Source organism: Salminus brasiliensis, chromosome 8 (assembly GCF_030463535.1).
Source record: "Salminus brasiliensis chromosome 8, fSalBra1.hap2, whole genome shotgun sequence".
Classification (NCBI taxonomy): domain Eukaryota; kingdom Metazoa; phylum Chordata; class Actinopteri; order Characiformes; family Bryconidae; genus Salminus; species Salminus brasiliensis.
This window is the reverse complement of record NC_132885.1, coordinates 37,946,818-38,004,290: the sequence shown is the minus strand read 5'-3', so window position 1 is coordinate 38,004,290 and position 57,473 is coordinate 37,946,818. Positions and strand designations below refer to the sequence as shown.

The following is a 57,473-nucleotide window of genomic DNA, read 5'->3' as shown; positions in this document are numbered from 1 at the left end:
TAACCATTAAATGGATATAAAATAAAATGTTTTAGTCCAAATCCAAATCAGAAGGCATTTAGTAGAGGCTGTTATCCAGAGCAACTTATAAAAGTGCTCCACTGTTTACTCAGAAAATACCCTTAACTAGTTTCTATAGACTAGGACCCAAAAGATCCCTCTATACTACTAAATACAGAAGACCCCAATACTCAGCACTACACTCAAGTGCCCAAGTAGTCTCAGAAGAGGAGGGTCTTCTGGACTCTGCCGTTCGGACACCCAGGGGACATTCGTTCCACCACTTCGGTGCAGGACAGAAAAAAGCCTGGACGCCCATTTTAAAGGATGGCGGGTCGAGCCGAGCCGTACTTGAAGCTCAAAGGACTCTTGGTACTGACCTGCTTTTGATCACTGCCATCAAGTATGGAGGGGCTGGTCCAGTCTTGGCTTTGTAGGCCAAGAGTCAGGGGTTTGAATCTGATGCAGGCGGCAGCTACTGGAAGCCAGTGAAGAGAGAACGCAGCAGAGGAGATACATAGATGAGGATGACGTGCAAAGAGAGACCAGCCAGAAGGAAGACATCAGGATAATATCAGGATATACAGTATTACCCTGGGGCTAAAGCGACAAACTGGAAAATGACCATTACAACAGTTAATCTGCTCTGAACCAGGAGAGAGGAGCAAGTTAGCATTAGCTTAGCTCACCACAGCACAAATTCAGGTCTGGCTGACAGAAAGCCCACATATAAACTAAATTTAAGGGCTTTTCCTCATACAGCCCCTCGCTAAGCTAGCCTTTTCTTAACTAGCTCAGCTAGCTACAGCTCCACCGGGTATCAGTGTTGATGATAAAAACTCGTATCTGAGAGAGCGAAGTGGAGCGACTGGTGTTGGGAGGAACCGAATAGTAAGATGAGAGGCCGGTTCCGCCGTGTTTGGACTCGTAGCCGGCTGTCTAGGCCTACATGAGTTAGCTAGCAGGCTAAACACCACAGCTCAGGCCGTGTTCCAGCTAACTGAGGCTCAAATCACACCGGTTTAGAGGATAAAGCCTCATATCTGAGAGCACAGAGTCGAGGGAACGGTCTTACTCTCACTGTTTCAGGAACATTTAGTAGACTGCTTCATCCAGGGTTCCTTGCTTTATCTTTCAGTTGAACTCAGCATGTTGGAACTAGCTTGTTTTTTTCAGTGAGCTCCTACAGCGCCCCCAACCTGTGGCTCTGTTAAATGCACATGGGGGATTGAGCCTATTTGGGCAAGTTTTAGATATAGACACAGAGCAGAAATTTGACACTTCAGATATGTCATAATTTTAAAACATCGTCCTCATTTTGAGATACCGTCAGCATTTATAAATACTGCGGTTTACGGTATTACCGATATATTGCCCAAGCCTAGTTCAAGCCTGGTTCCATCCACCATTGGGATCAATTCTGACTCTGTATGTCTCTCCAGGATGGGGCATATCAGACCACTCTGATTGACTTTGACAGGACCTAATAGTTTAATTACACAGGATTTTTTAAACAGTGGGTGCCATTCCCCTTCAGGTTCCAGTACAGATGTTGAGATCTCAGGACAGTTGGTTTTGGAGTGGGCAGTGGTGGCTCAGCGGTTAGAGCGCCGGGCTATTGATAACAAGGTTGTGGGTTCGATTCCCGGGCTCGGCAAGCTGCCACTGTTGGGCCCTTGAGCAAGGCCCTTTACCCTCTCTGCTCCCCGGGCGCTGGAGTTGGCTGCCCACCGCTCTGGGTGTGTGTGTGTACTCACTGCCCCTAACACATGTGTGTGTGTGAGTGTGTGTTCACTACCAGATGGGTTAAATGCGGAGGACACATTTCGCTGTACACTGTACAGTGACAAATACGTGCACCTTTTGGTTGGGACAGTAAAAGAGGTGGCACAAGAAGATACAGCCGACATAATGAACTCAGACTCCTAGTCCAACATGGTCCTGCTGGTTTGGTTTTTATTGTCAGTCTTCCACAGTGAAGCAAACAGTAAGTGTAAATGTGACCTTTTAGGTTGGAGACAAAAAAACAACCTTTAAAGCAATGCAAACATGACTGATTACAAAACCGTCTTCATTCTCAGAGTATCCAAAAATTATGTACAAATATTTACAGAAATTATACAAAAGAAAATCTATGAAAAATATTTACATATCAGCAAGACATGTTGGCATGCATCACACACACACACACACACACACACACACACACACACACACACACACACACACACACACAATCATGCACACTTGTTTGTTTGTTTTCTGTGGGTACACAGTTTATGTACAGTGTGTAACTGGCACTGTAAAAAATAAAGGTACCAAAATGGTTCTGGGCTTTAATGCACGACAGGTCCAGAACCTTTATTATGTGTATTAGATAGTGATGCACCAAAATGAAATTTCTTGGCCAATATCAGAGACACTGAGCTATAAGTGAAAACCAGAAAAAAAGTCTAAAATATATTAAAAATGTATGCAATATTTTTCTTTTTCTTTTTTTTTTTTTTACAAAATATGCATTTTTTTAAACATTTAACAAAGTTAACAAATTATTTTGTACTCAATGATTGTTAGTAATTATGTGAAAAATAATTCATTACTATTTTCTATAAAGAATCATCATTTTTAGTTACAAGGTACAAAAGTTTATGTCTTATATGAAGTGCAATTAAATTATAATCAGTTTAAGTTTAAGTTTTTATTTATGTTTTCCTGCTTCTTCGGCCGCTTCCATTGTTTTCACTGGTATATTTAAAGTGAGTTAAGTAAGATTTTTAGTCACCACTTTCATACTTAATTGGGCTCCAATTAATGATTAATAATGATAAATAACACTACTTTAAACAATGAACACATGTTGGCTTCCTTAACAGCAGTGTATTGTTTTTAGTTATAATTAAAACTTTACTTTGAAATATAGAAAACAAAAAAACATTTAAACTTGTATTAGCTGTAAAGTAACATAATCAAATAAAGCATGAAATATAACATTACAGAAAACCTATAGAAGTCTTAGAAAGTGATATTTGTGTATTGTAACTAATAATTACAAATAATAATAATGCTGTTATGTAATACATGCTGTTAATACATAGAGAATAAAGCCATTTAGAAGTGTTTGTTGTAATAAATGTGGCCCCAATGCTAATAGTGTTTTTTACTGGCCAAACATTTTCACTGACCAAGAGCATCTTAATTAGTGAAGGTATTTTATACTTTACACAAGAGCTGGACAATATGACAATATTTTATCATATCATGATACACTTTGTTAGCTATAATATGATTTTATGAGTGTATCGTGAATATTGTCAGTGTTTAAAGATTATGTACAGATTTTATTACAAAGAGTGCATTCAGTCTTATGTCATTTAATGGAGTGAAGTAAAATTAAATAAAAAAAGTATCTGGTGGCAGTAAAACAAAATTATGCTGTTGGTTCATTTTGTCTACATGACAAAATATTGCGATAAATATCGTAAAGTGTAGAAAATATCTTTAAATATCATGATATCAAATTTCTCCATATCGCCCAGCTCTACTTAATACTCACAAAACTAGTTCAACTAATTACATCGCAGCTGAGAACCCTTTTTGGCACCTTTATTTTTAAGCGTATGGTCCGTCATTACCTGAGCAACTGAAGATACAAGAGTTATCATTAGCCCTTCTGTTACCACGTGGTAACCCGCATGCCCTTTATGTTTCACAGAGGAAACAGCTTCATAGCAGTATAAGCAAGAAAACGTCTCCCGCCTGGCTTTCAGACTGAAAGAGAGAGAGAGACTATGAGCCACAAAATAGAGGAAACGACGCATCTTTCGAGCCCCCGGGCAGTTCGCCTAAACAAACCCTGAACAGCCCGAACAGAACAATAACACTGTAGTTGCGAACACTGCACTTTTTTTCCCACCAACAAAAGCCATGAATTGGAAATAAATGACAGTACAAACAACCTTCATTACAAGTAGAAGGCAGAACACAAGAAGGCCCGTTCACTGCGGTTTATAACAGACGAGGTTAAAAGGGATTCAAAAGGCTGTTACACACACTACTAAACTCCTCACGCTTTCACAACATACACACATCTGTACACAAGTGCTTTAGACAAAAAAAAAAGCCCAGAAAAACACAACATATATGGAAACTACGCTGCAAACACGGCCTAGTTTGACCACACTGGGCCTTATACACCAACCAATTTAAGACAATTTTTACGACGATACTGGTAAATGAAGTCAATTGTATGGACAAAAGTATTGGGACACCTGCTCATTCATTGTTTCTCATGAAATCAAGGGTATTAAAAATAGTTTATCCTGCTTTTGTTGGAGTAACTGTCTCTACTGTCCAGTTGAGAGGACCCTCAACTAGATTTTGGAGTAGAGCATTCCTGTGAGGATTTGACAGCATTCAGCGAGGTCAGGATGTTTGATGATCACCACCCCACCTCATCATCCACTCCAACTCCCCAACTCATCCCAAAAGTATTGGATGGAGCACCACCAACCATTATTCCAGAGAACACAGTTCTTCCACTGCTCCACAGCTTAATGCTGCTGGGGGGCTTTTAAAAAAAAGACCTCTCTAGCCCACACCTGGCATTAGGCAGCAAGGTGCCTATGGGTTCATGTTTATCTGCTCCAGAGAGTCCTATTCTATTGGCAGTGCTTCTCTACAGGGGCTAGACGAGCTGTGTGAGTGCATTTGCACATCTGTGTCAGCAACAGGTGTAACTTAAAGAAGCCGAATGCATGTATTAGAAGGGGTGTCCACAAACATTTGGACAAACAGTGTATATTCTCAGTCATTGTCTGGAGTTCAGAGTTTAGTCCAAGTCATTCAGGAGCATTTCTATTGGTCCATTTCTGACACTGTAAAGAGCAGCTGTAGGTGGCGTTAATGATTCAGCACATTAACTACAATAGCGCTACTTATTGATATCCTAAAATGTGGAAATCAGTCAAATTACTGGACTGGTCTTTCTATTCAGTGTCTCCAAAGCTTCGACTGATCCTGTAAACAGCCATGTCACGATCATGAAAGTGTAGCAAACAATTAGTTGCAATTAAATTATTACAATTAACAACGAACATTTTTGGTTATTAAATGCAACTATTAAAGTACTAACCTAAAGTGGCCAAAATGTCTTGTTTCCTACCTGCTAACGACAAAGATTTGAGCTCACTGCTGCCCTCTAAAGGTGCTACAGCACCATTCAGACAGTAGAGCTTTTGCTGTAGCGTCTTAATAACAGCTTTTCCTGCTTTATTTTATTTACATCTTCATTCCCCTCAACCAAACTGATGGAAACACGCTCATTTCCCATAGTAACAACAAAAATACAAGTCCAGCCGACTAAAGCACTGCCACTATGACCCGAGGATCACTGGTTCAAATCCCGGGTCATGCAGCCTGCCATCAGCAGCCGGAGCTGGAGAGAGCACAATTGGCCTCCCCACATCATTTCAGTGTGATGCTGGCCGGCACGGGTGTCCTCTAGCCGATGCGTCAATGCTGGGTCTCTGGTGCTTTTCTCAGAGCGCGTTGGATGCCTGGTGACGCTGCATCAGCGGCAGCTGGAAAAGAGTCGGTGGGTGGTTGCGCATGTGTCAGTCCTCACCCTCCCAGTCTCGAGTACTAACCAGTGGGATGGCTGTCTAACTGTCTAATCTAAAATTGAGGAGGAATATTGAGTAAAAAAACAAACAAACAAAAAAACAACGTGGCTCACATTACCACAGTTCATGCAGTGACCGACGGGCCTTCCGTTTACACGCTCTTGACATATGACAAAAGGTATGGTACAAAAATAAATATACATCTACATTAATGATTGATGACACAACTGTACAGTTTAGTTAACGTAGAACCATAAATATCCCCCCATACCTCAACCCACCAAGAAACCCTCCCTCCATTTTCTTCGTGATAAAAAAAGCTGAATCCCTCACTTGGACAAGTCGGAACATGCCGAAGGAAACGGCTCCTAAGCTTGAATTTCACCTCGAAATTCAGACATTTTGCCACTGTTTTGCTGCCTGATGTAGCCAGATGTTACTGTAGATGGAGATAATCAATGTTCAATGCTTCAAAACTGTGGTATTAAATAGGACAAATGCCCATTGCTTTAGTTTAAGGCCTTCTTTTCTGTCCTTTTTAAAACGTCTCATGCCATCTTTTATGCATGTGTTATAAAGATTATATATGTAAGTAGCCTTCAAATAAAGTGTTACTGTCAGTGAACTGACCTGCAGTCTAATTTCTGAGCTTGCCGTAATTCGTTTAAGTCGAGAGAACCACTGTGACAACCACAAAAGGTGTGCTGTTAAGGAGTACTTTCAACCTAATCCCCACCTGCTGCATTTTCAGCTTAAGAGTCGATTACCACAGACAATAACTTCAATGCATGTGTCTGTACTTAGAAAAGACCATAAAACCTTTTCACTCAAAACACACTTAGAATCCAAGCCAATGGGCACCTGCTAAAGCGACTCCTCAATGGCTTCTATTATACAGTGGACCCCAAATCCAAGCAGTTTCACTTAAACTGTAAAGTAACCAACAGAACTTGCATTAAAGCACATCACTGGTCACTATTCAGGCCTCTGTAAGTGTGTTAATTTTCACATAGCTGATTAGCTTGACAGCACTGGAGTGTTCACATCATTTTGGAGAGTGTGCAAACAGCCTAACCAACAGTCTCTTAGCCATGGCTGAGGATGAAGAGGGTGGTCATGAGGAATGAGAGTGGCATGGTGGGGTGCAGTGTAGTTCTCTGCCCACCGCTGAGGGGGGACGTTGTGGCAAAAACGGCATCCGTCTCGTTCCGAGGCAAAGGCAGGTTACAGATGTTCCCCTCGCAACACGCAACACACACCTGCAGAGCAAGAAGCAAAGGGGTTAAAGAGAAACAACCTGTGGCACGACAGAAATATTAGACATACTGTGAGAGTAACCCAACTCGGGTACAGTTGGGTGTACAGCCAACGCTACACCACACCGTCATGCAAAAAAAAAAAAATACCACATGTAGCCTAATGACACATTTCATGGTAAGAAGCCAAACAGAATTCGAAGAACTGAAAGTGTCCTGTGATATGTGTCCTGGTACCTAGACGTCCCTGCAGACCCTGTAAGTCCTGTAAGTCGCGAGATTGCACTTGGACTTGTTGTTCCAGCGCCTCCAGCAAGTAAACAGCGCACCCGTACCTTCTTCTATTGGGCCAAGCTCTGATGCTAGCATGTCGATTGTGGGTACTTTGGGCGGTGGACAAGCGTTAGCATGGGCACTCTGACCGGTCTACAGCTTCATACAAAGTAGGTGTTATCACACATTTCTCCTGTGACATTTCTGCTATGACTTGTGCCAGTGTGATAGTTTGGACCAGAAAGGATAGCCTTTGTGGCCCCCACAGGAGAGCCTTGAGCCAATGTCCTGTCACTGGTTCAGAGTTGGGCCTTTCTCTAACCTCTACACAAGCCTTGCTGTTTTGGAGGTGCTCTGATCCAGTCACCCAGCCAAAGTGATCTCGTCCTTCGCTAAGTCGCTCAGGTGTTCATGCTGCCCATTTCTCCCACGTCCAACACGTTGACTATGAGAACCGAATATAAAGTTACCGTCTAACAGAAATCCCAGACCTTGACATGCGCCACTATTACCACTAGGGGTGCTATGACTAATCAACTTAGTCGACTCAAAATGACGACCAAATGAATTGGCGAGTAATTTAATGATTGATTAGATGACATCATGATGCGTGTGTCTTGCGCCAACTAGGAGCGGTTCAGGACGTACCTGGACCACAGATTAAAAGCCAAAGTTTACCCATAACAATGTGGAATACAGTTTTACAGCTCCTGTTACTTCCTCAAGCTGGACTCAGAGCTGCAGTGAAAACACACTGAATGAGCAGCTGTCGGTCGCGTTAACATAGCATGTGGATAATACCGGTACAGAGCCAGAAGGCAAACCAGACACACATCTGCAGCTCCAACACTCTGGTGGGTGAGCAGGGTGGATAGCAGAGTTATATTAGTGTGAGGAATGGGAGTTCTCGGGAGTTCTCGTAACAATGACTATGGCTTGTGTTTACAGATAAACTCCCACCCTTCAACAAAAAGAACCAGTCAGCTTGCTGGTTATGAGCGGAGGAGGGTCGGCAATATTGTGGCTCAGGCCAGACTGCGTCAAAATGAAAGTAAAAAGCAATCAAAGCAAACAAAGCAAAAACAGAACATACTTTCAGACTGAAGCTAAAATGACTGCATTTTCTTCTTTGCTAATCTAAAAAATGATGGAAAAATTAAAAAATAAGTTTTCTTATATTTTATTGCTGCTACCTTGAACATCCTTGGGTTTCCATTCTGAGAGGTGAAATAGTTTTATTGATTTTTTTTTTTACCAGGAAAGTTCTTTCACAAAACACTGAATCTTTATTGTCTGCATTGTTAGCTAGCAAATATAAATATAATATAAAATATATAATATGTGGTCTTCCGTAATGACCACATAACCAACCTTATTCACTTCATCTATGAGTGGTCATAATGTTTTGGCTCCTCAATGTATGCAACTTGACCAGCAGTGCCCACAGTGTGTTACAAATGCGCTAATGACAGCCTGATCCTGCTGCACTTTTAAAAATAAGTTAACCCACAACAAAGAGCAAGAGATTACCTGCAGTCTGAGACTTAAACAAACTACATTCCAGACAGTGAGAAAGAAAATCTGCAAAGAGTTCCTCAAAGCGTCGCTCGAGTCTTTAGAGGTTTCTATCCCCCCTTTGTCCATCACCTCTCTCTTCTTTCCTTTCTCAAACCTCCTGCGCTGCGCTAAGGGGTAAGAGATAAGCCATACAATGACCTCAGGCGATGGGGAGACGTGCACCCTTCAGTGAAGACTAAGTAGGCCGCAAGACAGTCCAAGACAGCCAAATTCAGTGAACTCACTGACAGGGAAATTATGGATTAACTAAAGTGGAGCTATCTGTGGCGTATCCTCTGTGCTGTAGGGTTGGACAGGCCTGTTTATAATCCTCCCACTGGATTCCGTTAAGATCAAGTGGGCTCACTGTGCAGTTTGGGTTGAGAAACTAAGGGGATGGAGGTGGGCGAGTTCCATTAACAGTAGACTGAAGGTTATACTGAACGGAACTACAATAAATTAGCATGATATGATCATGGGAATGAGTATGGGAATGATATGGAATATGGCATTCCATATTAAATATTAAGTAATAAATATATGATCAAATTAATATTACTGTTATCTATATTTTCTAGTGCTTAATTTTTAGTCGATATAATATTTTGACTAATTACATAGGGACATATACACAGATCAGCCATAACATTAGCACCACTGACAGGTGAAGTGAAAAACACTGGTTATCGTCATCTGCAGTGGCGTCTTTCAAGGGGTGGGATCTACATATTAGGCATTAAGTGAACAGTCAGTTCTTTGAAGGTGATGTGTTGAAAGCAGGACAATGGGCATGCATAAGGATCTGAGAACCAAACTTTGATGTCTAGACGACTGGGTCAGAACATCTCCAAAACAGGAGGCAGGTCTTGGTGGAGCGTTTACGGTTTGTGGTGGTCTGTACCTACCAAAGTCTTCAAGAAAGGACAAACGATGACAAGGTCATGGGCACCTAAGGCTCACTGATGCGACCCATGGAGGTCCCACCTTACGGATTACGGATTAATCAGCAGCTCATCTGATCTAAACTGTGGGGCTGGATTGTTTATGCAAACACAAAGATCAGATGCTCATGCTGGTCTCATGTTGATGATATTGCTTCCGAGGCATTTTGGAATTTAGCAGTGAGTGCTGCAGCTGAGAACCGACAATCCTAACGTGATACAGTCTTCTCTTGTTGGCCTACAGCTTCTCAGATGAGCTGTTCAAATCCCACTCACCCTGTTCCCTTCATAGTCCAGCTCAGTGCAGCCAGTGTCAAGGCAATCCTCCAAGGCCACGCAGCGCTTGGTCACTGACAGAGTGTTCCCACCCCAGTCCAGCTTGTGACTCGTGTAGCAGTATTTACTCTCTGCAAGCACAAAAGAACGAGACACTTCATGAAGACCTTTAAAAAGAAGCATTTCCTCAACTGGGCCAGTTTCCCAGACATGGATTAAGCCTAGTCTTGGACTATATGTTCCTTTCAGCTGAAAGCGATGTCTAGTTTAAGAATAGACTTTTAACCCCTATCTGGGAAACTGGCCTAATATGTCCAAACAATTGTAGACACCTAGTTCAATTCAATGTTTCTTCCAAAACCAGGGCAATTAATAGAGAAATGTACCCTCCTCTGCTGCAGTGACAGCCTCTACTCATTCTGAAATGTTGGAACATTGCTGTGAGGATTTGACTGCATTGGATAAGCCATACTCCAATTCATCCCAAAAGTACTGGGATCTTTAGAGAAGGCAGATCCACTTCTCCACAGCCCAGCCCAGTCCTAGAGGCTTAACTACCCCTCTAGTCAATGCTTGGTATTGGGCATTGGACCTCAGGCTCATCCTCAGGCGGCTTCTCCAGAAGGGCCCCATTTTGTTAGCAATGAACAAGGGACTGTGGGTAAGCTACTGGGTGCACCTCATATAGCTGAATTAAGTAATAAGAAGAGGCGTCTGGATACTTTTGGACATACAGTGTACCATACTTGAGGTGAATAAGCTGCACTGGACCCCACTCCAGGACCAGAGTTGGGCTCCCCCAGTTCAAGACTAGGCTTAATTTCTTCCTGGAAAGCTGGCCTAATCATCTTATGTTTCTTCCAAAATTGGGTTTAAGAGTTTTGTGCTGCAGTAACAGTCTCTACTCTTATGGGAAGGATTTACACTGGCACTCCAACTCATCCCAAAGGTATTGGATGGAGCTCCATCGATCCAGCTCTCCACATCCCAGTCCTCTAGTTGACGCTTGGTATTTGGTATGGTACCTTAGGCTTTATGTGCAGCTTCTCCAGAGGGTTCCATTCTGTTAGCAGTGGGTTGTTATGGGACTGTGGGTAAGCTACTGATGCCTGTATCAGCAGTGGGTGCACCTTATGTAGCTGAATTCTGTAATAAGAGAAGGTGTCTGGATACTTTTGGCATAGACTGTTCCATAACTGAGTGAAAAAACTGTACTGGACCCCACACCAGGACTAGAGTTGGGCTCCCCTGCCTCTGTCTTTCATGTTTGGAGTATTTCTTTAAGAAAACGAGGTCATATTTCTCAGAAACATTCAGGAATACAGAACCGGCTCCCGTTTAAATCATTACGCTGAACAGCACTAAAACCTGTCATGCTCATTCCGAGGAGTACATGTTTAATAACACAACTGTGAGACACTGAAAGTAAGTGTGTTTTAAAGAGGGAGGATACGATTTCCTGAGCCATTAAACTAACACCGTAAATCCATCCAAATGCTGCCCGGCCTTATTTATGAGGGAGGATCCTCACAGCCACAACATGAATAATGAGGTTACACAGTACGCTGGGTAATGAATGGACAATGGGAGGCTGCATTTCAATCTATTAGATTTTGAGCTCTTAGACCTGCTTTAGCTGCAACACAGTGCTGATACATAACATGAATAACATTTGCACTATGGTTATTTGCACAGCTGTACAGATGTTAATTTTCTGTAAATGTTTCTATCATTATATCGGTACATAATAGTTTGTATATAGATGTCTCTAAACAATAAATAGAATGAGAATAATAAGTAATAAAGAACTGAATAAAACTGTAATCAGAATCTGTATCTGTACAGGTATAAATACTGCATATCCAGTGCACCTCATGTAGCTGAATTAAGTAATTAAAAGAGGTGTCTGGATACTTTTGGACATACAGTGTACCATACTTGAGGTGAGCTGCACTCCAGGACCAGAGTTGGGCTCCCCCAGTTCAAGACTAGGCTTAATCCCTTTTTGGAAAGCTGGCCTAATATGTCCAAATGTTTGTAGACACTTACTCATCTTTTGTTTCTTCCAAAATTAGTGTTTGAGAGTTTGTCCCTGCTTTGCTGCAGTAACAGTCTCTACTCTTCTGGGAAGGCTTTACAGTAGATGCCTATTGGATGATTAGTTTTGGCACTCCAACTCATCCCAAAGGTATTGGATGGAGCTCCATCGATCCAGCGCTCCACATCCAATCAAAAATCTACTACTACTCAGGCTACATATGGATGTGCAGTATTTATACCTGTACAGATTTCTGATTACATTTTTTTTCAGTTCTTTATTACTTATTATTTTTATTCTATGTATTGTTTAGAGAGTGTAATACTTGTTAACAGTCTGTTTGTTTGTGACATTTCATACTTGTGTTGCTCTCACCAAGTAAAATTCCTTGTATGTGTAACATACTTGGCGAAATAAAGAGATTCTGATTCTTATTTAGACCTTAAACAGCTTGTTAAGCTTGTAAGCGATGGCTTATTCACAGTAATTGTTAGGAAAGACGGTGATGCAAATTCCAAAGCTTTATAAATATCTTGTCCCAAGAATCAGCAGCCAAGGCCTCCTTTAAGCAGCTGCAGAACAGCAGGAGAACACTGTCAGAAGCTCTGGAGTGGTGGTGCACTGCTCTACTGTTCTACAATATGACCTCCATGGTAATCAATGGTAATTTCCACAAATATCAGTGTCAGAAGCTTTCAAATGAACAGCTAAACAAGCCCGGTGCATTTGAGAAACAGGTCATGTGCATTTGACTGTTTGCCAAAAGACTAGACAGACTTTCTCTGTGTGAAAAAAGACATGTGGTCTACATTGTTTGAGATGCAATAAAATCCTGACTGTGAGAGTAGGTGGACTCACCCCTTGGGCAGTACAGATCTGGTGCCCAGCGGTTGCACTCGTAATTGTCAGCAGCTTCCTCACACGTGAAGCACTTGAACCCTCCCGGGTATGGAGTAGCTGTGAAAAGAGCAGGAATGACAAAAAACAAGGCCTATAATCCACCCATCTATTTCACTCAGCATTAATAAGCACACAAGCTCATTTAAGATCCCCATACTGGGCCAGAGAAATACTGGCAATAAAATAAGACTCTTTGGAATAAATCAACTCGAAACTATTGGCACCATGCCTAATGCCAGGGGTGGGCTAGAGAGGTATAAAGCCCCCCAGCATTGAGCTGTGGAGCAGTGGAAGAACTGTGTTCTCTTGAATGATGGTTGGTGGTGCTCCATCCAATACATTTGGGCCGAGTTAGGTAGTTGGAGATGAGGTAGGGTGGTGACCATCCAACATCCTGACCTCACTAAAACTCTGTTGTTGCTGAATGCAATTAATATTCCTGATTTCAGAAGAAACAATGAATGAGAAGGTGTCCCAATATTTCTGTCTAGTGTAGCAACTGTGTGAAACGTTGTAGCTCTAGGAAGGGATGCATCAAATTTGCTAAATGGTCCCCAGTGGAGAAAACGTCAATGCTTTCCATCTGCTGCCAGGTCAGAGACCCCTCAGACCGGGCACATCCATCTGCAGGGCTGCAGGCTTTTTCCGTCTGAGGTTATGCAAACGCTGCAGGCAGAGTAAACCCGCTGTACTTCACCTCATTAGGCTCTTTGTAATGTTCTGCGCTTTCAGGCGTATCGCTCTTCTCTACTGATGTCTATCTCGTCTCCCAACGAAATCCCCTCTAGCCAAAGACACACACACACACATAAAATCCTGGCTAAGGCCATGGGGGTGGCCAAGCTGACACGGATATTCCGGCTAGATCCCGGAAAGCCGCCACACTGCCAGAAACTGATCTTGGGGGGTCCGGCCCTTTGTGCTGGAGACTAATTCCCTGGTGTTATAAGAGGTTTTTTACTGTGACAGAAATGATCTTTACAGTGCCTTTATGCCATCATCTGGTTGCAGTGGCATCTGTCAAGGGGAGGGATCTGCTTATTGGGCAGTGAGAGTGAGTGAACCGTCAGTTCTTGAAGGTGATGTGGTAAAAGCAGGCACAATTGAGACAAAGAGCCAAACTGGCTGGACGACTGGGTCAGAACATCTCCAAAACATCATGGCAGGTCTTGTGGGGTGTTCCCGCTCCAAGGAGGGACAACCAGTAAACCAGTAACAGCGTCATGGACACCCAAGACTCACTGATGTGCCTAATGGAGGTCCCACCCCTTACAACTTACAGGACTTAAAGGATTTACTGCTGACATAGTAGTGCCAGATACCAGATGTCTGGTAGTGTCCATTCCTCGACAGGTTAGAGCTGGTTTTGCGGCATGAGGGGGACCTACATCATATTAAGCAGGTTGTTTTAATGTTATGGCTGATTAGTGTGCACCTAGTGCCGAGTTCACTAGCCGACTAATGACCTATACCAATCTAAACGGGTGCTTACAGTTTGATACCAATGTGCTAAAGGTCTCTAAAGATCATGGGTTCTTACAACACCAATGACAGCATCTGTGCTGGAAAACAAAGACCAGAACTTTAGGAAGAACACTTTCTGCCAAAAAAATCATTACATGATTTTCTGGACTGTTGAACGGTAGGGAATGTGATCTAATTGACATTAGTGTCCAATAAGTGAGGCCTATGTCCTGCCCATGTCCTGTCCGAGTCAAAAATCAGCTGCTGAACAACAAGCCTCCATTGAGCTCATGTCCTGTTCACTGATAAATTAGTAGTCAGCACAAGTGTGACCATTAATGTGATCTTCTTTCTACAGAACTAGATGAAAAGCATCTAACCAGTGGAAGGGTCATGGGCACCCAAGGCTCATTGAGAACCTTTAAAATGGTTCTATACAGCACTAAAAAAGGGTTCCACTACTGTTAAATCAAAGATAACTTTTCAGTTTTATCAAACATATTGCAAAAACACAATGTAAAGAAAATGTAATGACATAATATATAACCTGATAAATAACCTGAGATATTATTTTATATTTTATTTTACATTATTTTTAAGATAATTATCCTAAGAAAGTGATCTTGAGAATTTTTTTTAAGATAATCATCCTGATAAAATTATATTAAGACAATTATTCTTCCAAAATGATCTTGGCATAAATATCCTGAGAAAATGATCTTGAGATAATTATCCTGAGAAAATGATCTTGAGATAATTATCCTGAGAAAATGATCTTGAGATAATTATCCTGAGAAAATGATTTTGACATAATTATTCTGAGAAAATTATCTTGGGATAATTATCCTAAAAAAAAAAAATTTTCTTTAGATAACCATCCTAAGAAAATTACCTTGACATAACTATCCTGAGAAAAAGATCTTGACAAAGTTTTCCTGAGAAAATGACCATAAGATAATACAAGATACAAGATAATGTGCGATATGTAACATAATAAATTAAATAGGTTATTATCTTAAACGGCACGTGTTCATGACTTGTTATCATCTATAAACACTTAAACGGTGCAACAACTTAGCAAAGCCCAAATGAATGGACATCCTGGTCAACTAATGATAAATGACCTGACTGCATTTTGATCCCACAGCGCTCCGAGCTTTTAGGGGAAAGGGAACTGTCGTGTCTGAATGCCGCCGCCTGCCCACAGTGCTTCAAGATAGACATCAGTAGGTGGGCTTGTTCCGAGCCTCAGGCATTGGACGCTACACTAACCAACCACAGCGCGTCCAACATCATGTGATCTTAACATTTCTCTTCACATTAGAAAGCCTGACGGTCAGTCTTACCCAAAGCGATTGAGGCTGGGGGGTCTTAGCTCAGTTGCTATGCCAGCTGTGGCCCTGGATTTGGCCAAAGATCAGACGATCACAGAGCGTCGCTGATACACCGTGAAAATCCACCGGGCAGGGAGAATTATGCTCCTACAATCCAGTACATGTGGCAGGTCACTACTGAGACAAATGTGCCTGCGTTCACACATGCAGTTGTCCAAATATTTGTGGACACTCCTTCTAATGAATGCATTCAGCTACTTTAAGTTGCACCCACTGCTGACACAGACATACAAATGCACACACACACACACACATACACACACACACACACACACACACACACACACACACACACACAGCTTGTCTAGTCCATGTGGAGAAGCCTCGCCATTAGAATAGGACTCTCTGGAGCAGATAAACATGAACCTATTGGCACCATGCTGCCTAATGCCAAGCGTGGGCTAGGGGGGTATGAAGCCCCCAGCATTGAGCTGTGGAGCAGTGGAAGAACTGTGGCGCTCTTATCAATAGAAAGTGCCCGTCTGTAGGTCTGGATCTACAAGCTTTTATGCACTGCACTGCTGCCAACCGATTGGTCCTCCATGATTCTTCTAGAAAGTGGCCCCTCGCATTATTGGCCAAATGAGATTAACAACCATGACGACCCGCTGAGGGACTATAAACCCATTTCTGAAGGTCCAACCGGCGATACAGAAATATCAGCGGCTGCATGCTGATCTCAGCAGCAGGTGGGCCGAGATTTCCATGCTTATCTAGAGCAGCTGTTTCCCTCGGCCGCCGAAAGCTAAAAGATAAAAGCACTGTAAAAAGACGGCTGAATGGACTGCCAGCCTGCGAACACGTACAGTAAATGCTAATCATCTGTGTTATCCATCGAGAGGCCGAGCATTCAGCCTTTCATGTGAATTTACACCCCTTCTAATGGAGCTCGACATCCTTATGATGGTAGCATCTTGTAGAAACATCTGGAAGAGCAGAAGCTACATCTGACATCACACTGTGTAGACGTTTACAGCTCGACCAGTCAACGTGGTGTGCTCACTGCACCGTTCACATCTGGTATTAACATAGCCTAATGTAGTTGTAATGACTTTATGGACAAAATTATTGGGACGCCTACTCGATCATTGTGTCTTTTGGAGTAATTGGTTTTCCACTAGATTTTGGAGGAGCATTGCTCTGAGGATTTGATTGCATTGAGCTCCAAAAGTGTTAGTGAGGTCAGGATGTTGGATGATCACCATCTCACCTCATCTATATATATCCCCAAATCACTCCAAAAGTACTGGACGGAGCACCATACATCAACCCAGAGCCCCACAGCTCAGTGCTGGCGGGGTTTGGCATTTGGAGGCATGGTGCCAATAGGTTCATATTTATTTGCTCCAGACAGTCCTATTCTATTGGAATTGTCCTTCTCTACAGGGATTAAACAAGCTGTGTGTGTTTTTTTCACATCTGTGCACATCAGCAATGGGTGCTACTTAAAGAAGCTGAATGCACTTATTAGAAGGGTGTCCCAATTTTCCCAAGGACCCAATTATACAGCTGTTTTCATTTACAGTAACTGTAACTGGTACAACAGTGTCTGTAGACCATCACTCAAACCTGCATCCGAGAAATAAGAAAAACAGCCAAGAACAATGTGGGAACATTTGCTGCCACACCTGATCCCAGGAACAAGCAGCAGGTTGTCTGCTGGCTGCCTCTATGGAAGTGACACACCGACGTGAAACGAAACCAAACGAACGCCTTACTGGAACATCAGTTCGCTGGAAGCATATCTGTGCCCTCTAAATACGGGTTCTAGATAGAGATAAAGATACTTACTGGAGGGATGGAGGAAAATAATGTCCTTTTCTGTGAATTCCCTTGACTGGACAGTTTGCAGCCAATCAGCGATGAAAGTCAGCATTAGGACCCAGGCCACTATAGGCCAGGGTTCCATAGCTGGGAGGAGCCTCACACATGCAGCTCTGTGATTGGTCAAATCCAAAAAAAGGCACCTGTTGAAGGGAACAGAAACGCCATGGTTAGAAGACACACTACTGGCCTACACAGTCTACTCAAAGCTCTACTCTGAACTGCACTGGTAGAGCTGTAATGACCAAACTGCCCCAGCAGTAACTCCAGCAGGGTTATTTCATTTATTGGAAGATCACTGACCCCTACTTCTAATTTTGCACTCAAATGAGCTACAGAAGTCCAAGCGTTTTACTTTGGTCGCTGACGATTTGCTTTACAACACGTCTGATAACATTAGGGATGCTAACAGCAACAATAAACTAGGGATGCTAGCAATAACACTATGAATGCTAGGGGTATCATTAGGGATGCTAACAACAACAATAAACTAGGGATGCTAGCAATAACACTATGAATGCTAGGGGTATCATTAGGGATGCTAACAGCAACAATAAACTAGGGATGCTAGCAATAACACTATGAATGCTAGGGGTATCATTAGGGATGCTAACAAAAACAATAAACTAGTGATGCTAGCAATAACACTATGAATGCTAGGGGTATCATTAGGGATGCTAACAACAACAATAAACTAGGGATGCTAGCAATAACACTATGAATGCTAGGGATATCATTAGGGATGCTAGCAATAACACTATGAATGCTAGGGATATCATTAGGGATGCTAACAACAACAATAAACTAGGGATGCTAACAACAACACTATGGATGCTAGGGATATCATTAGGGATGCTATCAACAACCATAAACTAGGGATGCTAGCAATAACACTTTGAATGCTAGGGGTATCATCAGGGATGCTAACAACAACCATAAACTAGGGATGCTAGCAATAACACTATGAATGCTAGGGGTATCATTAGGGATATGTATGGTGTAGCTGCTGCCCGCATCAGATTCAAAACCCTGACTCTGGTCTACAAAGCCAAGACTGGACCAGCCAGCCCCTCCGTACTTGATAGCAATGGTCAAAAGCCGATCCGCACCAAGAGCCCTTCCAGCTTCAAGTACGGCTCGGCTCGACCCGCCATCCTTTAAGATCCACAGAAGACGAGCGTCCAGACTTTTTTCTGTCCTGCACCGAAGTGGTGGAACGAACTTCCCCTGGGGGTCCGAACGGCAGAGTCCAACACTCGCTGTCCTCAAACCCAGACTGAAGACCCTCCTCTTCCAGGGTGTGGTCTCCATACTGACTTCTGTATTTAGTGGTATCTAAGCTTAGAGGGATCTTCTGGATCCTAGTCTATGGAAACTAGCTAAGGGTAGTGAAGCACTTTTATAAGTCGCTGTCAGTGCATATTCTCAAGTTATGTTCACAGTAATGTGAAAAAGTTAGGACACCCCATTTTGACATATTTAAACATGTTGGATCTACATTTGAGCAATACTGAGAGATGGAGGTAGAATGTCTAAACTTAGAACCAGCTGCAGAACATCTTGACGCTCTTGATTGTTGAAGTGAGTGGTGAAAAAGATCACCATGGCCTTTGAGGCCTTCAGAAAGAAGGTTGTAGATGCAGAGGGATCTGGGAAGGCTGAAGACCCTCCGCTTCTGAGAATACTTGGGCGAATAGCAGAGTTGTCACCTTACTGACACCTTACTGCTTAGTAGTGTCTAAGCTTAGAGGTATCTTTGAATTATTAGTCTATTCAAACTAGCTGAGGTTTTTCTTGAGTAAATAGCAAAGCACTTTTGTGAGTCGCTCTGGAGAAGCGCGTCTGCTAAATGCCTTGAATGTAAATGTAAACTAAAATGTTCTATGTACAAAAGCTTCAGTAAGCATCATGGTATCTCACAGTGCTCTCACAGTATTGCCGATACTGTGTGTTAGTGCCAACATCGGCGCCGATACGAATACGGCAACACTACTGAATACCACCTTCCTTAGTGGTGTAAAGTGTATTACTGATGCTGCACGTCCACTGAGGAAACACAAATCCCTACATCCTCATCAAACCAATCCAGACCAGTTCTGAGAATTAGGCCACTGGTGCATGAGGATTGGGACATTGGCAGTCTGCTGATATTGTCACTGATATAATGAGGAATGTTTGGCTAACACGTAATTGCTGTAATAACATGGGCGAGTACGTCTCTCCAGTCAACTGTTAAAAGCCTGGGCTTGTTTCCGTTCTGTTTAATCCAGTGGACAGAGCGCTACGGTCACTGCTGGCGAGGCTGGTAGAGAGGAGCGGGGCCAGTCATATAAACAATACTGTCCCAGACCAAAACAATACCATGTAACAGAAAGCATTTGTGTACCAAAAATAGTTACATTCATTTTTACAGCCATTCTCCAACTTTTTCTTGTCCATTAGAATTCAACAGGCTGTTACAATGCCTTTAAGGGTGATACACAAGATATGGACAAAAGTATTGGGACAACTGTTTATGCATTGTTTCTCTTGAAATCAAGGGTATTCAAAAAGAGTGTATCCTGCTTTTGGATGTTGGACTGTCAACTGTCTTTCCTGCCCAGGGAAGAAGACTTTTTACTGGATTTTGAAAAAAAATTGTGCGAAGATTTGATTGCATTAAGCAACATGAGCGTTAGTTAGTAAGGTCAGTATGCTGGATGATACACCACCTCCCATCTCATCGCTAAATGATCCCAAAAGTATTGGATGGAGCACCACCATCCATCACTCCAGAGAACAAAGTTAGTCCAACTGCTCCACAGCTCAAAGCCGGGGCGCTTTACACCCCTCTAGCCCACACCTGGCATTAGGCCTGGTGCCAATAGGTTCCCAGTTTATCTGCTACAGGGACTAGGCAGGCTGTGTGTGTATGCATTTGCACATCTGTGTCAGCAATGGATGCAACTTTAAGTAGCTGAATGCTTTCATTAGAAGAGGCGTCCAAAAAACAACAACCCAGGCTGGAATACTTCCTATAACTCGCTAAACTGCGCACTGTAGCGCCCCTAGGACTTATTGGAGTCAGGCGTTCAGCAGGCCCTCCTGTGGGTTAGAATATAAACTTGGATCTTCATTGTGAAAGTAAGGTCTTAACCACACAGGTGTATGCAGGTGGGCCATGCCTCGAACCGTGGAGATTCCTGAGGACCTTAGGAAAAGAGTTCTCGAAGGGCACCAGGGTGGAAACGGTTACAAAACCATTGCTAAAGAGCTTGGCCTTCACCAATCCACTGTGAGGCAGATGATATACAAATGGAGCAGATACAGCACCAGTGTCAAGCCCTATTCGGACGGGATTAGTTTTACATGGGGGGGGGGGGGGGGGGGGGGGGGGTTGGGTGGAGTAATGTCATTTTACTACAGGATGTCTGTACACCGGTAAGAAATCTCGGCCTAAATGACTGAGATGGGAGTGGCTACTCCATTTACGCGCTGCCGTAACATACAGACATATGTAGGCTACAGGCTATGCTACACAATGACTTGCCTAAAGCTGGCAGGAGCGTTGCGGCTCTGACGAGTCATCTGACTCATCTTCTGCATGACTGGATGAATTACTGAATGGTGCAGAGCTTAAATCATACTTTTCTGACATATTAACTAACAAACTCTTCAACTGATGCTTTGTGTACTGTCTGATGTTGCTGCGTCACGTTTACAATAAGGCTCTGAGCTGAAGCGAGGTCCCAAACGTAACCCGAAACTACCCTAAACACTTCATTTCTTGACCTTATTTCGGTGAACAAAACAAAAAAGTGATTTATTTGAACTGACAAGTGCAGAGATGTTACCAGTTCGCAGCCAAAACAAGGCTTCTTATGCTAACTCTTCATTCCACCTTAAATAGTGCAGCTGTTACTTTGTACATTTCAACAGCTGAACCTATCTGCTGCATTATTTAAGGTGGAGCGGAAAGTGTGAGTGGGAGAACTTCAGCCTTGTTTTGGATGCTAACTGGTAAGGTCAGGCATGTTCAGGGTAGTTTAGGGTAGTTTTTGAGTTCCTCACTGCTGTAGACAGTCTGTAAATAATGACTAGAGGGCGCTCTGCTAAGACAAAACCAAGGATCGGGATGGATGTGGCTTTAAAAGCTGATAGCTGATCCATTAAAAAATGCCATGATGATGTCACTGGATCAGAACATCCCTACGTTTAGCTAAGCAGTGATTTGCCTGAAACACTGCACAGTAACCTCACCAGTTCTACAGAAATGCAGCATTACCGACAATACCTTTAAGCCTGGTGTGTTACTTGCTAAATGTAGACAGTCCATGGTAATGCTCCATGGTTATCGCCATTTCACAAGACAAATGCTAAGTCAAGCGAGAGACCCAAATAAAGGCCTAGAGGAGGGCCAGGCCCGCTCACATAGCGCCTGTGGTTTACATTAGCGGAACGAAAGCCGGGAAGGGCCGCACATTTGTCAGAAATGCTTAACTCAAGTTCCTTAAGCCTTCCTAAAGCACGGCTAGAAATAACAGGGGAGCTAGGGATCAGCTCGGGTTAGACAAATCACTTTCTAGCGCCGCTTTTTCACTCTGACTCAATTCTAGTCCACATTTGAAGGGAAAGAAGAAAAGAAAACTTCCACTCTGGCAGCTGTAGTTCTAGGATTTAGCTGAGACCGAATGACCGATCCAAAATGAAGGTGTATAACTAGCCAAAACAAGGCATTTCTAGCTGTTGTGCTTTCTTTCAGTCTGGCGAACAGTGACTAATAGACTTAGGTCTTCAGTAGAGGTCACAAATGCACTATACGTCCAAATATTTGTGGACACCCCACAAATATTTTAACGAATGCATTCAGCTACTTTAAACTAGTTTAGTCCCTGTAGAAAGGTACTGGCAATAGCAGATAAACATTAAGCCATTGGCACGGTGTCTAATGCAAGGTGTGGGCTAGAGGGGTATAAAGCTCCCCAGCATTGATGGATGATGAATGATAAATGGTCCTCCATCCAATACTTTTGGGATGAGGGGATGAGCTCTAGGGAGTTGGGGACGAGGTGGGGTGGTGACCGTCCGACGTCTTGACCTCTGTCGTTACTGAATGCAATCAAATCCTCACAGCAATGATCCAAAATCCAGTTGAAGGACTTCTTCCCTGGACAGTAGAGACAGTTACTCCAACAAAAGCAGGATAAACTCGGAAGAAACAATGAATAAGCAGGTGTCCAAATACTTTTGTCGGTATAATGTATCAAAATAGAAGAAAAAAAATCCAATGCTTGTTGTATTCAAAATCAGTGCTGCCATAACTGCTTTCCACCTTCACATTGTTGTGAAGATTTGATTGCATTCAGACACGCAAGTGTTAGTGAGGTCAGGTACTGGTACTGATGTTCACAGAGGCATCAATGAGTCCATCATCAGGCACACACTGAGTAAGAATAGTGTGTGCCTCTGAAGTTTGCTGAAGGCTTTACATGGACAAGGCCAGAAACCTTATATTAGAAACTTTTCCAAACCATTAAGCATTTGGGTGGTAGTCTCATGGTTTGGGGCTACTTAGCTCCCTTGGGTCCAGGAGGTCTTGACATTAATAAGGGATGTCAGGGTAATGAACTAAAGCTGAGGGCCTTGCCCATGCCCAAAGCATATGTGGCTTACCGGGAATATCCCATAAGACCTGTCTAATGGCTTGGAGATGTTCTCACCCTGTCAATCGTCCAGCCATCACAGTTTGGTTCTTGTCAAAGTGGATTAGATTCCTACAGTTAAGATTTTCCTGCTGCCTGACATCTCCCATCCCCTGGACAAGTGCCACTGGAACCTGATAATCAATGCTATCAGCGTTAATATTATGGCTGATTACCGCAGTAATGTTAGAGGGCTTCCTAAGGACTCTTATTGGTATTGTAGAAACCCATGTTGGACCCGACACACTATAGTATCAGCTCAGAATTGGTGCTCAGAAATAAGGGCTCTGAGAAGGCCAACTCCAACTTGATTGATTGGTGCATTTTTGATTGGAACTTGTCATTATCAATATATATACTGCTTGATCTTGTCATGTCCACCCCCCTCCCCCGTCTAGATTGCCACAGCTTGCTAGTTCCCATCAGAAGAAACAGTACACCAAGTGTGTCCTGTTCACCGTATTCACAGGAGGCGATGTGTGTGACACATGGTTTCATTTGCACTGGGCCAAAACAAAACACTTCCCTGGTTCACAGGCTGTGTATAGATGGTAGCATGCCAATGAACAGATAAGATGATGTGTGTTTGTTGCGAGTGTATGAGTGGAGCGAGGCAGAGCACTGCATTTTCTGCTTTTGTAGCTCATGAGGGTGTGTTGGCTCACCGTACTCTGGCCTTTATGCTTGTACTACTACAGTACCCACGTTAGTACTATAGCCATTAAAGGGACCCTAATACATCAAACTGTCCGTCCCTTGGTATCGTTGAATAATGAGATTTCAGTACAAGGAGATGACCAACCTGGAACCTGGAAAACAGGCCAATTCCAAAACCCCAAACCTTGAGCTGGTGAAACGGTAAATCACGACGCAGAGATCAGGAGAAAAAGGTGTTGTTGATACTGGAGAGCAGATCATCACCTCATATCAGTGGTTATGAGAATACGAGCTGCTACGATAACCAGGCCTCGTAGCAACTACACGGCATGCAATGAGGTAAAGGCCGGGGGAGCAAGCAGGCTAGAAGCTAAAAGCTAACCCTAGCTGATACTAGTTTTTAAGTAAAGCACAGCTTCCCAGCTCCGATACAACAGCTAACAGACACCTTGCTAGGTAGCCAGCACGCTAGGAGTAAAGCACAGCTTCCTAGCTTCGTAATAACAGCTAACATCAGCCTTAGCTGACCAACATCATACTAAGAGTGATGTGGGCAGGAAATGCCATCAAGGCCAATTGTGCTCTCTCTGACTCCGGCTGCTGATGGCAAGCAGCTATGACCACGTTATTCGCACCTGCGATCCTCAGATCATAGGGGCCGCTCCACTCGGAGCTCCATAAATAGGCTTGTTAAACAACCTGAGCATTTTCATTCATTCCATAAGTAACATACTATTTCGAAATCAATAAATGCACTCTATGGTATTTGACATTATTAACAACACTAGCAATTAGCTTTTTTAGGAGATCAGGATTTGGTACTTGGGCCAACATATCAAATAGGCCAACAAAGGAAACAGCAAACAAACCCAACAGTGCGCTTCAGTGTGATCTATTAATAAATGCCTGCACTCAAACAAGAATAATCCAGCCTGTAATGAAATGATCAGGGGCATGTGAAATATGTGTGGCCATATTTGAACTGTGGTATTCGGGTCTGATCTCCGCTGAAGGCCTCTTATGTTCTCCATCAGTCCACTCTGCTGAGCTGCACACAGTAAACAGCACAGTTAGTAATACACTCAGCCTAAAGGTTGCTTCTTTAGCGATCTTCAATAAAAACCTAAGGTTGCTCAGTAGACAAGGCATAGGAGTTTATTCCACTACCGGGCCTAAAGCACACACTTTACCTGCTAACAAACACTGGGCTTAGACTGTCACCCAAACCTACACAGTATATGACCCATATAACCGCAATGGTACACTATATGGACATAAGTATTGGGACACCTGCTCGTTCATTGTTTCTTCAAAATAGTTTGTCCTGCTTTTGTTGGGGTAACTGTTTCTACTGTCCAGGGAAGAAGGATTTCTACTAGATTTTTGAATAGCATTGCTGTGAGGATTTGACTGCATTCAGCGACAGCGGCGAAGTGAGGTCAGGATGTTGGATGATCAGCACCTTACCTCATCCCGACTCCCCAACTCGTCCCAAATGTACTGGATAGAACACCATCCATCATTCCAGTGAGCACGGTTCCACTGCCCCACAGTTCAATGCTGGGGGGCTTTATACCCCTTTAAACCCACCTGGCATTAGGCAGCATGGTGCCAATAGGTTCATGTTTATCTGCTCCAGAGAGTCGTATGATATTGGCAATACTTCTCTACAGGGAGTAGACATGTATTTGCACATGTGTCAGCAATAGGTGCAACGTGAAGTGTCCACAAACATTTGGACATACTGGTGTAGTTTCAAATTTGGTTTCAGGAAATGTTGATGCTGTTTACTGTCCCAAAACACACCAGGGCTCTGAAAATACTGCAGTCCCGCCCAGCCCTTAGCTCTTGTTGCAGTTTAGCTCTTGACTCCTCAGACAATACCGTGTAGCACACCACAGCCATGTTGGACTGCATTGGGTTTCCCAAAAGCGATCCTTATCTGTACTGGAGGTCCAAGGCTTCATTCAGAAAGAGACCAAAATACAAGGTGTACATTTCAATTTCCTGTTTCTTGCCTCAGGCCGGCCTGCAAGCTGGTGGTCGAGGGAGAAGGTCAACCAGTGGTTTAGCTGTGTTTGCTGGTCCCTGGGGTACACTTGCATCTATCGTGGGCCAAATTTAAGCGTCACAAGCAGAGCAAACGGTTTCTCCTCAACATTTATAGCAAGAAACATACGAAAACTCACACTTTTTTTACAATATTTTCTATTTCTTCTAAATGAATCTCTCACAGGGTTCATATCATGGAAAACCGAACTTCCATGTGACAACAAAAACCATCACATGAACATAACATTTAAACCACCTGCCTAATATTGGCTAGGTCCCCCTCGTACCACGGAAATAGCTCTGATTCATCAAGGCATGGCCTCCACAAGACCTCTGATCCTTTAAGTACTGTAAGTTGCAAGGAGGGGCCTCCAGGAGCATCAGTGAGCCTTGGCCGACTGTCAATCCACTCTGTCAATGGTTCACCGGTTGCCCTGCCTTGGAGTACTTTTGGTAGGTACTGACCACAGTATTGTGGAGATGTTCTGTTCCAGTCGTCTAGCCACCACAGTTTGGTTCTTGTCAAAGCGGCTCTTAGGCTCTAAGAGAAGAACTGACTGACCTGAAATGGTAAAAACTGGTGGGTATGCCCACCATGGTCAGCACACAAGCATAATAATATTTCAGGGCAAACCCACACCTGCCAATTCCACACAACCCTTATTGTTCAGAGGACACTATGAGAAACAACAATACCAGTCAAAAACAGCTCAAATTCCCAGCATTCCACAAACCACAGTCTGGTTAAAGTAATAATCTTGTGCAATTCCTCGCCCAGATGGGAGCATTTTGTCAGAAAGCAAATTACGTTAAGAAGGGCTTTGAGGCTTCGCGAGGAGCCGCAACGGCCTGACTTTGCCATGAACCGAGCAGCAAGCCGAGATAAAGCCCTGATAAAAGTCACTAACCAGATGAGGCCACAACCTTTTAGACTCATGGGAGAACCTTAAGTAATGCGTGAGGGTGAAAGCTTCATGTAACCAAGACAGCCCACTGACAACGGCCCATGGCTCTGGTTTCAGGGCCACAGGTGTATGTATAGTCCTCATAGAAGCATCTTGTGCAACGTTATCTCTTGCTAAGGAGCCTGACTTTCCCCACCTAGGCCTTCCCCACTGTCTGTCGTCTGCCCAGGTGAGGAACACATCAGGACCCCCGCAGCAGGTGCAGGGTGTGATGAGACCCTTCTCAAGCAAAGAGCAGGGCTATGTCTGAATGTACAGGTGGTGTGTTTCCATAATGCGGTATATGAATATTAATTACACTTCTCACCTAAACGAGAGGAGAAATGTAGGTCCTGTGGAATCTTAGGATTGTTGGAGACGTCTTGTGGTCTGCTCTTGGTCTGGCCGTGTTGTCAGTTATTTCACTTTTCACTCAATGATTTTGCAGACGGTGGAAGGACTGATTTCTGATTGTTCTGAGATCTTTTGAAAGCCCTTCCCAGATCCATCTGCATCTACAACCTTCTTTCTGAAGGCCTCAGAGTGTTCTTCGGATCTGGCCATGGTGATCTTCTTCACTACTCACTTCGACAATCAAGAGCATCAAGATGTTCTGCACCTGGTTCTAAGTTTAGACATTCTAAGCAGTAATAAATGTGGGGTGTTCTAACTTTTTCCTCACAGGAAAATGACATTTCTATTAATTACATTTTCTACCTCCATCTCTCAGTATTGCTCAAATGTAGATCCAACATGTTTAAATAAATCAAAAAAGGGGTGTCCTAACTCTTTCACATTACTGTGAACATAACTTAAGAATATGCACTGACAGCGACTTATAAAAGTGCTTCACTACCCTTAGCTAGTTTCCATAGACTAGGATCCAGAAGATCCCTCTAAGCTTAGATACTACTAAAATACAGAAGTCAGTATGGAGACCACACCCTGGAAGAGGATGGTCTTCAGTCTGCATTTGAAGACAGCGAGCGTTGGACTCGGCCGTTCGGACACCCAGGGGAAGTTAGTTCCACCACTTCGTAACGCTCGTCTTCCGTGGATTTTAAGGGGTTGCGGGTCGAGTCAAGCCGTACCTGAAGCTGGAGGGGCTCTTGGTACTGATCTGCTTTTGACCACTGCCATCAAATACTGGGGCTGGTCCAGTCTTGGCTTTGTAGACCAGCATCAGGGGGCAGCAGCTACAGGAAGCCAGTGAAGAGAGAATGCAGCAGAGGAGATGAACATTGCTGAACTTAGAAACATTGAACACAACCCGTGCTGCCATGTTCTGGATCGACTGCAGGGGCCTGATGGTGCACATAGGAAGACCAGCCAGAAGGGAGTATGTAGTCTACATACATCAATACACTTTTTTTTTCTTCAAATAAACCACGGCCAAATGATACGGAAAGTACTTAGTATTGGGAGGACAACACGAATAGTTAACCCCTTAACACTACAAAGCTTATCACACACTAAGGTGTGTTATGCACTGGCTATAGAGACTTGGTGGGGCAATTCTTTGGTAACAGAGGTTTGCAATAAAACGTTTTTAGGCTTTTCCAAGCTTTTTAAGGGGTTAAACTTGTCAATCTCGCAACTCATCTCCTTCCATAATCTAGTCTAATAACCTTCTATCAACAAAACCCACCGTCAAGCCCTAAACCGCAGTCTCTAAAAACAGTGATAATCCATGAAAACTCAATTTACATGGTTTTCATCCTAGACAGCACAGACACGAAAAGGAACCTCCTAATATAACCGCACAAACTCATTTCCGATTGAGACGTATAACCCTTAATAAATGCCACTGAAGGGCAAACCGCCAAGCTTTCCATCAAAAACCTCATGGGTGCCTGTTCTTGTCTAAAGCGCTGCCAGCCCATTTGATACGAGCAACACCTGTCATCAGAGTCTGCTCGCCCGCAAGCAGTCCTCGCATGAACATGGAAGCTGCGGTTGCTTGTTTGTGTGTGAAAGAATCTTCCCTTTTGTTGGAGGAGGATGGCGGTGTCTCAGAGCTGGTAATTACCAAACCAAACATTCCACCCTGTCCAAGTTTTACGCAACAGGCCGTAGAGCTTGAAACCCAACAGAACCTCACTGTTTCCATCAGGGTTTCATCAGGTTTGGGCGTTCTTCTCCAGTCCAGTCACCAAAATGAAACATAGATATAGAAGAAACATGTTAAGAACGAACTCTGAACTTCTGTCTAGTCAACATTATTTACACTTATGAACCTCAGGTTCCAAACTATTCAATTTGTTTGGCTTATTGTTCACAAATCTTCTCAACAATTACGTCATTTGCACCTCCCAACCCCCTCAAACACCTAGGACTTCTCCTAGCTATAGGTTATACAACATCAGGGGTCAATCCAGGCATGTTTTAACAGATCAAGTATTGGCTATTTTAAGCTCAGTCCAGTTTCGATCCTTTGTTTTTACCGTTGTTTTCTAGCAGACGCCCTCTAGTGTCCTCTATGTGGACATTAACCTCCAATCAGAGCAGAACTCCATCTTTTTGCACTATTCATTCAGTTCAATTCAATTTAATTTAATTTAATTTAATTTCATTCAAATGTATTTTTATAGGCTTTTCACAGCGAATGTTGTCACAAAGCAGCTTTACAGAGATCCGGGTCGAAGCTTCTTTTGAACAAACCAGTGGCGACAGTGGCAAGGAAAAACTCCCTCAGATCGAGAGGAACCTAGACTCAAAAGGGGGAGCTATCCTCCTCTGGTTGACATCAGATAGCACAGTAAAAATCAAAATGGGAATACAACCAAAAATAAAACTGAATTAGGGGAATATAATAAAAAAAGTTGTCATTTAAAAATGAAATAACAGGGTGGTAAATAGGATTGTTTATCCCTTACATTTATATTTAACATTTAAGGCATTTAGCAGATGCTCTTATCCAGAGCGACTTATAAAAGTGCTTTGCTATTTACTTAAGAATAACCTCAGCTAGTTTGAATAAACGAATAATTCAAAGATATCTCTAAGCCCCTTAAGCAGCCTATGGTCCGCAGACGGGCTGAAGGTATTATTGCAAACTTCTATTACCAAAGAATGGCGTGTGTGTGATAGTGTGTGATAAGCCTTAGAGTGTTAAGAGGTTAAATCACATCTGAGCATTTTTCACCCCAACCAAAGTCACACACTTTCTATTCACACATTAAACAACTTATAAAATCTCAAATTTTCAGTACAGCTATCAGTTCCGAGCTCCTTCTCCCGAGCCTTATGCATTCTTCGAGCCTCGTCTTTTTAATTGCCGCACTGAAGGGCGAGCGCTGAAACCTGAACTTCCTCTCCACGCAGCGCACGATGGCTAGAACACCCAGTCATATTGTTGGCCGACGTCCATGTCATCTCATTACTCCAGGTCAGCGTCTCGCTGGGACCCGAGGGGGCGGAGTTAAAGAGAGGCGGCGACTTGAGGCCCGCGGAGGCCCAGGTCAAAGGCCCGGGAGTTCCTCACAGAGCCCCTGCCAGGTGGGTAAGACTAGCCCAGGTCGGCAACGTGATATTCCAGGGCCGTGAAACAGCCTGTGAATGGCGGGCTCTCCCACTGGAGGGAACGAAATGTAAATCCTCTCCTGTGACTTCTCCACAAACCCGCCAGACCAGATTTCAGCAAGGTTGGAGAAGTGAAAGGGGAATGAGCGGTGCAGAGGCTTCCGCAGGCCTGCCCACCGTGGCTCTTTTCCAGTGTGCTTCAGGCAGCCATGCAGTGAAAGAAGGGAACGGGAATATTAACTTGAAGTTTGAGCAAAAGGTTAATTGTTTGGCTTTTATATATATATATATTAAATATTCACCTGAAAATCCATCAACATATAGATTAATATATATCAAATACATTATAATATTATAAGACGTATGTAAGTTCTTACATGGTGCATCACGTCAAACCGAAGCTCAACGTCAGTCTATGATTGTATGGGAAAATTGACTAAGTCCACCCCACGTTCTTGGGAATAACAGTCCAGTTTCTTCCACTTTTTCAAAGTCAATCTTTCCATGGCGTGAATACAAGTGACAAATTCAGTAAAAAAATCCACAGTTTATTATCAGTTTTATCTGTAGTCAGCATTTGGTACTAGCGTCCTTATAAGCAGGCAAATATATATATATATATAGGTAATATAGGTATAATAGGTATAATATAGGTAATAATAATAGGTAACCATTTTTCCTACATAGACGTTCAGGGGTTGCACCAAGACACATAGAATTAAATGACATCTCCATATTGAAACCCAGGTTTTTCTTACCCCCTCTGTTTTAAGTATATCTAATACATCTAATATATCTCTAATAAATGTTATTACCTATTATATTACCTATATTACCTAGTTCTAGCAACAGGTTTTTGTTCATAGTTTATTCATTTGTTCAAAGTTTATATTTATTGACTCTGCTTTATTTGACAGTCCAACACTAAAACAGATGCCGCGGTTATGTCATTATTAAATACTATGTTTTAATTTAAATTCACTTAAAACTACTTTAGTTAATTAATTACATGCAAATATCTGTGTAAATGTGGGCAAAATGACACTATACACAATAACATTTCTAAAATTAAAATGAATTCATTTTATTGAATTCATTTATTTCTAATGAAATACTTATGCATGTCAAATGTTCAAATGTTTGTGGACACCCCTTCTACTTAATGCATTCAGCTACTTTAAGTTGCACCCATTGCTCACACAGCTTGTCTAGTCCATGTAGTGAACTACTACCAATAGAATAGGATAAGTTGGGGTGGTGACCATTCGGTATCCTGACCTCACTGTGACGTTCTTGTCACTGAATGCAATCAAATCCTCACAGGAATGCTTCTCCAAAATCTAGCAGAAAGCCTTCTTCCCTGGACAGTAGAGAACGTTACTCCAACAAAAGCAGGATAAACATTTTTTTAATACCCTTGATTTAAAAAGAAGCAATAAATGAGCAGGTGTCCCAATACTTTTGTCCATACAGTGTATATCAGATCCAATTTTTTTTTCTTCTGATATTTAATCCAGGATTTTCTGCTAATATTGCCTGATATTGATACGCTTGGTATTACATTAGTGGGGCCTCTACGTCCTGTCATCCGAATCCTGTTGGGGTTATTTGGAATAGAGAGGTCACAAAATCACATGTGTGTGCTCAAACTACTTAAAGCCCACCCACTGTAGCCCCTTGTTGCGATGTCGGCACTCATCAGCACTCAAACCCGTGAAGTGTCTAAACCAAATTTGAGCCAAAAGTATGTCAAATCAATATATTTTTAGATATTATGGTTTATGGTACCAAAACTGTAGCAGAATCACCCAAACTTTAGACAGCTGAAGAAGCACACATGGGACGGACGACTGCAGCAGAACCTGAGGATCTGCATCGACACCAGAGAGGCCTAAAGTGGAGAACAATGCATTCCTGGCACGGACCCTCGCTCTCTCGTCACATGCCATATGGTGGTGAACCCGCCCCTGCTGGCTCACGGCGCAGCCGGCCAAAACCAGAGGAGTCAGGTCGGATCAGAATCACAGTCCGGCTAATTGAAACCCCACAAGCGCACACACTCTGCTCCACCGCTGTTCTTTTGAAGTGCTCCACTTCAGCTGGATAATTTCTTAATCCCCTCCTCGACCACTTGGCGCATTGGAAGATGCGAGGAATCGGCCTCGTAGCTCACAGTCAAACACAGAGAAACTTTGGGTGTGAGAACACGACAGGACCAAGAACCCGGGCTTCAGAAAGTCCTGGAGTCTGATGGGGGGATCAGACGCACTGGGAGTTAATCATGGAATGAATGGGGGGGGGGGGGGGGGGGGGGGCAAATACACTAGTAACACTTAATCAACTGCATGGAGTACCACAGCAAGCACTTGGCAGCAGATAGCAACCACCTAGCAACTCTATAGCAACCACCTGGGATACCATAGCAACCACATAGCAACCACTTAGCAACTCCATAGCAACCACCTGGGATACCATAGCAACCACACAGCAACCAACTAGCAACACAACAGCAACTGCACAGCAACGGCAAGCGTGTCAAAATAAAAGTCACTAATACAAGTGAAGCAAAAAGTACAGAATACTTTCAGACTGAAGCTAAAATCACAGTCTCACCTTTTTCTTTGGGAAAATAATGGGATTAAACGGAAAGCTGGTTTAGTTTAATAACATCCTTGGTTTTAATTTTGACAGAAAATATATAAGTTTTATTGATTTGCTGATTTTATTTCAGCAGTAAAAGTTATTAAAAGTATTAAAACAGTGACTTTTCTGAATAAGCTATTCATCTATATTGTCTTTATTGTTAGTAAGCAAATATATAAAACAACCTCAAACAAGCTCTAAATGTAAAAACTGATAAACTCATGTTCAGATTTATTTATTTGGTAATCAAGCGATTATAATAATATTCAGAATAATCGATTATTCGCTTCAATGATCCAAAGATTATTCGACTGTCAAAACAGTCGTTTTTGCAGCCCTATTGGCATCTATTGGAGTCAAATGACACACAGGAGCCAGAAGGCCGAAAGGAAACCTGGCTGCTTCGTTCTATACTTTACTACACTATGTGGAACAAACAGTGACAACTGTCTGTTCAACGTCTATGATGGGCAGCCTAGTCGTTGCTGTTGTACTGAATTTGTACTGAACAGTGCAGTACCTGGAAGATAATTTTCCAGTGCATCAAAAAACACGGAGATAAGGGTTCTTTAAGGGTTCTTTAAGGGTTCTTTAAGGGCTCTTTAAGGGCTCTTTAAGGGCTCTTTAAGGGCTCTTTAAGGGCTAGTCCAGAAACAGAGAGGGTATATTTCTCTGACACCCTAACACCATCTTCCACTAAGGAGAAAATTCGGTATCTCACGTAGAATCTGCTGATTCCTCAAAACACGGCATCGCAGAAATGGCTCGTGGGGAAGAAGGCAGGGTCATCAGACCAGAAATCTTAAAAGGTCAGGTCACATGTCCACCCGTACTCTTTTCATGAAGACGTAGAGACGAGCCCTTGACTCGCTCGCTGACACAAAGGGCACCCAGCCTTATTTGACTTTAAAAGAGTTCCTCTCGCACCCTCGCTCCCCACCCTTCCTCCCTCACCCTGCCTCAACGTTTGATCTTCTTCATATTCCCCTCCCCTCAGCGTTCCCCCACTCACTGAACTTCATGCCTCTGAAGCAGAGAATTCACCCCTTACAGCAAACCCAGGTTCAAGATTTCCTGTGTTCTGAATATTTCACTGCCTTCTCTGCTGTAGCACAACTGATCCAAGTCCAGCGATGAACGCTGATTATGCTATATTCAAAATACGTGTTATAGCTACAGTGTCACACTATGTCAACGTAATTACGTGCTAAATTACATAAGAAATTACATTTACATGTAATCATGTAGAGACACATGATAAATCAGATTGCCCTCACACATTTTATGTTAAAAAATGGCAGTGGAATTTTCCTCCTTTGTCTCCCAATTCGGGGCTGCCATGTAACCCACCCGTTCATAACTCCTCCTAGCACAAGCAAGGCTTAACACGTTTCCTATGATACATGCAAAGTCAGCCACCTCCTCTTTTCGAACTGCTGCCAATGTGGCATCGCCTGTGCTGGTCAACGTCACTTTACGAGTTATGTAGGAAGAGACAGCGCCATCTACCCACCCGGAAAGAGCATTGTAAATTGTGCTCTCTAGGGCTCCGGCTGTTAATGGCAAAGCGCCATGGCTCGGCCTGGCCATAGTGGTAGTGCATTTGACCGCCGAGCAACTTCAGATACAGCTTCATTTTCACCCTTATTTAATGAGCCACGTCATAGTTGTCATTAGGGGTGTACCGCTACGCCAAGTCAGCAACAGGCCACGCTAAGCAAACTGATTGGCATCTGACAACGGCGAGTGCAAATGACACCCAGAAGCTGGAAGACCTGAATTCTTGATTCTAATCAGGAAGAGTGTTTTTTTGGGATGGCTGGGCTTAGGTTAGCTAAAGCTTTGAATGTTCGACAAATTCTCATGATGAACCGTAAAGTCTAAACCACTGAATGCACCAAACTGTTACTGACCAAACCCATTGGTTCTCTGTGGCATGCTGCAAACAGTAAATGCCACAAAACGTGCCCATGTTTACACAACGGTGGCTAATAAGGATATTACATCCTAATGTCCAGTCAGAACCACTTACTTAACCACTCCTCACTGCCTCCAACTAGCCAATATACAATCCATTAAACCATGCTGTTTTGGTTTAGCTGGTAATAACAAGCAATTCCTCAGTAGTTGTGGGCAGGTACCCCTGACTAAAATATGCAGGTCCCCAGAACCCATGCCTTACAGTGTGAGCATACTCATTCCCGGGATAGTAAACACTGGGCGTCCTGCTGCTTCAGGCCAGAAAATGTAGCTGGAAGTTCAAGTGGCCAGCTGACCTTCCCCACTTGGGGCATCTCCTCTTTCCCCCATTGTTCTGTGAGGGGTTAAGTCCCTCTGGAGGGCACTGGCCAATCCCTTTGAAGGGTGGCTAAGATACGCCATTTTTCTGGTGCTCGGGCCAGGGTGGGGAGCATATGAGGAGGGATCATAACAAAGAGGGATAAAATATCCCAGCGGCAGCTGCAGTGAAACTGGGGACGGGAGGGTGGGACGAGGGGTTAAAACAGGACAGGCAAAGCCACGGCACTGCGAAGAAGCAAAAACAGCTAATTGAGATTTTGGAGACAAGGGATTTGCCTTCTCGCTTTCATCTTTCGGAAAAAGGACGATGCCGCCGAACAAAGCCTTTCTGCACTGCCATCGCGGACGACTGGGTGCATTTATTACAGGCAATAACGATAGCATGTTATTTTTTCAATGTAATTTTAGTTTAAAGATTTTTTTACTCTTAGCTTAAATGCAGATTCTTAAGTTTTAATACTAGGGCTGTAACAAACAGCTATTCTGAAGTTATGAAATGATTGATTATTTGGATTATGAATCAAGCATTAATGGGATGCGGTGGAGAGGTCCATTTGCACCCAAGATCCTGTACATAAAAATTCCCCCAAGCAATGGGTGCCTGTCAAGGCAGCACTGCTCAAGTGGGGAAGCCTATGACACTAGTTCCTGCCCCATGACTTCTGGCATGTCAATATATATATATATATATATATATATATATATATATATATATATATATACACTAAATATATTATATATAATATGCTCTTAAAAACAACACTTTAAAACCCCAAGAAAAACAACATGTTAAAAACGTTACCCGCCAGCAGGTCCAATTTTTAATGGTGCAGGAATTTCGACCTCATAGAAAGTTATTAAATAAATTGGTCATAAATACACTACATGGTTCCTTTGATCATGCTTAGAGAACATTTAGAGAACACGTATTTTATTTTTGAAATCAATCCATGGCCGAGAGATACATGCAGGGTGTTTTTGGGCAAAATAGTCCACATAGAAAACTTCTTACCACCCCTGTGAGGAAATCTCTGAATGCCAACCACTTGGTCTGCTGTGTAACATTTGATTTTACAGCATTTCTTCAAATTAAAGTTTCCTTTTAACTAGCTTTTACCTGATGTGGTCACCCGTTATAGTGACCCGGCAGGCCCAGGAATAGTGTGAATTTGACAGTTATGGGAGCTCCAGTGAAGTAGACTATCTGGCTATTTTGTGGTCTTGAACCTTTCACATGTCTCTGGGACAGAATGCTTCCTAATTGCTTCTATAATGGCTAGGCCATGGTTCCTGCTCTCTGAATCTCTTACTCTGGATTAAGCTGGATCTTCTGGACCTTTGCCATTCTTACCTGTTTACACACAAACAGCTGGAAACAAGGTCAAACAGGTATGTCTGAAAAAGCAGGGTCTTCGGCTGAATTCCAAAAAAGCCATCATTCCACTGCTTACGCCTCAGGAAGATAACATGCAAGGACAGAGCCAATGCCGAGTCAGCTCTTCAGAACCGTGGGTGAGGTGTGTGCACTGTGAAATGGCCTATATTGTGGAAGGCCTCTCCAAGGTTTAATAGAAGTGAGGACTAGAAGGGGTGCACTTTTGGAATCCCAAACTTTATTATTTTGTGAAACCATGAAGAGATTGGATAAATAACTACCAGAGAGAGAGAGAGAGAGAGAGAGCATCATTACACATGGAGCATAAAGGTTTTAACATGCAAGCTGTAAGGCCTGCACTTCAAAGTAGGAGAGCATGGCTCTCCTTTTGATGGTGGATGACCACGCAATTGATGGAAAACTGGGATATTTAACGTTCACTGAGAAAAAATGCTTCAAGCATTATGCAGAGTCCAGAAAGTCCCTTCAGCTTCATTACCGTGGTGAAATTTGTCTTCAAATGCAGAACTTACAGCAGAAAGGAGAAATACAAAAATTACAAGTTTCATTTATGGAATCATACCAGAGATGTCCCGAACTGGTAACAGTAGTTCTGATCAGAGGAGTTTTGGTTCCTCCCAAGGTTTCTTCCTCCAGTTTATATATATATATATATATATATATATATATATATATATATATATATATATATATATATATATATTACAGTCGCTTGGCCTTGCTTGCTGGGAATTTTTATGTTTACTTTGATCTTTTGTTTCATTAGCAATTTCTGTAAAGCCGCTTTGCGACAACGTCAGTTGTAAAATATATATATATATATATAAAAACTATTGGATTTAAAGTTGGCAATGGGAAATCTGAATGAATGGCTATGTCTGGTTATGTCATGGTTATGTCTGGACGCTATGTTCTGGCACTTACAGTAAGCAAGTTTTCGATTAATATATTTTGCGATTTCTGAGCAAATTCACAAAAGGTCCGTAAGGAAAACGTCTGGTCTGTTTCCACCAGGTGTGACTAATCGACTTGAATTTGGTTTCCGTTTTCTGATTAAAGGGAAAACTGATTTCCTTTTGTTACATATTGCTGGTATTTTGCACATCCTTGGTTTAAAGCAGCAGTCCTTAAGTTTTTTTAATTTTCAGTTGAAAGCAGTATTTTTTCTGAGTGGGGAGGGGCCAAAAATAAATAAACGGTATCGGTGTGCTGTGCAACCCTCCCTGCAAAAGCTAATATACTCATTCTAAAAACAAAGAGCGGTCTGGTAGGTTTCATGGGAGTTTTCCCTGGCCATGTCAGGCTTTTACGTACTTACTTAACAGGCACAGGCAACATCAGCCCTCATCCAAAGAAACTGACTAAATGTAAACAAACATTTTAACAGTACTCTTCCGCATGCTCGATGCAATTACACATCCTCACCAGAGAAGTCTCTAAATCCCTGAATCCCCCAAATTTACAGACTGCCACTTTATACTTTTGACAGAAACAAATATTGAAATTTTATTTATCTTTTATGTTTGCAGAAAAATTAATTGAAACTAAATGTCTGAAGATATTTTTCATCTTTATTGTCTTCAGTGTTAGATGGCAAATATATAAAACAATTTAACATTTAAATGCTTATAGCTATGTAAGAGTTATTTGGTACCTAAGCCATTCAAAATCCGAATAATCGATTATTCGTTTCAATAATCGACAGATTACATGTCCATCAAAAGCATAGTTCGTTGCAGCCCTACTCAATATTAGACGTAATGTTGTGGCTAATCTATGTATATAACATTCACTCTCCTCACATTTCACCCTCACATTTTGTGTGAGTGTGAAGAATCTTTGAATTCAAATAGGCTCTTTAGGGAACCAACATTCGGTTCTGCTATTCCATTGTGAAGAACCCTCTGTGGCATCTTTATTTCTAAGAGTGCTGTTTTTCTTCTCTTTAGTGAAGAAAATCTTAAAATGCACAAAGAAAACACCCCTGATTCCAGGCATGAATTATATAGCAGAATCCCCCCCTTCCAATTTCATCCATGGAGTGAAAGTGTTGAACTTCAAAGGAGATGATCAAAAGAACCATCTCTGGAGAAACGGGGAATATCTGGTTGTTGATGCTGCTTACGCACACCCAGCTTCATCTACAAGGGGAGTGTGGAGCTACACATGGGAAGCAGTGTGGAGATCTATTATGCATACAGATGTGAAACAAAGAGCAGTAAAATCAACCGCTTGTCTGAAAACCTTCTTGCAATAACCTCAGTTTCAAACACAGGGTTACACCAGGTTTGATTGGCTGAGACAAAGCGGCGAAACACAGCCGCCAGGTTGAGGGTTGAGATGTCAGAGATGTTCCTACAGAATTTGCCGAGCACTCACTCTTAATCTTCTTGGGCCTAACAAACCTCCACAGTAGATACTCCACGATAAACCTCAATATACTGCCGATGGCAGTGGGGTTCACAATAGGGTGCAAATGAGGCCCCATGAAGACAAATCGAATACATCTGCTCAGCAAAGCATTGAAACCAAGCACAACAGGAGCTAATTAGCATCAAAATCTGACACTTGAATTCCCAGGCTGGCTTATGAATGCCATGTTTTCCTTTATATCAGACCAGGAGGCATGACCATGAACTCCCCTTTCGGAGTGGCCGACTGGACAAAAGATTAGATATATAAGATATAAGAGCCAATTAACATGGAGCAAAATCTAACATTTTGTATTATATTTCTGTATTTATGTCATTTGTGGGTCTTGGCTATGAGTTTAACAATTCACAAAATTCATAATTCGATGTGATACGGTGTCTGAAAGCAAATAATAATTTAAGAAATAATCATTTTTGCCACTGCTGGTAGACCGGTATGACCGTACGCTTCCATACACTTGCAGATTCAGCTACTTCCTTCACACTACGGCCTTTGACACGCCCAAATGCAATCAGTCCTTTTTGCCAATCATTACCATGCACCCCATTTTCCACATATTCACCATACCCATCCTGCAGGTGTTTGTTACCCCGATCCTCTTCATCCATCTGCAGGAGCCTGAAGTTACTACCACCGAATTAAACTCAAAAAATTCTAAAAAAGTCTAGAGAGCTTATCTTATGGTCATATGAAAATTAATTATGACAGTTTTCAGTAAGTCATAACTATGTCATAACTAAGTCCATAAGTGGTCTTAGTGCAGAATATGGGCCTTTTAACTGTGACATATGTAAATGGACTCTTTAAGATATTTGCTCTGTGCCTTATTTAAAATTCATGATTTCACTACAAACGGGTGGAGCTAGACTGCTATATGCAAATGTTAATATAAAGCACAATACAGCTCAACCAATCAGAACAGAGCTCTTGAATCCATATTAAAGGTGCAGTAACAGAAACAGCCTGTTTATGAAGGGATAAAAAAAAGGTGGGAAATGGTCAATCAGAATAAAAAAAATATAAAATTCGGTGTCTCATGAGGCTAACATGCACTGACCAGGCAGTGATCTCGCACTATCCAGCCATGCAGCTAACACGAAGAATAAACTTCACTAAATAATTCAAAAAGAGCATAAGTAATGTACAGCGGAGAGGGACTGTGTTACACGCCCCGCTGCACTCCTGAGGTATGTGTAAAGACCACCACGGAAAAGTGTCATTATCTGAAGCCCATCTTCCATTGTGGAGTTGCCTGGCACCATCGCTGGAGGCAAACAAAGAGGTCAGATGAAGACGTGCCCCCCCCCTCGATCCCCCTGACTCCTTTGAGCTGGCACTCTGACTAATGGAGAGTCACATCAGCACATGGAGCCCTGACCACTGAGTGGCTTTTACTCAGGGCCAGCTCCTCTTTGTCCAGGCCGAGCCCAGCCCCCTTCCTCCACTGTGCCACTGTATGGAGACAGACAGTGATGGGTTTTATGGAAATTCTGGAGTCACGCAAAGGAACTCTAACTGCTCCCCTCAGCCCATAAAAGGTGGTATGTCCGCTTGACATTTTGAATGCGAGGGAAAGAGGAAGAACAGATCTGGCAGGTCGTGGAAAACAAGATTTGAAGGCAGGGGGAATCTAGAGTTGCGACTGCAGATTATTTCAGTAATTGATTCATTCTGATTACAAAATGGGCTTAAAGTGGAACTCCACATGTAGTGTAAGCAGTACATACACCAAATGTCCACAAATATTTGGACATTTGGACATTTAAAGCATTAAGCTGCTTTAAGCATTCATTGCTGACATAGTCTAGTCCCTGATACGAAATAAAATATAAACAACAACCTAATGCCAGGCGTGGGCTGGAGGGGTATAAACACCCCCCCCAGCACTGAGCTGTGGACCAGTAAAACTGTGTTTTCTGGAAGGATGGATGGTGCTCCAGTTTTTAATAAGACACAATAATACAATTATGTTCAATTTTAAAGTTATTTCCAAATATTTAAAACATTTAAACACTACAGAAAGAAACCCCATTCTGGTGACATTATTTAAAATGTTGGGGGCGTGTGTTGGTTTGCCCTCACTGGTGTCTGGGGCATCACGTGCAATAGGGGGTGGGTGGGCGTAGTGTGTACGTGGTCCAAAAATTTGTTAAAACACTCAGAAAATGAGTGTAAAATCAAGACAAAAAACCTCAAAATTCAGTGCCGGATCAGACAGCGGAGGTGAACCCCAGCTACATGACTGTAAGAGGCCAAATGAGCCCGGGGTAGAGTGGTATGAGTCCCTACAGCATTAGGCTGGGGGTGTTGAAACATTGCAACAGCTTTGAGGCGGATTTATGAGATGTTTGAAATGCTAACTGTAAACTGTATTTCTTATAGATCATACAATAATGGAAAAACAAAAGTAATTAAGTAAGTAAGTAAATATGCTCATATTGAATCACCACCAAATCATGAGACACGCATTGTTAGGACTAGGGGTGTTACAATTTACAAAATTAATAAGTAGTGATTAGTTTGATACAATTTCAATACAGAAACACTTATGTTAAAATGTTAATTCTCAAACAAAAATCTGTAGTAATACTATCAAATAGATACTTCAATAACTTGTTTTTGTAAATAGTTTTTTGCATATTATTCTAATAATTAAATTTACAGCAAATTTTTTAGGAATACTGTAGTAAACGTGTTTTATTATTATTTACTCATGGTAAGGTAAGGTTATAGTAATGTGTCAATGTTTCATTTTGTGTTTATTAGAGCATTCTGCATTATATAAATCCATAATGTAAATCCAATATAAGTATAATATTATAAATATGCAATATCAGAGTGTTTGGCCTGTTTCAAAATCAAAAGAATCAATCAAATCAACCATAGCACTGAACTGATGACCTGTTTTTCTGTAGTTCCACTGACTGACAGAGAAGACTGAAACAGGGACTGTGAAATAGGGTGCTAAATGGGTGCTAAAAGTGCTAATTAGGGTTAGCCAAATTGCTAAATTTGCTAGCTGCAAAGTATATAGGCCTGAGAGCTTTGTCTTAAACGATGCAATACACAGTATTATTGTGAAATACTGAACACCTGGTCTGCCTGGAGTGCCATGAAAAAGCAAACACTTCCCTCTTGGACATCCTACAGTGAATGCTAAGCACTTAAACAGGCCACGTTTGTCAGCCACTCTTGTCCAGAAAGGATTAGGTAAGAACTGACAAGCATGATGGCAAACGTAACCTGAGTCGTAATCTGTCAGCACACTTGGAAGCATCCTGTGGTGAGGCGGTCCATGCACCTCAGAAGCCCCTGAAAGAACCGTCCTCACACCTGCGTCATACTTATTGCTTACGGCCCTCATGCTGGTCTACAACTGATGGCTTATAATGACCTTCATGCATTCCTTCGCTGTGTACTCCAACTTGTTATTAGCAGGTCTCAAATGACACCCTTCAGTCTCTCTGCCAGCCATCTGGGCCAACACAGGAGGCACATCTGCCTGGGCTCCGTTAGCATGGTGGTGTTTCGTTGGCAGTTAATGCCGCTAAGGGTCGTCTGATGTGGGGCCACTTTCCATCAGAAGCCCCCATAATGGAAAGTGTTCGTCCTAATGGACACAAATCTGGTCTCGAAACGCCAGGTGACAGCTCATTCCTCAAATCCATCTGAGTTAACAGGATATGAGGGCCAGCAGGACCAGGCTAATCCATCAAGAGCTACAGAGATGTCAGGGTCTATCCATCGGTCTTCTTGAAAACGTAGCGTGGGGCTAATAACCATGACGGCACATAGATCATCAACAGTGTCAAAGAAAGAGGCTAAGAAATGCAAATTATGTTCCTCCATAATGCCAATCCAGATAGCTGTAGTCCAAAGGTTTACATTTTATAAGAATTGAACATTTATGTGCAGTAAAATGGAACTTCTGATGCAATCAGACTAATTTACAGAAGTACCTTGTGTCATTTAGTTAACTGAATTCAACTGCTAGGGGTGGGCGATACGGTAAAAATATATATCACAAAATTGAAAGACATGAAACATGATATTTATCAATATGCATGATTTCAGACAAAATGCATGAGTAGCGTCAAGTTCTTAAAACTACTGTATCCTTTCATACTTAGTACAGTGATTTTCATTCAAAATGTTACACTTCATCTATCAATTAAACTATTGGTGATGAAATGTGCAGTTGATCAGTGTTCTTTAAGCACTGACAATATCCTCAATATCCTTAGAAAAGCTAATTTTATATCACAATAGCAAAACTGATCCTAAATATTACACTAAAATTGATACTATACTATTGAGACAATACAATAAAGTTTTGTCACATCAACTCTATCAACAGCTATGCAACTAAAATAATTTTAATTAATTATTTCATTATTTATTTAATTTTATTAATTACAGTTTTTTCTAGATTTGTTCTCTTACTTGTTCTATTATTCACCAGACACTGCATTTTTCTCATATCTATAATAAATTAGGGTCATTCTGAAAACTTTGTCTGTCATTTGTGCTCTACTGGCTTCAGAATAGCACACAGTGCTTGGGCCCCAATGATTGCCACTTGCAAATGCCACTTGCAGTGTTTTCAAGATTTGTCCTGTTATTATTTGTTCTGTTATTTACCAAACATTTCATTTTGAGACCATATATCTACAATAAATTAGTGTCATTATAAAAACTTTGTCCATCATTTGTGCTCTACTGGCTTCATAACAGCACACAGTGCTTGGTCCCCAGTGATTGCCACTTGCTATGTAATCTAACAGCAGTTACAACAGGCCAAATCAATGTGTCCATCAGTTCAGACAAAATCTACAAGGAATGTCATTCTCTACAAATAAAAATATACAAATTTAAATATGTAAATATATGAGTATATTAAATAATAAAGATTGTATTATATAACCACTAAATTATAAGTGTGGCAAACATTTCTTCTGGTTCATTTCTTATCTTCTAAAAGTCTTTGCAAAGTGATTTATCTTCTTTTTCAACCCCCAGAATCTTAAGCATATGCATGAAATCATATGTGGGTAGTAGTGCTAAGTCCTCGGCTTTGCTTTGGAGTATGAAAGCGTCCTCAACTACCACCCCCCCCAACCCTCCCCAGATAAACAGGACCTGAGGGACTGCATGCCTGTTAGGAGTCTTGCGTGGGTGCTGGGCTCTTAAAGACCAAAGCATGAACGAATGCATTTTTTACGCCAGCAAGAATCCTTTCATCGCTAAAATATTCTCTGCTCCGGATCTATTGTTCGGCCGACACCCCCGTGACCAAAAGTGCTGCCCCACCGCCATCCGGCTATCAGCATCACAGATGGGTTTTGGATATAACTCTGTAATTCTATTCTTTTTATGCATGTTGCCCTGATATAATACACTTCCCTTGCTCTTTACATGGCTGGAATTGTATTATTGCATTACTGTACCAGCAAGCCTCGGGACGCTGAGACAGGCTTGGTTATCTGTGCTTACGTCTGTTCAGCGACTAACAATTATGATTAGCCTATCAAATGTTATTTGATTCACTGGCTGTTAATCAAAGTTCTGTCTATGCGAGAAATGATTTATTCTTGTACAGAAGCCCTGTCGCCCCCTACACTTCCTACAGTACACTGCAGCATGTCAGAAGCCGCTTCTTTTGTAGCTACCAGCAACGTTTGTCAAAATTTTGAAATCTTAATTTTGATATTTTAATAATATTGGACATAATAATATTAATTTTCTGTATGCATATGTATTTGTTTGGTACAATCTGCAATTATAGGGATGAACAAGTAGTTATAACAGTTATAGCAGTTGAGCCTTAAAGGCACAGCTTTTAAAGTCCTAAATACAATTTTACCAACTTTAGGTTCAATGTTTTTTTTCAATACTACAATTTAACAAACAATTCTATTTTCTAACTTTCAATGCTCCTAATTCTGTATTTTAATAATCCAGGTAGATTGTGTTTTGCATTTTATGTTGTATTGTGACTGTATTCTGAGTAAAAAAACAAAAAACAGATATAATAACTATAAAGATTAGATTTTTTTTTTTGTATTTAATTTTGTAAACAATTGGTGTTAACACAATGACATGTCTTATTCCTTTTTGCCATAGTATTTTTATTTACTGTTTAGGTCATTGACCATTAAAATCAATAATTGCCAATATTCAATTGTTTCATACATCTAATTTTACATACATTATATTACACTAAAACTTATTTCCCTATAAAGTTTTGATTTTATGTGAGATTTAAAAGGTTTTGTTTGTTTTTATTGAGGTATTTTGAGGTATCTGCATAATCTTGTTTGGGATTGAAATGTCAGAAATGCTTACAGAAAGTATTTTTTAATGTAGAAGATTATATACTTAATATTTCTTTAAGTATATAAACAAAAAAAGTCAGAAATTATCAAAAATAATACAATGGAAACTGGCAAATGTCAAATGAACATGCTTTCTAAATCAACTTGTAGCAGAAATTTTAAAAACTGATTTTAAAAACTACAAATCACTACATAGTATAGTGATTTAAAAAAATATTTGCAGCACTCCATCCAATTAAACATGAACGATTAAAGTATTTAAGCTCTGACGATATCCACTATGTGTAATAACTAAATTGATCACAAATATACTATAAGATATTGTGGAATTGCCCACCTCTAGCTTAGGTTATGGTATCACCAATAAGGACAAGCTACTCACTGACAGATAAGCCACGCTTAAGCATATCAAGCTTTTTGGCCTACTGCTCCACTCTGTGCAGCCTCAGTTGGCCTCCGCTGCAGCAACGTCACCAGGGCACGGCCTCAGCTCCGAGTTTCTTCAAGGGAAAGTCTCTTTCCTCCAGGGTAAAGACTCTCTCTCAGATCACACTTCAAAGGAAGCCCGTCTCCAGCGCTGAGAATTTCCTCTGTGCAGCCAATGTGAATTTTTCAAGGGTTTCCTTCCCTCCGTGTCTCCGACTGCCTGCACACTCTGCCTACCCACTGCTATAAACATACCCTTAAACCAGCCACACACAGGAAAGCAGAACAACTGCCCTAATCCAGTCTTATGGAAACTCTTAAATATTCACCTCTTCTTTACATTAAACCAGCTGTACCTTTAAGACTGGTATATGTCAATGAGCTCTCTTCTCACTGGCCACCCTGTATTGTGCCCCAATAAATGAGGCATTGTAACTTCAGTGTGAATGGGTGGGGCTCACTATTGTAGACTGAATTGGTGGGCTATGCACCATATTAACCCAGCTGCCTAATGTAGTGCAGCTCTGGCCCATTGAGACATGGACTCCACAAGACCTCTGAAGGTGTCCTGCGATATCTGGCACCGAGATGTTAGCAGCAATCAATAATTGCCCATATTCAATTGTTTCACATATCTAACAAAAAACACAGTTGCCGTGACTACATAATACATTACAATTCAATCAATAATACATTACATTACACTAAAATGAATGTCCTTATAACGTTTTTATAATTTGTGTGAGATTTAAAGGGTTTTGTTAGTTTTAAAGGGTTATGGTTTAAGTAGTTTTATTGGGGTATTTTGAGGTATCTGCATAATCTTGTTTTGGCTTGAAATGTCAGAAATGCTTACAGAAATTTCTCCAAAGTCTTTTTTAATGTAGAAGATTATGTACTTAATATTTCTTTAACTTTTAGAAACAAAAATAATACAATGAAAACTGGCTAATGTCAAATAAACATGCTTTCTAAATCAACTTGTAGCAAAAATTTTAAATACTAATTTTAAAAGCTGATATCCAAATAATATCCCACTATATGAATCACTCCACAAGACATGGACTCCACATGGACTCCACAAGACCTCTGAGGGTGTCCTGCGATATCTGGCACCAAGATCCTTGAAGTCCTGCAAGTTGTGAGGTGGGGCCTCCATGGGAAACGTTCACGTTTGGCAGGTACTGACCACTGCATACCATACTGGATGCCCAGTTGTCCACCCATCACAATTTGGCTCTTGTCAAAGTGGCTCAGATTTTTTACAGTTCCCCATTTTTTCTACATGATATTCAGATATCAAATACCCTCAGCCTTCAGCTGCCTTACAGCACGAGCGCCGCAGGGATGAAGAAAGCTAATGGAAGGACGAGCCACATGTATGCTACGACTGAGGTATCCACATAAGCAGGGTCGAAATAATCACCTGCATGAAAACAGAGGGTATAAAGAGAAAGCAGGGACTGTATTAAGCACACTTCCCACATCACACCTTACTATATAAATACGGTGCCAGTATACCCAGTCAAAATTATTTACAGGACCAGACATCTGAAGAGTGCAATGCTTCTAAAAGCCCCCTTACAGAACGTTATTATGCTAAAAGCTCAGGAATACACTTGCTGATCCCAGAGACACTTTTTCATACAGTTTTATAGGTTTTAAACCTATTTTTTAATTATTTGAAATGTATTCCGGGTGGAGGGAGAATTGAACAGTGCTGTGTGGCAAAATAGTCCCACTTATTTTTCTTTCATTGTTTTACCACTATCAACAGTACATATAAAACTCAGAGACATGTGCAGGTTCACTGGTGTGTATGAACAGTAAATAAATGTTATTTGCGACCCCTGGTTCCCTTCACCACCACTGTAAAGAAATGTCACAGAAATGCAACAGCAGCTAGAAACAGCTTAAAGAAAATTGAGGAACTGAAATATAGAATATTAATCTTCCACCGTGATTGGAATATGTATGATTAAATAGGGCCATATGTGCAAAAAATACTATATTAAAGAATGCACCAATCTGGTTATTTGGGGCCTATTATCCATTTATCTGTATATTCTGTCACTGACACATAAACATCTATGAGAATGTAGAAAGTGCAGTAAAATGAGCTAAATGTTGATATTTTAGTGCTGTGACCAGAAGTGGCAGAAGTACACAAGTGCCATACATAAAATGTAAAAGCACAAATACTCTGGTAAAAGTTGCAGTACAGAAAAGTACAGATTTGATTGTATAAACTCCTGAATGTACTTAAAGCAAAAGGTATTATTGATGGTTAATGCTATAACTGTACATATCACCAGAGAAATCATACTAATGGCATTTTAATAACAGCTATTTTATACAGCAAACATGTAGGTAACAATTCCAATGTCTGAGTTTGCAATTTTTCTATTTTCAATTCACAGACAGTAAATAAAGGAAACTCCACTAGTAAATGCTGTTCTTATAAGCGTATTGTATCTTATTTTGGATAAGATATAAAAAAGCACAACCTATAAAAAGTGGAACACTATAAATATCAAGGCTTAAAGCCGTCTATTCAGTATTTATCTCAGAGTTCGTATTGGTACTCTGTATCGGCAGATACTTGAAAATCTGGTATTGGTATTGGAAGTGAAAAAGTGGTATCGGTGCATCCCTAATACAGCTGGGCGATATGGCAAAAGTACTATATCTATATTTAAAACCTTTTTTTTTCACAATACACAATATTTATCACAACACATGTAATCACAGACTAAAAACATCAGTAGCTACTACTCAGATACTCTCCCGAACTGAATACAGAGATTTTTATTCAACGTCTGCTGCACTTTAACTAATTAAACCAGTCTAATGACACTGTTAGTAATGAAACCTGCAGCTGATCAGTGTTTATTAAGCACTACCAGTCTCCTCCATATGCTGAGAAAAGCATATTGCTATCACAATAACAACATTTATCACAATATGATAAAATATTGTCATATTGCCCAGCTCTATGTATATACACACACACTATATGAACATATTAATTCACCAATGTTGATAGTTGTTGAAATTCCTTTCCTCCTAGATATTCCACCATCATCTGTGAGTGGTATTAAAAAGTGGATGCATTTAGGAACCACAGCAACTCATGAAGGCATGAAGCTGCAAAGAAGCTCCAACTCCATAATAATGTCTATGGATTTATAATCCATGAAAGCTCTTGTAGGTGTAAAGGTCCATATACTTTTGTCCATATAGATAATATATTACATGAATGTGAAAGAAATTAGTAGGCATTATTTGGACATACAGGATTATCTTTTGTTGGATTAAACACTCATCTGGGACACACAGTTAAGAACAGTGTGATCGGTAATATCAATATTTTAAAGGCCACTGTTGTGACATAAGCGATCATACAGCCCCGCAATAAATAATATACTATAAAAGCTGAATTCTAAGGAAAAGTTTCATAAAAGCTCCAGTACAAACAAGAGCACATAAGCCTCTACGGCGCTACACCACTCCAAGAAACACTCAAAGCCCTAGACGGACTGTTCACGCAAATTACACACATCTCCACAAACACGCAGCGCCGTCTGAACCTCACCCCTGCACCTGCTCGCTGACGTATCCACACTGGCAGATCCAACAGACCAGTTTCACTGACGATCGGTTCCATATAACACTGACCAAACGCGTGAAATTGAGCCTACATACATGGCGTAGCATGTAGTTAACGCACACTGGTGCCTGACCTCTTCCACATGACGAATGCCAGTTCCTGATATTGTGGTCCTAGTGTTAGAGCTAATACACAGGAAAATTAATTATACACTGTACCGAGCGGTCAGTCCAGCATTACTGTGCCCACCCTCTGCCCTTATCGCTTACCGGTTCTTTGTTACTGTGTTTTTTTTTTCACCAACAAATAATGACTAAACATCACAGACGGTTTCAGAGAGACCAGCCCAAAGTAGTGTTCAGTCAGAACTGACCGAGTACATGCTGTAATGCACTGATTTTCGGTTGATGGCTGCAAAGAAAATTAAGAAATGTGCCTTTATATAAAGATAATACCAATAAGAACAAAACAGCCCTCCATTATTAATACTTTTTAGGTGGAATGGGTCTACATAATAATAAAAAAAAAATGTTCTGTTAATTAAAGTCATTTAATTATGTTTTAATGAATTTAATTTATAATAAAATAATAATGAATCATTTAAAAAAGATATTAAATACATAAACATAAATAAATTATAACTTATCATTTAAAACCCATCATTAAGTCTACGACCTGCTTCCCACCACCACCACTAAAAACTGTAATTCTGTGTCAGGGTCAAACTGGGTCAGGTATGCTTCCTACTCACTTACTGTACTGAGCGTTACAGTGTGTGCTATACTCTATGTCATACCCAGTGCTACTCAGAATTACACAATGTGTTTCACTCTGTATTATACAGTATACACTGTGTTATACTCAGTGCTATGTTCAGTGTTATACTCAATGAGGTACTCATTATGTTGTTCCATGTTACACAGTATTTTTGTTCAGAGTTATACTCAGTGTTATTCAGTGTAATATTTAGTATTATACTCACTATTTTACTTAGTATCACACTCAGTGTTATACTCTGTGCTGTTATATTCAGTATTACACTCAATATTTTACTTAATATTATACTCAGTGTTATTCTTAATTTTACACTCAGTATTTAGCTCAGTATTACTCTGTGTTATATTCAGTATTACTCAGTATTATACTCAGTATTATACTCAATATTTTACTCAGTGTTACACTCAGTATTACTCAGTATTTTATGCAGCGTTGTACCCGGTGCTCTGTATTACACCCACTGTTATACTCAGTGTTATACCCAATATTTTACTCAATGTTATAACTTAGCGTTATACCCGTATTACTCAGTATTTAGCTCAGTATTATACTGTTATACTCAGTATTTAGCTCAGTATTGCTCAGTATTTAGTTCAGCATTACTCAGTATTTAGTTCAGCATTACTCAGTGTTATACTCAGTATTTAGTTCAGCATTACTCAGTGTTATACTCAGTATTTAGTTCAGCATTACTCAGTATTTAGTTCAGCATTACTCAGTGTTATACTCAGTATTTAGCTCAGTATTGCTCAGTATTTAGTTCAGCATTACTCAGTATTTAGTTCAGCATTACTCAGTGTTATACTCAGTATTTAGTTCAGCATTACTCAGTATTTAGTTCAGCATTACTCAGTGTTATACTCAGTATTTAGCTCAGTATTACTCAGTATTTAGTTCAGTATTACTCAGTATTTAGTTCAGCATTACTCAGTGTTATACTCAGTATTTAGCTCAGTATTACTCAGTATTTAGTTCAGTATTACTCAGTATTTAGTTCAGCATTACTCAGTGTTATACTCAGTATTTAGCTCAGTATTACTCAGTATTTAGCTCAGTATTACTCAGTATTTAGCTCAGTATTACTCAGTATTTAGTTCAGCATTAATCAGTGTTATACTCAGTATTTAGCTCAGTATTACTCAGTATTTAGTTCAGCATTACTCAGTGTTATACTCAGTATTTAGCTCAGTATTACTCAGTATTTAGTTAAGTATTACTCAGTATTTAGTTCAGCATTACTCAGTATTTAGTTCAGCATTACTCAGTGTTATACTCAGTATTATACTCAGTATTTAGCTCGGTATTATACTCAGTATTTAGTTTAGTATTATACTCAGTGTTACTCAGTATTACTCAGTATTATACTCAGTATTTAGTTCAGTATTATACTCAGTGTTACTCAGTATTACTCAGTATTATACTCAGTATTTAGTTCAGTATTATACTCAGTGTTACTCAGTATTACTCAGTGGTATACTCAGTATTTAGTTCAGTATTATACTCAGTGTTACTCAGTATTATACTCAGTATTATACTCAGTATTTAGCTCAGTATTATACTCAGTATTTAGCTCAGTATTATACTCAGTGTTACTCAGTATTATACTCAGTATTTAGCTCAGTATTATACTCAGTGTTACTCAGCATTTAGGTCAGTATTACTCAGTATTACTCAGTATTTAGCTCAGCATTTAGCTCAGTATTACTCAGTACTATACTCAGTATTACTCAGTATTTAGCTCAGTATTATACTCAGTATTTAGCTCAGTATTTAGTTTAGTATTATGCTCAGTATTTAGCTCAGTATTATACTCAGTATTACTCAGTACTATACTCAGTATTATACTCAGTATTATACTCAGTATTTAGCTCAGTATTACTCAGTATTTAGCTCAGTATTTAGCTCAGTACTTAGCTCAGTACTTAGCTCAGTACTTAGCTCAGTACTATACTCAGTACTATACTCAGTATTAGTCAGTATTTAGCTCAGTATTATACTCAGTATTTAGCTCAGTATTACTCAGTATTTAGTTCAGTATTATACTCAGTATTATACTCAGTATTTAGCTCAGTGTTATACTCAGTATTTAGTTCAGTATTATACTCAGTTTTATACTCAGTATTAGTCAGTGTTACTCACTGAAAGCTAAATGGCCGCAGTTTCTCAGCTTACTCTTCATTTCCATCTCAAAAGGAACCGAACAGAGCAGCCTGGTCCTCTCAGGGTTCTCCACCTTTAGCTCCACATGGGTGAAGCAACCCAGACTTGTTTTCACGCCTCGCAGTGAAACCCTGACGCAGCAGAGAGCAGAGAAACCCCAGCGTTTCTTCACTCACCAACACAAGCCTGGCTCCCGTCAAACTTCTGCAACACTCCCGCTCTCCTCACTGCGCAGTCCCGAGGGCTAAACATCCACCTCTGCCCTTTCTGCCCCTCAGACAGTCAGAGCTCCACCGTTCACTCACTCCTCACGCGCTCAGGCGCTCCTGCAGCAGCGAGCCTGCCGTTTCCTCCACCCGTATTCAGACAGGCCCCGCCCTCCTGCGCGGTGATTGGCTGGTAGTTCTCCGGTACAGAGGATTCACGCCCATTCCAGGCTGTTTTTGTACATTTTGGGGCCCAAAATCGACGTCCTTTACGGGCGGGGGGGGGGGGGGCGGGGGGGGGGGGGGGGGGGGCATCCATCCACTCCAAATCATAGGATTTTGCATGCAAATAAAAATAGATTAAATACATACATACATAAATAAATAAATATTAATTTCAGTCAGGAAAAGTTTAATAAATGCAAATGTATTCACAATAACACAAAATAACTAAATAGTATTAATAAGTAAATAATAATAATACAAAATAGAACCTCCATATATTAAATAAATTGGTAATAATAATAATAAATAAATACACATAAAAAACACGATAAGTGCAGAATTGTATAATTATATATTTCATAAATATACAATATATATACACATTTCTCGCATTTTTTGGAAGCAAAGCCATTAATGAAGGTCTTTACATTTTTAAGCCAGTATCATTATCAATGACTAGAAAAACACACAAAGCAAAACAACTAACAATTATTAAGACATTCAGAAAATCACATCAACATTGATTTTTTAAAAATAATTGGCAATTTAATGATTTATATTAATATATTATAATACAAAATGTGCTTTAATAATAAATAATTGGATTAATATCAATAATTTATAACAGCTCATTTCTACAGTGAACACCATGTGTTAAATTCTTTAATTCTATATTTGTTTTATAATTAGTGTAAATATTGCAATTTCTTTCCTTTTTAAGAAGTATTATTATTTCTGTATATTTTTTCCTTATTTTATGTTATTTAATATAAATATATTAATATAATATATAAAATATATAATAGATACATTCTCTCTTGACATTATATCTTACCATAAGCAGGCAGTTTTTAAAGCATTTACTGCTATTTGAGTCTATGACTATATATGTGCCTATATCTGATTTGAGTATTTCTACATGCATGCAAACACTGCACCACAATGAACTAGCTTCAGAAGAAGAAAAAAAAACATACATGTGTTTTTCCATAATAGTGTAATAGACTTACCTTCTTGCAGCATCAGAAGAGGGTCAGCTATTTATTAGCCACTATACAACCTTCCAATCCAGAAGACCCTGGGAGCCAAGGGGGGAAAGCTTTGGGATAAGAGTTTCTAACATGGGAATGATGCCAACTACAGAATGACGTACGACTGCAGAGGACGGTTGCGTTCAGTTGTATGTAATTCATCAGGCCAAGGGCCAGGGCTTTATCCCAGTAAGAAACCTGTGGTGTAGGTCTGCTTTACATTAAAATGAAATGGTGTGATGTCAAAGGCCTACCTGACACCACAGTGGTGGCCTCAAACTCCAGGGCTGGTTGTCCAGAGTCCAAGTTGTCCAGTAGTTTGATGATTTTTTTAGACAACTTAAATCAAGTAGGTTTAAGCAGGAAAATCACCAAACTGAGCTTGAGACCTTGAGGCTTGAGGCCGCTAGGTTGTCCATTGTGTGCTCTGGGTCAGTTCATGTTTTGAGAGTGGCCAGCAGAGGGCCATACAATGGCATACAAGTCGGCCTACTTGAGGGGAACCAACACCTGAAGACTGAAGACTTCACAGTTTCCAACACCATAAAAACATGATGTATGATAGTTTTATATATGAACAGAAGAAAAGAAGCACTTAATGCTTTTTCCAGTCAACAAGGGTATAAAAACTAAATGCAAGCTTGACAGGAACTACTGCAGGACTTCAGTGACCCACCTGTATTCGGACAAACCCCGCCTCCTGTGCTGGAACTGGCTGGTAGTTTCCCAGTGCTGCTATAGGATAGGCTGGCAGTTTACACTGCGATAAATAACAACAGATTACAGTGATAGTTTATGTATATTTGCATAACTGTTAAATACAGTGTTTAGACAACATTAATACATTGTATTATTAATATATTAAATTATATGTAATAATTATTCTAAGCAAAAATGTAGCTGTGTCTTGTCTATACAGCCCGATTGCCTAATACAGCCTAAATTTTCATTTAATGAGCAGAAATAGCTTAATTAATGCTCCAGAGAAAAGAACCCGATTTGAAAGCTATATCTAAGGCCTTTGAATAAATCCTTCAACAGGCTCTTAAAGCAATGAGGGTTTCCATTAAAAGTAAAAATGTCAGGAATGCTCTTTGAACCGCCACCTTCTGCAGATTAACCGCAAATTAACCAGCTCAGATCTTCAGCTCTGTTTAACAGCATTGTATAGGGAGCTCCTCATAGACCCTGGATGTGCTAAGACGTCCTACTGCAGTTCTGTAGGGAACATTTCTTGGCATCTACTTTTACTTCTGCTTTTCACTGAAGTAAGACTAACTTACTGCATTTGGGGTCTTCAATTCCATATTCTAGGGTCCTGAAACAGTCTCTAGGTCTCAAGTGTAAAGGCTAGGAAGGTGTTAACAAGTTTTGTAAGCAAAGCTACACGTAAACTACGACTGGCTATGCTAGCAGCCACTGTGGGAATATTTCAGATGGTTGCACCCTCAGCCAACATGTCCATGTGGGTCCTGTATGCGTAGGCCTACTGGGAACCAGAACTTTTTGTCTTAGAGTTTCCATGTTGGCCCCACATATGGATGCCAACCAGGGTCAGAGATGAGACCAGGAGAGGTTAAAAATGGACACTGCATATGGGGTCTAGATTGAACGCATGTGAGATTAAGGTGGGCTGTAACAACACCACATCTACAAACACACTCAGAGCTCATGCCCACCTAGAATCCAACTAGCCCATGTTCCACCCATGTGTGTCCCACATGTGCATGTTGGCTGGGCAGTGTATTTGCGTACTCCAGGCTGGGGACTGTTGCTGTTTTGCACTACAAAAAATTACATGTTAAAAAAAATAATAATATATAAATGCTAGTTTTAGGCCAGAATGTCTTTCCAAAGAAGAGATTCAGAAGCCTAATGCCAATTTTAGCCTGTGTTTTTAATGGTAGACTTTTTTTGAAGTTTTTTAACCAAACTTAAAAGCAATATTGAATACATTTTGCCCCCAAAAATTGATATTAAAGTCATTTTAGTTATATATTATTTAGTTATATATCTAAATGATCTAAAAGTGTAAAGGTACAGCCACAATAGTGTAGCAGGTAGTAATTTAGCAACAGTAGGGCACATGTATATTTTTAAATATATTTTTTGGTGTTATATAGTATGTTTTTTTGACAGGTTTCTCAGTAAAAGTAATGTTATATGTGCAAATAAAGATTATATATAAACTATATAAAAAATTTGTTTGAGTGATCGAATTCGTATCTGGTTCTAATGTATTTTGGCTGTGTTTACACTGGATAAGGCTACTGGCCTTACCCAGATATCATCCAGATACTTAAAACGGATGAAGTGACCAAACGGGGTCCATGTTTCTGGCCTAATACTAAATCTAAAAATGAGCCTACTATACCCAGCCATTCACTCCTGTCTTGTCTATGTAGTTGGCAGGTGAATCAGACTCACATGACATGTTGTTTAACTCCCCATTCCACTCCCAAACTGCATATTTCCTCCAGCCACTGAAGAAACGACTGATCAGAATGACTTCCCTCGGGCTGCAATTTACGATTTGCAAGCCCAACTGCTCATTTTCCCCTCCTAGTGGGGGGTAAAGGCAGTGTGTGGTGCAAAGAAGTATGTACCACTGGTTTCAAATGGACCGACTTCATTCTTCAATCGAGAAACTACATAAGATGACAGTTCTCGTGGTCTCTGGCCTTTAGAGGCTGGCTTTTTTCCACATCTGGTGCACAACCACAACACTGACTACAGAGCTTTACTCGCTTTCCAAGTCACAGAGGGCATTCACATGGAGCGAATGGGTATTTTTAGAAAGCTTCCACTGGAAAAAAAAAAAACACACACACACACATTAACATACAGAGTTCATAAATCTATCAGCAACACATAAAACTCAGCGCCTAAAGAGCCACTTCAAAGCCCTGATGTCCAGGGTACGCTTGCCACAGACAGGACGGGGGGCTAATTTGTGGTGTGCGGATGTGGATGCTGTCCCAGAGGTCCCTCGGCACACTGCTTTCTATGTGATGAGCTGAATGGATCATGTACGGAATGGTATGATCAGAGCTGCTATGCAAATCCACTACAGGCCCTGCACTTCCCCTAATGCCCCACTGTCTTTCCAAAAGCTTGAGCAGCTAACAGTTTATTCAGTATTTTGGAGTAATGGGCATTTGTAAATATTTAATTAAGGTAATGATAGCTCATAGCTATGTGTTTTGGTTATAGCTCCGTAACGTAAATGACCACTGAAGCATTAATTCCACATAGGCTTTGGCTATGCTATCTAGTAAAAGGGGCCTTGATAGTGAGATTGCCTATGTAACAGTAAACTAACATGAACTAATTATGATGCAAAGACAAGATCACAGTTTCACATGTAGTTTTATGGCACAAAGGAAATATTGCATGCATGTAATATCGTAATAATAGCAATAATAATACCAATAATGATAGCAACAACCAGTAGTCTAGAAACGCCCCTGTTCAAGATCATAAACAATATCTGACTTTAAGAAATCATCCTGTCTCTCCTATCAGCAGTA

General features: G+C 41.0%; 1 protein-coding gene across 1 annotated transcript; it reads right to left on the bottom strand.

Moving 5' to 3' along the window:
- Nucleotides 1-6,012: 6,012 nt before the first annotated feature.
- Nucleotides 6,013-52,809, bottom strand: lypd6 (LY6/PLAUR domain containing 6). Its single transcript, XM_072686529.1, has 5 exons — nucleotides 52,658-52,809; nucleotides 17,512-17,687; nucleotides 12,821-12,919; nucleotides 9,925-10,055; nucleotides 6,013-6,880 (listed from the first exon to the last, which is right to left on the bottom strand). Exons 2-5 carry the CDS (start codon nucleotides 17,627-17,629, stop codon nucleotides 6,707-6,709), a joined length of 522 nt encoding a protein of 173 aa, XP_072542630.1. The 5' UTR covers nucleotides 17,630-17,687; nucleotides 52,658-52,809; the 3' UTR covers nucleotides 6,013-6,706.
- Nucleotides 52,810-57,473: the final 4,664 nt, after the last annotated feature.

Bases quoted from the DNA above. Each gene is read 5' to 3' on its own strand.
- lypd6 (XM_072686529.1), bottom strand. From the start codon at position 17,629: ATGGAACCCTGGCCTATAGTGGCCTGGGTCCTAATGCTGACTTTCATC. The intron at 12,920-17,511 runs GTAAGTATCTTT...CTCTTTTCACAG, and splicing joins TATTTTCCTCCATCCCTCCA to CTACTCCATACCCGGGAGGG. The intron at 10,056-12,820 runs GTGAGTCCACCT...TTGTGCTTGCAG, and splicing joins AGATCTGTACTGCCCAAGGG to AGAGTAAATACTGCTACACG.